At 38.0% G+C, this 72,089-nt stretch overlaps 3 protein-coding genes across 4 annotated transcripts; 1 reads left to right on the forward strand and 2 right to left on the reverse strand.

The window, feature by feature from the left end:
* Positions 1 to 6,509: 6,509 nt before the first annotated feature.
* aldh8a1 (aldehyde dehydrogenase 8 family, member A1) lies at positions 6,510 to 10,849 on the reverse strand. Its single transcript, XM_055020150.1, has 7 exons — positions 10,611 to 10,849; positions 9,602 to 9,749; positions 8,441 to 8,596; positions 8,205 to 8,354; positions 7,868 to 8,124; positions 7,312 to 7,473; positions 6,510 to 7,234 (listed from the first exon to the last, which is right to left on the reverse strand). The coding sequence occupies exons 1-7, from the start codon at positions 10,755 to 10,757 to the stop codon at positions 6,782 to 6,784; spliced, it is 1,473 nt and encodes a 490-aa protein (XP_054876125.1). The 5' UTR covers positions 10,758 to 10,849; the 3' UTR covers positions 6,510 to 6,781.
* A 1,146-nt stretch (positions 10,850 to 11,995) lies between these two features.
* Positions 11,996 to 37,555, reverse strand: hbs1l (HBS1-like translational GTPase). Of its 2 annotated transcripts, XM_055020009.1 has the most exons (18): positions 37,424 to 37,555; positions 36,752 to 36,817; positions 35,400 to 35,531; positions 35,028 to 35,279; positions 23,022 to 23,130; positions 21,791 to 22,041; positions 21,036 to 21,201; positions 19,790 to 19,907; positions 17,249 to 17,395; positions 16,423 to 16,497; positions 16,184 to 16,301; positions 15,692 to 15,760; positions 15,492 to 15,596; positions 15,142 to 15,232; positions 14,869 to 14,977; positions 13,851 to 13,951; positions 13,093 to 13,237; positions 11,996 to 12,969 (listed from the first exon to the last, which is right to left on the reverse strand). In XM_055020009.1, exons 1-18 carry the CDS (start codon positions 37,464 to 37,466, stop codon positions 12,958 to 12,960), a joined length of 2,109 nt encoding a protein of 702 aa, XP_054875984.1. In that variant the 5' UTR covers positions 37,467 to 37,555; the 3' UTR covers positions 11,996 to 12,957. The 2 variants fall into 2 exon arrangements, with proteins under 2 accessions (XP_054875984.1, XP_054875985.1); XM_055020010.1 differs by lacking the exons at positions 11,996 to 12,969; positions 13,093 to 13,237; positions 13,851 to 13,951; ... (9 more) ...; positions 21,791 to 22,041; positions 23,022 to 23,130 and adding an exon at positions 30,995 to 33,329.
* A 5,431-nt stretch (positions 37,556 to 42,986) lies between these two features.
* On the forward strand, positions 42,987 to 52,489 carry myb (v-myb avian myeloblastosis viral oncogene homolog). The gene is made up of 15 exons (XM_055019964.1): positions 42,987 to 43,097; positions 44,916 to 45,033; positions 45,121 to 45,192; positions 45,634 to 45,726; positions 46,308 to 46,528; positions 46,968 to 47,187; positions 47,270 to 47,338; positions 48,234 to 48,338; positions 48,693 to 48,929; positions 49,412 to 49,527; positions 49,611 to 49,713; positions 49,821 to 49,916; positions 50,195 to 50,293; positions 50,408 to 50,491; positions 51,202 to 52,489. The coding sequence occupies exons 1-15, from the start codon at positions 43,075 to 43,077 to the stop codon at positions 51,319 to 51,321; spliced, it is 1,776 nt and encodes a 591-aa protein (XP_054875939.1). The 5' UTR covers positions 42,987 to 43,074; the 3' UTR covers positions 51,322 to 52,489.
* The last annotated feature ends 19,600 nt before the right edge of the window (positions 52,490 to 72,089 follow it).

A 72,089-nucleotide genomic window follows, 5' to 3' on the forward strand; every position in this document is an offset into this window, starting at 1 on the left:
GAAAGTATTCGTAACATTACGACCGGAAACTTTTTTCTATATGTTCTCTAAAGGCCTCAGAGGTTTGTTTGAGACCATTAGAACTATAAAGAACTAAAAGTCAGAGAGAAAGATGCATAGAAGTTTAACGAATGGTTTGCTTGTAAAGCAAGATTGCAAGCTTTTAATCCGTCATCCAAAAATGGAATGAGTGCTTCATAAAGCAAACCAAACAAAACATGATTATCTACCTAAACTGAGAAGGTGGGGAAGCCTAGTGTTAACGGACCCACTATTGGTCACACATCTGACTTTTGTGGAAGAGTGGCAAGCAGAAAGCTATTGGCCATTTACAGTTTATTGCAAGCTATGTAAGGAATACATCAAGCATAAAAAAGAGCTCTGGTAAAATGAGATCAAAATGTACATTTTGGGCAATGATGCAGCCACCTATATGCTGCAAAAAAAGCCACATTGTGCAGTTCCTTGAATATCCCAACCTCATTTTGAAAAAAATATGGGATATTGGGATATTATTTTTCTCTTAGAGCAGGGAAGTTGGTCAGACTTAACTAGAAAAAGGATTGATCCGATCACGAGATCCCCTTTACTTACTTAACAGAACCTTTTTATCTATCTGGATGGTCACAGAATTTTAGATAAACATTAACGAGCAAACCAGATGATTAAAACATTTATTAAATTATTGCTCTGAATTTTGCTCTAAAAAGCCAAAAACAGAAGAAAAAGCCTCTGTGGAAGGAGCCTTTCACATCCCCACATGAATACAGGTTGTTTACATTGACTACTGGACCAAATTTTCCTGTTTACCCACGGATATAAAGCGAAAAGATGCGCTATCGTTACTCTTCGTAGAGCGTGCTAATTAAGGGTACGTTTACACGCTTGGCTGGGCTGAAATCACGGCCTCTAAGTCACGTACAGCCGGGCAAGACCTCCTTCAACGAGGCTTTTCCGTCTCACTTAAAAGGTCTGCAAGAGGGGAGATGTGAGATAAAACCAGAAAAGTCACAGAAATGGAGGAAACCGAAATAATACCAAGGGAATGCGGCCCTGTTCTGTTAAGAAAGTGGGTCGGCACACAATAAAAAACATAGCTTAACAAAGCTTCTTGGATTGTATCGATTTTATAACATGCTGTGTTCTAAGAAGGCATATCACTGTGTGTGCGTGTGCAATCAAGCAGCGTGACACAGTACAATACCCATTCCCTAGCCAAAACACAGAGGGTGGGACGCACTCTGGCCTCTGTGGTGAACCTCGCATAGAGCTCACCAGTGGACGTGATTTTACACACCAGCTTATCAGAGAGGGCACTTCCCCTCGGGTGCCCTTTTTCCTGAAGCAGTCACGTCGGATCTAGTGAGACATAGTACAGCATGTCCCAGTCTGCTTGCAGAAGCAGTCACTGTCAGTCTCAGATGACATGACAGGATCAGATTTAAAAAGGACTTACACGATAAAATGACAGGTGCTACAAAAGGGAGTACTTATAAAAGATAATAATGCACAACAGTTCGTGCAGTTTCAGTGTCGTTACAATTTTCAATCTGTGCTTTTTATTAAAAACGGCTTCTTAAAAATGCAGTGGATTTCGGAGGCTTACACAGAATTACTGAGAAGTGCGTGTTTTATCGCATCAAATGCTGTTTTTGGTTAAAGTTTTAATCCTGAAAGTCTACTCTCACTCAATACTTTTTACATTTAATCTGGAATGTCTTGGAACATTAGTCAAACCCATTGAACTAATCCAACATGTTATCACATTACAATCACAAACTTCAATATTTGATCTTTTTTAAACCTTTAATTCATCAGGAAATCCCACTCAACCTCTTCTACAAGGGAAACCGGGTCAAGGAATTTACCAGGAAAATAAAAAGATATTTAAAAATCATGTTCATACCACTCAGTAAACAGCAAGGAAGAGTGACAACTGTTCAAACGCAGTCAAGTAAAATCAGGGACATTCCTTCTTCACTGCGTTTTATAATAATCTCGAAACATGAATCATTGTATATTTTTAATGCAGAAAGTATACCTGTGCCCGCAGGAACACTGTAAAACTTCTTTTTGCATTTTTTTTTCAGTTGGTAATGTTTAGCAGTGACGTATGTATTACAACATTTCCACGTAACGAAGCTTCCCGGAAATTCTGCGCTGCAAACAACCCAAATGCTAAAACACACGTGCCAATCCCAACAAGGCTGCTGTTTATGTTCATTAAATATTTGGAAGAAGGGCCCATGCAGACTCAACGACTTTGTTTACTTCCACCACTGCCACTGTTAAAAAATACCATTATAGATTCACTACAATTCTAAAACAATGTTCCAAAACTCACAACTTCTCCTTATATTCCCTGATTGGCCAGGTTAAAATTCAACCACAGAAATTTAGCCCAATGAAAGACATTCCAGATGTAGGACTTCAGGGAGATGAGAACGGTGTAGACAACGGCCAGGACAGTGACTCAAGAGTTGATTAAAAGCACACTCCACACTTTTCAGACTTTTTAAAACAAAGAAAAACATTTTCAAAACCACACATTATGCTGTTTTACATTTATTGTTCGATGTTTTGTTAGCCTGTCATTTAAAGTCCTACTAAAATATACTAAAGTTTACAGCTATAACAAAATGTGAATATGTTCAAGGCGTATGAATACTTCTATATTGTACTTTAGTTTAGCTTTGGGCACAACAATTCTAGTAAATTGCAACTGGCACAGGTTCAAAATTACCTGATATTATACATATAACTCAAGCACAAGATAATGCAACTTTAAAGCAACCTTTTATATACACTTACCCTGCAGAGTGAAAAATATAACTGTTCAAAGGTTAAGGGGGTAAGGTAGAGTCTGACACTAACCGGTCCTGACTGTTGTTTTTACACTGAAACTGAGGTCACGTCAGATGATATATTATCTCTACAAACAAGAAACTGCTGAGGAAAAGTAGGCAGGAGGGAAGATTGTATTACAAGAAGATTTACAGATTTCATTTACAGTCAGAGCAGCATGAACCGGTCATGTTTAATTGGACTTTTGGAGTTGATAAACATTGTAAAGGAACTAGTGGACCATATTTACAGCAGCTAACAGAAACTTTGAATGTCGTAATTTAGTTTATGTTCTCCTAACTCTTAAAGAATGAGCTGCACTTAGAACTAACAAATCTGAAACGTTGTTTTTTCTCCAAACAATGGCCTAAAACATCCCTTTTGTTAAATCTTGCATACTGTGCTGGATTTATTGACAACTTTAATGCAGACGGATATAAGACATGGAGTCCTCTTATCTATCACTGACCACCAATATTTAAATAATATATAATCAATAGTTTGTTAATTAAATATCTAACAAAACCATTGTTAAAGTAGCATTTCTGCAAGTTTTTCCAACCTGAATATTTTTTTTTTCTATATAATTTGAATTAGGAGCTACAAGAAGTTTGGGGAAAAAAAGCTATTCATGTCTTGGTTTTGGAGCTCTTAGCATCACCTTAGTTTACTTATGATTTGGTCTGGCTCTGCTAGCCAGACGTTTAGCATTTAAACCATGCAGAACATATAATTTAGTAGGAACCTTTCACCTCTCCACTTGACTCATCTGTATGACAAATGACGTAGTTTTTTGTTTGTTTGTTTTTTGCAAATGATAGGTTGTAAATTTCTAAAAGTCATTTATTAAGTTTATTTCTCATTAGCTGTTGTTCTACCCTTTGGTAAACCCTTCATGCGTCAGCATGTCTAACAAGAGGATAAGTCAGCGTGAAACTGTTACTTGTATGTACATACTATAAAGTTTGGATGACGCACAAAGCCAGGCAGACTTTGACTGTGCAGATCATCACCTTTGAGAGACGTCCAAGTGGCTGCAACTGTGTGAGTCTTGTTAATCTTTGACTCAAATTTGACCCAGAATCTTTGACCCAGATTAAAATGTAAAATCTCAGTTGGATTACATAGAAGCTTTACACATTCAGGATTGTATTTTGGACATATTCTCTTTGTTCATTATATATCCTTACTAAAGCTTTTGTTTGTTTCCATCGCACAGACTCAACCACTGGAGGCTATGGTTTAAAAACAAATCCTCTTCATTGGGCGCTTAGATTTAACTGCTATAACTTTACATATTTCTGTGCATCCACTTGAACGTTGCACAAACAAGCCCATCAGTGGGCTTCACACATTTTAATCTGGGATTTTGTTATTTTTATTGCTCCATAACAAAAACATTTTGAGATAATGAAATAAAACTGCAACAGAAGATCACCACTTTCTTTGCAGCAAACCTTTAAATGAGGTATAAATGAGGACACTGACACTTTGTAGCTCGTCGTGCTCTTCGGGGTTTTCGTTTTTGTTTTGTTTTTTTGCTTCCTGTAAAGTGAGCGTCAGTCTTTCCCGTCTTAGCGGCGCACAAATGTGTCCTGAAAGTCAGAATGTGAGAGTAAATTCAGTTTTTACCATTTCCATTCAGCTGGTACACCGGCAGATTTCTCCCTGTTGGAAGAAAGTAAACAAGGAAGTTGCGTCGAGCGAGAAAGTAGTTCCCAGCAACCAACAGAATAATCAACGTGAACTGTGATCGCCATCATGTGGGGAAAATGTGGAACTGCACCCTTTGTAACCAACGATGTCTGTAAATTTAATAGACAACTGGTTTCTTTTGTTGATCTCTGTCGAAAAATCAAGAATAATACGCCCATGGCAGACAGAAATACGTTTTTAGCAACGAAAGATTTCCACAGGACTACTGAAAGTTGTCTTGTTGTTCAGGTCTTTAATGAAATCTCTTTCCTTTTTCTTAAGACGTGAATGTCAAATACTGGTCCTGATGTTACTACATGGTTAACATTTCATTTTGCCTTTGTGTTTTCACTTTCTTCATGTTTTGGAGTGTTCATGGCACAATGCATCACGGTCAGTCAGGAGCAAAGACGCTTGAAAATTGTAACATATATGTCAAACCTGCACTAGATCATTCTACAATCAAGACTGATTGCTTCTATGATGGTAAATGTGATTTTTTTTGTTTGTTGAGATTCTATTTTTGACACTTAGTGAAATCTAATTCTAACTACCACGATATTTAAAGAACGATCTCAGACACTGCTTTCGTGCATCAGAATGTAACAAATAGCTAACAAATATGTCAAGTTGTATTTGTTTAATAGCCCATTGTGAAAGGCATACTATTGTGCAAGTGTGCGCAAGGCAACAGCGTGACTCAGTAGAATAAGCATTATCTAACCAAAACACAGAGGGTGGAACCACACCAGCCTTTATGGTCACCACCTCGTGTAATTTTACACATTATGGATGTACCATTCGCACACCCACGTGTGTGCCCTGTTTTTATTAATCTGGCACACTGGCCCAAGGAAGGTCCAGTACAGCATGTTCCAGTCTGTGAGCATAAAGCAGAGGCTGCCAGTCTCATATGACACAACAGGATCACATTTACCACCAGGCAGTACAATAACAAGGTTCAAGAGTTTAAACTTAGCTACAGAGGGCTGAATTATTTTTGGAGAATTAGGAAATCCATGCAACAGATTTTCCAGATGTATTCCATCTTTAAAAAACTAAAATAATACAGTATGTCATCAGACAAACTCAGCCATTTGAAAATTGCTGACCCAATTACAGTATATCTTTGCAAGACACAAACAAGACCAACTCAGTTTTATTTTTACTCTTTCCCAAAAGATCCTTGTGGCTCAAAACTTTGCTTTTATCAAACCAAAGCATTCTCCCACACAGCTTTCGGTAATTTAAGCCAGGGTCGAAGGGCTTTTGTTTGGGACTTGTTAGTCCAGAAAATGAGAAAAATTATTGTTGTCACATGTTGAACACAACCAGTAGTAAACTGAACATTCTGCAGCTATTTCAGTGCTGCTGCCTGCTTCTTGGCAGTGTCCATCCAGTGAATGCAATATCATAGTTTTCATAGTTTGTTGCAGTGAAGACATAAGAGAGGTGGTTGGTACACTTTGTGACATTTTTGACAGAAAAATGCTGTGCAAATATAATCAAATTCAGAATCAACTTTAGTTGCCAAATTTGTGTGTGCAAAAAAGTAACTGACTTAATTTAAACTATAAATGTACTTAAATATATCCATCCATCTGTCCATTCATTTTCTGTTCACCCTTGTCCGTAGCGGGGTTGGGAGTTTCTGGTGCCTATCTACCAGCTAGAGGCGGGGTACACCCTGGACAGGTCGCCAGTCTGTCGCAGTATATTTTTTTGTACTTATTTATACTTCTTGTACTTATAGTATTTCTAGAACTTGAAATACTTCTTAAATACCATTACCTATTTACATCATGTCATGTGGTTCTACGCATAACGTCATCATATTTAGCTTGTATTTATTTACACTCTGAGTATGGGTAGCTCTCCCACACTTTTGAAAACACCCAGGCCTAAATTTACTTAAAAAAAAAAACATGAAAGAAAATTAGTAAAATTAAATAAATAAAAAACTTCTACCCTTTAAAACAGAATTATTTATTTTCTTTTCATTAGGCATTAATAAGCATGTTACTGTGTACATTTCTGTAGTTTCAACATGGACTTTATAAGACTTCAATCTTCAACTGATTTGATTGGATTGAAGGTTGTTGAAATCCTTGAGGGTGGAAAAATACATGCATTGATCCAACTCTGCAAAGAAGCTCACAAAAGCTGATCTACACAAAGAAAAATAAAACTATTTCCCTGTTTGCATAAATCACATCTTATGCAAACATCCCACGCATTATACTTAGTGTTTGATAGTAATGCTTTTCACCTCCGTAAAGAAGTGATAGGAATCTTTGCCTCCCTCCCTGCCCACACCGGAGTGTTTCATTCCTCCAAACGGCAGATTCAGATCTCTCACCAACCAGCAGTTGGTCCACACTAGCCCAGCTTGAAGCTTCTGGGCCAAACGGTGAACTCTTCCCACATCCCTGGACCACACAGTGGCTGACAGGCCGTAGCGGACTCCGTTTCCCCTGGCAACAGCCTCATCCTCCGTGTCAAAGGGGGAAACACAAGTGACGGGGCCGAAGATCTCCTCCTGCATGACCCGGGAGCTGTCAGGGATGCCTGAGATGACCGTAGGAGGCATAAAGTAGCCAGACTTGTTGGCTTCAGGAAGGTTTAGCTGGTCAACTCCTTCACCACAGTGGATTATAGCTCCTTCTGATTTGGCAAGTGCCACAAAGCTGCGAACCTTGTGAGTAAAAAAAAAAAAAAAAGTTTCATAATAAAGCATGCAGAAAAAATACAGAAAAGAAATGAACAGCTCACTTTCTCTAGGTGCTCTTTGCTAATGAGAGCTCCGTTGTTGTTGCTTGGGTCAGATGGAGCGCCAGTCTTCCACTTCCGAGCTGCGGCTACAAATTTCTCCAGAAATTTGGAGTAAATGCTGCTCTCTACATAAATTCTACTAGTGCACAAGCAAATTTCTCCCTAGAATTAGAAAATGGAAAAGAAAGTGAGGAATTTCATTTTTAGAGACGTAGAGTTCCCATCAACCATCAATATTACTAAATGTGAGCTCTCAAATTTGGACACTCATACCACAGATTTCCAAAGTACATGAAAATAATTACAATCTGTCTTTGGTGTAAACTGCATTCAATATGTCACAGTAATGTTACTTTACTTTTGTTGTCCACTGGTTTATAATATCAAGTCATTTTCCCAAAACAAATTAATTACACTGTTTTGGAATGTATTCTGAATCTGAATTTTGGGCTTGTATAAATTCTCCATATAATTTTAGGCTAAAAGTATATGGAGAAAATTGTACAAACAAAAATATTTCAGCGTCTTAAGACCATCTTCATCATGATTCCCTCACCTGATTGGAAAAGCTGGAGCGAACGGTTGTCTCGATGCACTGCTCCAGGTCTGCATCGGCAAAAATAATGGCTGGGTTTTTCCCCCCCAACTCCAGGGAGAGCTTTTTACAGTACGGGGCGCTCCGCTCTGTGATGCGTTGAGCAGTTGCAGTGGAGCCAGTGAAGGAGATCAGCGGGACATCTGGGTGGCCAACTAGGGCGTCTCCTGCTCTCTGACCAGTGCCAAACACAACATTGACCACACCTGGAGGGACGCCTGCAGAACAGAAAGCAGAAATAATTAAAAAGAAGGTAATTGATATGAGAAAATCTTAAGTTTATGATATGTAGTCCTACCAGCTTCCTCCAATAGCTTGCACATCATCCACGCAGTCACAGAGGTCATCTCGCTCGGTTTGGCCACTACCGTGTTGCCCGTGGCGATTGCCGGTGCAATTTTCCACGTCAGGAGGTAAAGAGGGAGGTTCCAGGGACTGATCAAGCCAGCTAAGCACACGACAATTGCAATCTAATAACACCGTAAGGCAAGCAAAGGCTTTGCAAGTTTTGAGGGAAACAAGCCAAACTCTCACCAACTCCAACTGGGCAGCGTAAGGTGTAGTTCAGGCAGCCCATGTGGTCCATCTGGCTGCAGTCGGTGGTGTGGTGGAGCACAGACGATGCAAAGAAGCGAAAGTTGTACGCAGACCTGGGTATGTCCACAGTCCGAGCAAATGTCACAGTTTTACCTGCAGAGTTGAAGTAAAACTTGCCACCAGTACTGGCTTCCTTCGTGTAGAACACAAATCAAATCCTGATAACCCAAATTGTGCGAGAAGTATCACTATCAGTATATCTAAATAACTTAATATTGCATGCTCAATATTGTATGCTATAAAACAGCACTAGATGTTTTACATTCTATTTACATACGTCATTATTAGTGTAATAATGATCTATGTTATTCCTGGATCTGGCTCAAGACAAGTATTTTGTCTTTGCTTTAGTTATTAATTATATATTTTTAACTTTTGGCCATACTGTGATCATGTAGTAAGGAGGTGAATTACTATTTTGAAAACAGGGGCTAATATATGAAGTGAATTATATAAACCTCCTCCACCAGTTGCACAATAAAGACACCCCAAACAGTCTATTGTCGAACTTGTCATTACCATACCCTTAATTATGTAGTGCAATCTTAATACATCTGATCTTTAACATGGTGCTGGCTACAGCTACACCAGGGAGGATTGGGAATCTGTTCTTGGAAATATTTAATACATTTTCCTGGAGAGAATTTGTAAGGTCAGACACTGATATTGGATGAACCGACCTGAACAGATCTCTCCTCTCATCTCGAAGGTCTTCTGAACGTCTCATGAATCACATTATGGAGCCACTGACCCATTCTGTCACAGACAGTTGCAAGTGTCTGCATCTGCATGACTAGGCGGCTGGATGGATTTCTGAACCTTTTGGCTACGTCTTGTACTTACTAAGAACTTTCCAAGAAAACGATGAGTGGTCTGACTTATTTACACTGCAGCATATTTTATGTCCAAAAGTTTTTGACTTTGGACTGCAAGATTTGCATGAAAAATCTTTCCAAACATTGGCCAAATGATTTCAAGATCATTTTAGCTATATTCTGATACAGTAGAATATAATTACTTTTAAACATTTAACATGTAATGAAGGTTTTGAAATTGCATGTCTTGATCCATGTTGATGAAATGACAACTATAAGTCACCTTGGTCCTTTGACTCGGCTTGAATGAGATCCTCCATGTTATCTTCAATTAGATCAGCGAGCTTATTGAGGACTTCTCCTCGCTGCTGTGGACTACGAGCTGACCAATCAGGGAAGGCTTCTTTAGCCGCTGCCACTGCCGCATCTACCTGCAGCCAAAAGATGGGCAGATAAATGGTTAAAATTAACGGTTCCATTATCAGTTGCACATACAGTACAGCAGATTTTCTAGTCCTTGGTAAAATTAGAGTTTGTTGGGATTTTAACTCATCCTGCCTGACAAAACTAAAGTGAGTAAGTTAGGTTTAACGTTTTTTAAAGGTTCTGAAATCAGGGCTTTGCGTTCTTAAGCTTTTTATACTTAATTTTGGAGTCTGTTTAGTTCAGTTTATTGCTCATTAAACCTCTATGATTTCTAAACTTATCTACAAAGATTTGACTCAAAGATATTTTGGACATTGTTTTTAAAGTCTGAGTTGTGTGTTAAGAGGAGACCAAGCAAAACATCTCCCTGCTATTGAGAGAGTCCCATTGGATTTTACAGACACTGCAAAAGCAAATAAGGATATACCTCAGTTTAACATTTTCTTACACAAATATAAAAAAAAACTTTGTTTTTAAAACAGTCAACTAAGCAACAACGGATAGCACCCTTCAATATTCCCACCCAGGGCAGAAAAGTCAGCTTTTATTGACTTGGGTAATGATTACTGGTGTGTTAAGGCTGCAAAGAGCAAAGGTACATCTTGCTGAAATGTTTTACAGCAGATGTCTAAATTAATCTGCTTTTGTGGTCAAAAAGGTTCTGTTTAAAATGTTTCAGCTGTCTCATTGAATATCAATAGCAACATTTACGATTGTCAAATTTTTACAATTATAAATATAAACATGATTTTAAAAGAGGAATATTTTAGTTGTTCATACATGTGGAGAAAAAAGGTAGAATAATGCACCTGAAGAACAAAATGCATGTTAGAGACACTAAAATGCATCATGTGACACTTTCCTACCTCCTCTTTGCCGCTGTCTGGTACTTTGCAGTAGACCTCAGCAGTGGAAGGGTCATAGGAGTCGATATGATTTCCACAAGACACAAACTTTCCGCCAATATAGTTCTCCAGAACCAAATAAGAGCGCGGTTCTGAGCTTTTGGGCATGGTTGTCGTCAAAAGAAGGCTTCCTAAAGAAACTGCACAAATGACAACAGGCTGCAACAGACTGGAGCCTCAGAGGCAAACCTGAGCAGGGCATGTACTGACACTCCCACAGAGCAGCTTTCTCTCTCAACAGAGTAGAGTTCACCAGTATTAGTGACTAACAATTTTTCCAAGTTAAAACAATGAATCGCAATGAAGCTGCTAGCACAACATGTAAAAGTAGGAAAGTTAGTTTTTCAGAGAAGATGCATATGAATAAAGAGGCTACTGAGATTCAACCAAATTCAAATTAATGCATGGATAAATCAATAAGAAAAACAATTCTAAACAATTTGGGGTTTTGTTCCAGAAAAATGTTTAATCAGGAGGATTAAAATAAATAAACAAATAAAAGTCAACCTCAGTGATCTTTACTGGCATTTGACCTTGTGAAAACAGAGGAAGAAGGCCCCAAACTTTTAGATAATGTTTAGTGTCCAACTAGCAAAGCACACCATACATTAGCTGCAGCCCTTGGAGCTGCAGCTGAAAATATAGCAAAAAACCACTAAGAGAATTAAAAATACTGTTTTCTCCACCAAGCATTTAAAGAAACAAATGTGCTAGCAAATCATGTATATATATCATGTATATATTAGAGCATCAGTGGCACAGTTGGTAGCACTGTCGTCTTGCAGGTCCTGGGTTCAATTCCCAGCCCAGGGTGTTCCTGTATGGAGTTTGCACGTTCCTATTGCATGCGTAAGTACTCTGGCTTCCTCCCAGTCCAAAAGTAATGGCCATCAGGTTTATTGAACTCTATGAAGTCTATGTAGGTGTGCGTGTGCATAATTGTTTGTTCTGTCTCTCTGTTGCCCTGTGACAGACTGATCGCTCACTGCTTGACTGCTGGAGATATGCACCAGCACCCATTGCAACCCCACCAGGGATAAGCATGTTAGATAATGGATGGATGAAATTGCATCACAAGAAATGACACTAAGCACCAATTATTGAGTTTCTTTTTCCGAAAGCCTGGTTTTTCAATTCTTGCAGCTCAAATACTTTCTGGAAGAAACGTAGAAAAAGAAAAGAAGAAACAATCAAATGAATAAGTGCCTCTTTGAGTTTAAACAATGTGTAGACCCATTTTTTTATCATGAAAAAAGGTGCCATTTCTAACTCAAATCTTAGCTTTTTATATCTGCATCTGCAGACCAACAGTGGAAAAAAAACAAAAAACACGTAGACAGGAATCAAAAAATTAGACATGTTGAAATTTATTTACCCTGGAAATACATAGCCTGTTGAATTTTCTGGATGTTGTTAGTGGTAGCTTTGACATGTTTTTATGCTGGTTTCCAGTTCAGTGAAGGAAGGCAAGCAGTAAACCCAGCATATTTCCAAGTGCTGCACATATTTACCCAAATGAGTCTGAAACTGATTTTTATACCTTTTTGTTTGTGTCAGCAAACCTTTGATGCCATTATTCTGTTGCCATTTTATAGTAGATTCAGTCTTTAAATCAAAACATTATCCATAAGCAGCTGATGCAGAGCTCATTTCACATCGTTTTCAACTAAAATAATTTAACATCCAGATGAGGTAAAAAGTAAAACAAAAAGCCCTTTAGTTGATGCCTTACTGTTCATTTAAAGAAGCATTTGAATTATCTTGTGTCTTCGTCTTTTACATAACCCTTTTTTGTTTAAACTAAAAATCATTCAAATGCTGTTCACCACCCGCACCCTCCTGAGAAAACTTAATATGAAAACATATTTAAGCATAAGACACTGTTTTTTTTTCCATCGTTTCCAAGCTCATGTATTTTTGAACCTTGATATTAATTTTTGAATAGAAAAGCCTAAAAAAATAGGTGCTGTGAACTGAATTATATTCAAATACAGAGAGATACTTTTGGACTTGTTCAAGAAGTAGACCACATCAGCTGCAGCTCCTTTAGTGTGAATACCTCAAGTAGAATTGGTCTGATTACGTATTACTGTATTAACTTTATTAGAAAGATGCTTGCTGGGTGAACTTAGTATTGATCGTGATGGTCAGGTCAAGCAGCCGCCGCAGCGTCATGGGAGAACAGGATGGATAAAAACGGTACTCTAACTCAGTGAGTGGCATCTCTTGGAAGAACTGCTCAGAGTTTGTGGCTGCAGGAATGCTGCCAAGCACGATCTGAATGGCTCTTTGTTCGTGGAAATGACCTTCATTCTTTGATCTGTGGTGAAGAGAAAATCACAATGAAACAGATGAGACTTTGTCTCAATATGGGAATATCAGTATGCAATCTGAGGTGTACGAGATACAAATAGTTTACATCACCAAAACAGTTCCGTCTTACCTCTGTGACGACACCTGCAGCGATGGTGGAGCCAACGTATCTCAACATGAAGCGGCCCAGTTCTTTATAGTCCTTGTACAGCTCTAATGACACCGGCCTCTGGGTCTGAATCTCCACAACTGCATTCATACCCTTACTCAAACACCTGAGCAAGAAACATGAGCAGGAGATGTGGATATGTGGGTATTTAACATAAAGTTTGACAATATGGAAAAATAACCACAATAACTAAAATTGAAGCCTTTGGTGTATAAAAAGTAATAAAAACTAAGGATAAGCAAACATTTATTACGACTTAAAATGTCTAACGATCACAACAAATAGGGGCTGGAGTGTCAGATAGAATATACCTTTTTGATTCCATCTTTTGTTTAATTAATTAAACTAGATTACATCTAATAAAACAAAGGTATTTTCCAGAGACGTCTGAAAGAAACTATTCAACATCAATATGGCAATATTTGTTTAAAAGAACTGAACATTTGATAGATGTCATATTTTTCTGACTATATATGTAATTCAATGTTTTATGCAAATATCACATGTGAAAATACAGAATTGACATTATTTATGAACCAAAATAATATATACTCATAAATTTTATTAACCAATACAAATGAACCGTAACACACACACCAACACACACAGTTACGTTGTGGTTTTAAATGTACGAGAAGCGGCATCAAAGTAACTCAGCGACTGAAGTTTACATTAATAAATGTATAAGAAATGCAGCGACACTCTTCCCAGAAACTCACTTTGGCTTTTTCTTTAGGATTTCACCACTGCTCTTGTGCAGAACGCTGATCAGTTTCCTAATAGTGGCCGGCTCGCTGACTGTCTGGTAATGCAACAGTACCTGTGCAAAAAAATAAATAAATAAATTTTAATTTTTAAGGTGTTCACACAAATGGTTATCACTCTCTTCCAGAGAGTTTCAACACAATGGGGTCATGTGTTGCTTTACTTAAAAAAAGAAAAACAAAAAAGGAGTCCAGAAGATGAAATTTTGGACATCTAAGGCAGAAGAAAATAATTACAAAGTTAGAAACAAAATACCATACAATCAACAGACATATTTTTATGAGTGCCATCACCAAAATCACAAACATGAAAGATGTTGAGTCAATGTTTTATTTATTATCGTAGAAGGAATTTCTAAACAGGTGAGTTTTTAGTCTTGATTTAAAAGAACTCAATGTTTCGGCTGTTTTGCAGTTTTCTGAAAGCTTATTCCAGATTTGTGGTGCATAGAAGCTGAATGCTGCTTCTCTGTTATTCATAAATTTCAAAATTAACAGATAAATGCTTGAAATGCGTCACTTTTAAAAAATTCATTTACAGATATAAACTTTTCACACTGGGAGTTCACATTTTATTTGTTTTGTTAAATGCTCAAACAATTATTTTTTTCTCGATATCTGCAGCGCAAAAAAGAAGAAAAAATATATATATATATTTTTCTGACTATATATGACACGTGAAATGCAAATGATGAGCTAGCGTCTGTGGGGCCCAGCGCCCCTCAGTTTACGAGAAAAAAAACAAAATAAGAAGATTAAGATAAGCACCTAAATGTTGACTTTTGCTTAAGTTCATGTAGAAGATCAACTTGGAAAAACTTCTAAAAGAAACACTCTTGTTACATAATGTCATAGGAGAAACACATAATTTCTATGAAAAAAAAAAAAAAAACTAAACAAAACTAAACAAAAAGAAGAAAACTGCTTATTCTCAATTCACCAGATTGAGAATAAGCAGTTTTGGGACACTTACTGGAAAGCCTTGTGTGATGGGAACCTCGATATTGAAGAGCAGGATTCTGGCTCTGAATCGAGTACAGACTCGAATCGGCTCTTTGGGATCACAGAACACACAGCCGACACTGTAGGGAAGCAGAATAACAAGCAGGCAGAATGCTTTGAGCTAAGAAGACGCATAAGGCTCTGTAAGACACCAACCACACAGACCCAAAAAGTGACGCTCTGTAGGTAGTTTAATAATAAAAATGAAACAACTTTTGTTATTAAAAATATTCTGTAGTTTTACTTAATCTTGATGATGTCCATTCCAGTGACTGTGAGGCTGACGTGGTCTCCGGCTACAGCCCAGTCCAGCGCCTCGTCGTGAAGAGTGATTCCTGCAGCACAAAGACACAGAGTGCAAGTCAGTCAGTGGCCACAGGGTGGCATTGTTTATCATCAGAAACAAAACAGACAACTGAACAAAATTGAAGCTCAATAAGTCATGTGAAACTTATTGAATTTCCTGCTTCCAAAAATAAATGTACTTCTAACATACAAGAAATTTTAAAAAGCATCAACTGATACAGATTCTGAGGGAACACGTTTTTGTTAAATAAACGGAGTTCTAGAGGAAAAGTATGACAAAGTGCTTACCTTTAACTGTGCAGGTTTCATTGGGAGGCATTGCCAGCATTTTGTCTCCTGTCTGAATAAAACCAGCCTCAATCTTCCCTGTAACACAGAAGCCTGAGCCCTGATCTGCAAATAGATTCACATGTGTAAGGACGTGTATGTAAAAATATGAAAAGAAAGAGACGTCTGCAACATTTTTAACATGCAAAGGTGATTTTTACCTTTGAACACATCTGAGACGCACAGTCTGAAAGGTTTGTCTATTGACCGCTGAGGGGCTTTGAATGCATCTTGAGGGAAAAAAATAGCAGACAGAAAAGGAGGAAGTCAAAACCATCAGTAGTAGGAAGAAGACTGGTAAATATTATGAAAAGTCTGATAACATATGGCACTGAATCATTTTCTGTGGTACCAGACAAGATGGTCAGCACTTTGACAGACACGACTCAGTAAACAAGCATGCAAAACTAGACAAAAAAAAAAAACTTGATACATCACTGAATTTAGCAATGTGCTGGGACAAAACTTTTTACTCAGAAGAGTTAAAAAGAAACTATCCCATGTTTTCAGGAAAGGAAGGTGCAAACAACATGCAAAAAAAAAAATAAAAAATCTCAAATCGGTTTGCAAATTTGTAGTTTGCAATGTTATTTGTCAAAATAGAGATGCATTAAAGTGCCAAACTGCTTTAAAAGCCATTGAGTGTGGATTACCAATCTGCTCCAGCAGGCTGTGTCCGCTGTACCAAGATGTCAGCTCTGATACTGTGCTTCTGGCAGTGAGATTTTCTCCTGAGAGGCCACTGGTGGGGATGAAGAAAACATCGGACTCCTGGAGAAATAGACAAGTCCGGGATGAAACCAAACAAGGACAGAAAAATACTTTTTCCAGCCCAATGTTCATAGCAGCATTAGAGCAATAACACTGGCTGACAGGTTTGGTTCAAACCCACCTTGAATCCTGCCTGCTTTAGAAAATGGCCAAGTTTTGAGCTGATTTCTCTGAAACGCTCCTCTTGCCAGTTTACCTAAATAAGAGACACACACAAAGGAAAGAAAACAAAAAGAAAGTTTCCCCGTCAGCAAGGCGGCGAAATCAAAATTTGTCAGCAACATACCGGAGATTATAGGAAACAAAAAGACACAAATGCAGTTTCATAATGCTGCTTTTGCATTGAATAGAAACATGTCAGTATAAAACGGATTGTGCTGAAACTCAGAGTATATATTTGATCAACTGTAATTGTAACACAAATGCCAATTTGGATCTTTTGCTACCTTGTGTTTTCTTTCTTCAGAAATTAAAAATAGTAATATATAATAATTACTAGAAAGCCAATAAACCTAAGTGAAAAAAGTAATCACCTGGGATTATTTAAATAAATAATGAAAAACATGCCGTCCTATGAACTCAATCGAAATTTAACTTGAATCACTTTTCACATATATTATTTTAGCTTAAACAAATATTTGAATATTTATTAATAAAGCTTTAAAACTTATATTAAATATCAAACTAAAGACATTAAAAGACATACAAGTATAGTAGAACTGTGATGCACTGCAACAAGTATTTTTTTGAAAGGAAAAAAGCATTTTTTGTTTTGTATAGTTATTGAATTTTCAGCATCCCAAACATCCATCTGTAAATATAAATAAAGATTAACCTCACAAGAGCATACCTCTCACCAGTTTTCACAAACTATAACCGCATGAAAAAATATAGAAATATTCCGCGAACCCGTTCAGATATAGATGGATCAGAGAAGCAGATGTTACCTGGTCCATCTTGTTTACAGCTACAGCCAGCTGAGTGACACCCAGCGAACGCACCAGCAGGGCGTGCTCTCTGGTCTGACCCCCGGCTTCAAAGCCTGCCTCGAACTCTCCTCTGCTGGCGTCCACCACGAGCACCGCAACATCAGCCTGGAGGAAAAAACGACGAGGGCCATGAGAAACATAAGAGGCTACAAAATAACAGTGTTGTGTTTGACTTTAACTGCAAACACAACACTCGGGTTGTGTTTGCAGCAACAACAGTTGCCTTTACAGAACAGGTTAAATTACACACAGGTGGATTCTATACACTAATAATGTCACCTCTAATTGTTTGTAATTGATTTTATTAAGGGGTTCAGCCTGCTGAACATAAATGCAGGCTTTGATTTGTAAGAAATTTGGAAAGAAAAAACATGTCTCTTTTTCGCTCCACTTCATAACTGTGTGACACTGTAGTGGTATTTGATTTAAAAAATAATAATAATAATTAAATAATAAAATAAAATAAAAACTAAAAACATGCAAAACATGAGTTTATACTCCCGTTATAAAAAGACAGCACAGATGTGCAATATTAAGTTCAAACCTACAATAAATTCTAATATTTAAGGTAAAGGTAAGTACCACCAAACATGCAAGGCATCTGAGTAGCTTGAAGGCCGAGTTGTGTCACTCTTTCAGAAATGAACCCAGAAAGCTGTGTCAGACCCAGAGTTGTATTTTGCCTCGACTGTGCTGCTACACTTATCATTTAGAAACTGTATGTAGCTGCTACCAGGTGTCACTATGATAAAAGTGAATATATTACAGAGTGGCTGAATACCTTGTGTTGTTTTTTTTGTTTGTTTTTTTTTATAAAATATGGTGTCTGAAAAGTGTTACATGTTTTGCTCCTACATTTCATTCTTTGTGGATGAAGCTTTTACGCACTCATTTCTTGAGTCATGAGCTGCTGTGATGCATTGTGGGATATGCAGTGTGGTTGGTGTGACTGCAATCTAAACAACTGGTGGGCTCATTAAAAAAAAGACTTGAAATGTTCTAATGGGTCAGATCATCAGCAGCAGCAGCCTTATTTATAAATAGCTTTAATACCAGTCTGAGCTGAACAGAGTCAATATCATGAGAGATCAATATGAGACAAGAAAACATCAAATAAATGTAGAAGAATTAAAAACCTAACACAAACAGTCAAACAGATAAAATCTATACCAATAAAAGTTGAGTAAAATGAAGTTTCAGTGGGGTTGAAGGCCAATGAGTAATAATAAGATGTAGCATCAGCTTGACACGTCTTCCATAGAGCAATGTTTTGTAAAAACTAAACCATTAACTGGCACTGGCAAAAAAAAAAAAACTGTCAATTAATATAAAGCACAGTGAACCTGTTGCAGAATTTTGATATCCATGTATCAAAGTATTCTGGTGGTTAATGTTGAACAGCTAAAGTTTCCTTTAAAGTCATGAAGCAGGACGATGGTCCCAAACTTGTAAGCAAATCTAAACTGGAATGTCTGAAAAATAAATTAATAAGGGTGATTACTCACAGTCTGATTTGTGATGTCAAGCCAAATAAAATGCTGTGAACTGACCTCATGAAAACTGTGTTCAGACGAGTTCCAAAAAGCACTCAATGAATAAAGGCCAGACTGTAGAGAGCTAAAACCCCAGATAATGTTGTGAAACCCTGATAAGATCTTGCAGAAGTCATTCAGATGGTTTAATAAGTTGCTGAATCATGCGGTTGTGTTTTCCACACACTCTTTCTGCATGTAAACACATATCAGTTAAAATATATGTTTTCAACAAAGTAAATTCACCCTCTAATATTGGCTGCAAAAACTAAAATTTACCCAAGAATTTATAAACAAACATATATGATACAATAAATGTCTTTTCAGGCCCACATATCATGGATGTGATCATGACTAAGGAGTTTGTCTGAAACAGAAACCCCTTACTCACTACAGAAAGAGGCTAAACGTGAGGACAGTCATACAGAAAAAAGAGAAATTACACAAATTCTTCATGAAAAAAAGACAGGAGACAAGCACACCCATGCCTGCAAAGACATCTGGTGACACAGCAGCAAAAACCACAGAAGTGATGCTGACGGGTGTGGCAAGATGTTGGTGCCCAGAGCACAAGGGAGGGGCAGAAAAGATTTGAATCAAGAGGCTTGTTAAGATATGAGAGGAGTAGTCTCTTGTAAAATATATCCTAGGTTATTAAGCTAACAGTTAGTATCCTAAGTAACCCATAAACAACAAAACATTCTAGTAAGATGTTCATGTTAAAAATTGCACTAGAAGCAGATATTTATTGTAAAGACATGTACATTATAGTTGCTGATAATCCAAAATTCATTAAAAATGCTACTTGTAAAATTAAAATGAACAGAATCATCAAAAAGTCTAAACTGTATGTGCTATTCTTCAGAATGTCTGCCATCACTGTCCCAGTGTTCTCCAGTAACAGCAGTCAGTTAATGGCTTCACTTATATGTAGTGTGCAGGCTGCTTAGAGTTTGGCTGGGTGTACCTGTGCAGCGCCTGTGATCATGTTGGGAATGAAGTCTTTGTGTCCCGGAGCGTCCATTAGAGTCACCACCTTAGAGTTTGTCTCAAACTTCGTCATGCCCACATCCATTGTCACCCCTCTGGAGTAAAACGCAAAACAATTCAAGATATTTCAACCACCTGTTCTTATCAGATTAAAAATAACTAAACTTACATGCGTATCAAGTGTAAAAAGTGAATAAACAAGGAAATCCTGCTATCAGATTGCTGAGTCGTCTAAAAACGGTTTGATGCAGATTTAAAACTAGGTGTGGCTCTCCGATATCGTGTGTCTACTTCAGATGTTACTGATGAGTACGGATGTATTCCCACCCATGTCACTTTCTGTTTCTGAAAATATTTTGCTTCCGTTTTGCTCTCGTAATAAAAACAGCAACTCACTGAAGTATTCATACCCCTTGAACCTCTTCTCATTTTATTGTACTTCATTTGCATTTGGTACAATAAACCTGGTTTTTAACACTTTTAGAAAGAAAGAAAATTAAAAGTGTGACACGCAGTGACATTCACAGTACCCAGCAGCAGAGTCAAAACTTTTAAAAAACATATTTTTCAGCAGTTACTTCTGCAAGTCTCTTGGGGTGTACATCAATAGGCTACTTTTGACCATTTTTGCTTGGGCTAGAGGTTTATTTGCTGAATGGAGAGACAGAGCAATGTAATCATCAACTGTCAAGTCAGTCACAGGTTCTGAATTAGGGTTAGGTCTGTGGTATCTTTATGGTCACCTGGTCCCAAAGTCTTTTGCAATAACAAAATGGTTTTGTAACAATCAACATACTATTTAGCTCTTATTAAGATCTCTTGCAGTGTCACTCAATAATATTGAAATTATTTCTAGACAAAGAAAGCATTGCTTCAAAGATTTTACTAGTGTAACACACCAAATTTCAAGTTTATCCAATCAGTTTTGTGACCAACATGAGAAAATGCAAAAAGGTTCAGTGGATATGAATTATTTTTTAAGACATTGTATTTTTATATTTGAACTGCTATTACAACATTTCATTGTATTTATTGTTTTGTTGGGTCTTTTTGATGAACATGGTGATCCTTTGTGTGCTGTGGATCAAGGAGAAGTTAATAGTATGAATAGATGGCAATATTTTTTATAGCACTGAGTCATGTTGGGCCCTATTCACGATCATCAAAACCATTTGTGTGCATCTCAACTTTTTTTGCAGTTTTAACAATCAGACGATAGCTACCTGTCCCTCTCCTCGCCGGTTTCATCCAGAACCCAGGCGTAGGCAAAGGAGGCCTTTCCGGCCTTTTTCGACTCCTGTTCATACTTGTGCATGGTGCGCTTGTTGACGTTCCCCAGCAGATAAAGCAAGTGGCCCATTAGGGTGCTCTTACCTGCATCCACATGACCTGCAGAGAAGACAGATAACAAATGAGGCAAGGTAGTTTTGAAACAAAGCTGAGGATGCTGAGTGGATGTAGGGCGGTGAGGACAGATAAAGAAAGGAGGAAGAATGTTCTAATGATGATAAGCTAGGTAGCAGAGGGGAGAAGATAAAACATGGCAAAGAGAACCCACAGGCGAGAGAAGGAAACAGAAGAATTGTGCAAGTGGAGAGGCAGACAAGAAATGGGAACAAGGATGAAGGGTGACAGGGGGAGGGGGACCGTGGTAACACGAATGGTTTCATTCTCTATGGGAAACTAGAATCATCTGCACTTCTGAAACTACCAAGTCGCTTTTTCTGGTGTAACTGAGAATGAAAAGATGATTGAGCAACTGTGCTGGTCTGAAGTCAACACATTCAAGCATACCAAACATGGGCAAAACTAAAACAGCAACACTGATAATAAAGGTGCAACTAATCTTCCTTTATTTTATTGCTCAGCTTCTTGCACAAAAACAACTGTCTTAACTGAAGGACATTTTTTGTAACTCTTGTACATAAAGATATTTGCTCCAAATTACTTTCCCAAAAGAACTGTAATTTCATCCTACCTATAACTACTAAATTTAACAGAGGTTTGCCCCCTTGTCTCCTCTCCAGCTCTGCCTTGATGTTGATCGCCTGTCGCGTCTTTCCAGAGGAGCGTCCTGGTGTAGCAGCGGCGGAGACCTCGTCTCCATTGGATGCTTTGGATGGGGTCTCGGGTCGTTTGGGTGCAGGCTCAGCAACTGGAGTCGCCTTGGTGTTTTCAGGGCTGTCACCTCGCCGTGCTGGGCTGGCGACAACGCCGTTTTCCCCTGAGCTGAGGAGGGCATTTCATGTTTTGTCAGTGTAAAACAATGAATATTATGATCTGAGTCACAAATATGAAATCAAAGCATGTTAAAAAGAATCTTATTTAATAAGAATATTATTGAAAAGTTCATGTTTAGCAATTCATAAGGTGAGACTCCATATATTACATAAAAGGTTGCACAGGTGATTTCTGTTTATTTCACTTAAAGCTTAGTCACTAAAATAAAAAAATATCCTAAATCACATCTTTCATAATAATGTAAACTACAAAATATCACTACTAAAGAAGTTGTTTGTTCACAGAGCACTGCTCTGAAGTAAAATTGCCTTCGTAAAAATGAAATGCTGTACAAGTGGACGTACAAGTATCAGGGAAAACAGCAGTCTTGACAGTATTGCGAAGCAAAGCTCATTCAGGAGTTTGAAGGAGATTCACAAGGCAAGGACTGTTACTGATGTCAGTCCCCCACGAGCTGGATAGTTTTCATGTCCAAATATCCAGGACATGAAAAATTGGACATGAAAGCAAGAATCCAAGATGTGAGGTTCGTACTATGGTTTGCCAAAGACATTGATGATTTGGGGAGTGATGTCTTCAGCTGGTGTTGGCCTTCTGGTTTTTGTCAAGTCCAAAATCAGTTCAGCCATCTGCCATCTGGACATTTGTTTATAAAGATGCTGTTTCCTTTGCCAGCAGGCCTTGGTATCTGTTGAAGAAGACACTAGGCCTATCCATTTAGGAAAGATAAAGCCCAGCTATACCAAGCTGTGCTTTCATTACACCTTAAACAGAGCGACAGGGTGATCACCTCTTTCAGCGTTGCATTATTACAGGAACTCATGCAAAGGGAAGCCTAACCATGTACTATATGAATATAGCGAGCAATATGAGTTTTATATTTGGAATAGAAATATTGATCTTAACTTTTTGAGAGTAGTCTCCTTTACTAATTTTCCATATTTGAGAGGGAAAAGGGTTTAATATACCTGGGAACATCGAAGCCCATAGTCTGCTTCTTGCCAGAGACGGTCATCCTGGCCACTTTGGGAACCACTTCGGAGTCCAGTTTATCAGGAGCCGCATCTCTGCTTTTTGCTACGAGAGTAATGAGCAAACAAAAGCAACCATGATTTACCTGCAACAAGGCGTAAAACTGGGAGAAGACTGCAACTGAGAATGGGCTTCAGTGCATACCTCTCACTGTTCACTGTCAGTTGAAGTCAGTGAGGAAAACATTTGTATGGATTCAGAAAACTGCATACTACATGTCATACATAACCTAGATGATTTAAGTCAAACGTAAAACCCTGGGACTTTATAAAGCTGATAACTGTACCGGTCACAGTTGCACATAGGCGTGTATGGTAGATATTTGAGAGAAGTGAGAGTGCACGGTGGAACCTGCTGTGCTGTGAATCTCCCGTCTATCAGATCGGAAGCTCATATTGTGCAGCAAAGAGACTAGTTGAGGTCATTGCTTTGTCATCCCAGTCCCGAATGGCCACCGCTCCCACTCATATCGACAGGTTTCTGATTCATTCAGACTGGGTTGCACAGCCAAGCCTACTGCACAATGTGTTCATGTGTGTTACATCCTGGCTCAGAAAGGGTTAATTTCAGAAGTGGCCGTTGCCTCCCGACTCTACGTAAATAGATCAGCGTGATGCAGCATTTCACAGAATGAATCCTTTTGAAAAGGTGTCACCTCAGCAAGTGCAGAAACGGAGGTGAAAGCATTTTTTTTTTTACTTACTACTGATTAAAAGACAAATCTAGTCAGATAGTTTCTATTTCAAAAAGCAGCCAGAGAATATATTTCTTTTATATTTTTTCAGTAAAGCCATCAAAGGTAAAGAAGCAGCCTTTAGCTGCAATGTCTTATTTTATTCATACTGTAGATTTAATTAAACACATACATCAGTACTTAAAAAAATACCCTTAGGAAAAATAAGAGGAGTGATTCAACAGAATATTAATGGGCTTTCTCTAACCAAGTAGTCTCTGAATGACTTGTCCTGAATTTAAGAAAAAGTCCCTTTCTTTCTGAAAGATAGATATGCAACTCACTGCACTCTGATGAGGACGTTTTTCCCCCTACATAAAGAAGAAGCACATCTATGGTCACAAACTGAACCTTATCATTATGTAAAAAAAAATCATTATTCTGAGCACAAAAGACTTAAGAAATTATTTTAATTATTTTTAAATAACACTTTAGGATGATGTCTGTCACTACATCTCATGTATCATCTCCACTCAAATATGTAACATGACACAGAAAAGAGTTCACTGGGGAATTTCACTACTTCCTGCAGCTGGTTTTTTTTTTTCTTGTCCATACAAACTAAAACTTCAGATGTTTCAATAACCTTCAATAAAAAGAACAGTAGCAAATCCACACCTACAGTCCTGTGAAAAGTTTTTGTCAAATTTTAGCTCAAACTAATCAAGAGAACACAAAGCTTACTAAATACTGTAGCTGTATACGTAGAGTTTGTTCTGAGTTAATCTGGGGCCTTCTGCATGTGTCATCAATACTCTCTTGAGTAAATTTGGTAGACTGGCCACTCCTGGGAAGGTTCTCCACTTTTCCATGTTTTCTCCCTGTAGTTTGGTGGGGTCCCAAAGCCTCAAACATTGTTTTGTAACCCTGGTCAATAACTTTGACTCTCATACCTTATTGATTTTCTGTAGCTAAAACCACAATGTGCTGCCACATAGAATCTATTCGCCTTCTTCTTTTTGTCAGTCAGATTTTATTTAAGAGACTTCAAGTGGCTTTAACATTTGTTGGGATTTTCTGAAACATACATGCATGACAAAATCTATTATAAGGCAAATACATTTTTTACAGCAATGTATTTGAAAAATTTTGGAAATTATCTGAGGAACAAAGTAATATAAATTATCAGCTAAAAATCTCTTTTTGACAGACCTTAATTTAACATGCTTTCCGATCTGTCTGATGCTATCCTATCTTCACCATTATCTTAAGATATAAGAGACCTTCTCCACGACCAACAGTCAGTTTGATCTTTAAAATGTGATAATACTTAAGCAAATAATGGAGCACTAAGATGTTTGTTTTTTTTTTTTCCCTGGTTTATTTTTTCAGCAGCTTGCCTAAGGGTAATATTAACTGCTCGGTAGCTTAAAAAAATGCTTGTATACACATTCAACCTTTGACCCTTGAAGCAGGATCTCTTTTCACTGTTTGGATTGTAAAGTAGACATTTGGCATGCTCCCATCCAGGATTTCTTTAGAAAAGGGGACCCTTGCAGTGAGTCATCTGCACACTTGGCCTGAGGGCCAAACTTTGAGCAGCATAAAAGGAGTCCGCCCAGGATATGCAAACACTGAGCATCCCTTCCCCCCTCAAATAAACACTAGAGTATAGATAAAAGTTACAAGACGCATTAGTGAAATGGTGAGAAAATGTGTAGACACATAGCTACAGGTGCAAAATATGGAACGAGGGAAAGACATAAAAACAAGAAATTAACATCCTACATTGTATGTTTATCTGCATGTAATCTTTGGAGTTGTTTGTGAAGTTCATCCCAATACTAAAATCAACTCAATGGTGTTCTTAAATTCAATATTTGAACATCTTAAATCTCTTAAGTTTACTTTCAACTGTATTTTTGTCTTAATAGAAAGATAGGAAAAAGGAGAATTCAAAAGATGGACTGAGCTTACCACTGGAGGCCGCTAAAGACTTTGTGAGACAGGAACTGGTAAAATGAGTCTTTTCAAAAGAGGGAAATGTGTGGGGACAGAAAGGGGGAAAACACCCAAATCAATACTTGTACTGAAAACTTGATGCTTGCGCCAACACAACATAAGTAAATTATTTGTTACAGATAACATAGTTGAAATACAATATTCACTACAAAAGAAAAGTTTATTTTCTTACTTTCTAACCTTTCAATCAAACTAAAACTTTATTGCTGTACAGCAGTTATGATTATCCACAATGTCTGTACTTTCGATCATTTTTATTTGCTTTTGTTCAAAGTCCGAAACACACTGAGATACGTATGTCTAGACACAGTTTGGAAAAGCCTAGATGATTACATCATAGTTTTATAAGCATTTAAAGAGATGTAGAATACAAGTATGGATATGTTTTCAGGCAACACCCCAAGAATACCAGATCCTGGTGTGACATTGTGAATAAATAAATAAATAAGTCATAAATGTAAACCTCAACAACCTCAATTCATATCTGATGCAATTCACCAGATACTTGAAGATCCCACATTGATCTGTTCAAACAATTATAAACAAGTATAAACACCACTGGAATGTCCAGGCAGTATGCAGATCAGAGAAACACTGGTTCCATTCCCCAGAGATGAATGTGTTTCAATGCAAAATGTGGGCATCCATTACAGAACAAAAGACCTTGTCAAGATACAGGCTGAACCTGGTAAAGGTCATTGTCCAGAGTAAAATGACCTTTATGGTCATGGGCTGAAAGGCAGCTCAGAGTTGATGAAGCCAGAACTCAAAAAGCAACATGAAAAGACAGATTAGTTTGTGGAAGGTGTCTGATAGGAACTAAGCTTTAAGAGTTTTACAATAATGATTTTTCCATTTGGCAGAGGAAAACTGACAACCATGAGAACACCAAAAACTAATGGACTCATAATGAAAGAACATCATTTTTGAAATAATGAAGCAACATCTAAACATACCAGTCAAGTAAGTTTGCATGGGTGAAAATGAGTCTTTCAAATGAACATTTAACACACCATCACATTGTAAATGAAATGGATTAAGGGCAACAAAGTCAATAATTGGGAGTGGCAAAGCCCTGATCTCAGTCCCTTATGTGGGCAGAGTTGAAAAGGCAAGTGCCAGCAAGGCAGTCTGCAAACCGGACTCAGTTGTGCAAGTTCTTTCTGGAGGAATGGGCAACAATTCCAGCAAGATGTGAGAAGCTTAAGATAGGACACTCAAAAACACTCGACCAAAGTCAGAGCATATTGAGGCAATCTTATCAAATCCTCAAAGAATGCATGTAAACTTAGGCACCTTAAGAAATGTATTAAACGTTCTAAAATATGTACTCAAATCATTTTAGCCATTTAGCAAAATTATATATTTTTGAGAATCTTGAAAGAGAGTTAAGGGAACAAAAATGGTTACATGGCTTTTTTATAAAGTTCATGTAAATATCTGGTTTCAGTTGTACAGTAATGAAATTTATCTAATTCCTTGCTTGTTTTGTTGACATTGATCTGCTTCTTGAAGCAAAGATATGAGAGAACCTGTGACATCACCTGGGAATTAAATTTCATTCATACTGAAATACCGAAGGCATGAATGAAAACGATTGCTAAGGAAATGAGATTGGTACCTGAGGAAAAGGCTTTGAAGGCCTATGTGACCCCTTTTCAAAATGAGTCACCCAGACATCACCATCTGTGAACCTGTCAGGACTTATCTAAACATCCCCTTCTCCCACCTACTCAGCACACACTCATCTTTGAGTCAGAATTTCTTTAAAACTCACACATACCGTTTTTAAATGTGTAAATAAAACTTAATGGAAAAAAAACAGCACTTACAATGTCCTCACCTCAACAGGTACAATGTCAAGGCAAAGTTTTATTTATGTTTACAAATAACACAAACTGCTTTGAACAAGATACTAATTAGCTTCTTTCTGCTACAACCTTAAAACTTTTAGGTTCCCACAAGTGGAGACCTATTTCTTTCTGAAGATTTGCAAAAGAGGACAATTTATTTTTTCCACCTTGGTAAACGTTTTAGCAACGTCATCCCAATACTCCTAACAGCATCAAAAAAAAAAGAAAAAAAACAACACAAGCATTTATTTTCTCCTGAGCTATTGAACCAACACTGACCAACAACTTTAAAACCAACACATTTAATCCTTCTTCCATAAAATCTGATTCACGGACAGTTTATTTACAGTTGACACTTTCCATATTTTCATGCTTCCAAACTCCTCTCCTAACATCTGCCTTACTCCTAAACTGAATTTAGAAGTTCAATTTTAAACAAGAAGAAGAACTGATGAACTCTCTTTACAATTGTATTCAGAATTTTTGGTATCGAGTCTGAGTTTATAAACAGCACTAAAGAGTTATCCACTGTGTTCCAAGCGTGATTTACAAAAACTAAATAACAATGTTAAAATACAGCACAGTTATACAGTAGTATGTGCAACCATTTTTTGTTATTGCATTGCTTACACAATATTTTATCCATAAAATGTTGGGTAAGCATTTTCGTCGTAAATTAAGCAACCAATAGGAGAAACTAGTGGCACATGATACTTGGAAATAACACCAGTTGAAGGTGGAATTTCACACTGGAAAGTCAGACGTTTCTAACTGAGTTCAACCCTTCTTATATCTGTTCCCACTTTTGTGTCAAAAAGGACACAACACGACTCCAGAGATTTAAACAACAAGCTAAAAATATTTTAACTGAGGAGAAAAGAAATCCCCTTTTAATGAGCCTTCGTAACTATTGCTTTGGCACCAAAGCTTAGGTTCAAGGCGAGCACTGACCCAGCATTGGCACCCTTCTTTCTAAGTTCTTTTCAGAAAACTCCTCAATAGGTAAAATACTTACTTGGAATGAGACTGTTGAAGTAATTTATCTTATGTACACTCTGCATGACAATGAGAAGTTTCAGAAAGTTTTTAGTGCCAAGCCTACGCTTGACATTACTGATTGTGTTAGTTAAATCCTCACAATATCTACTAGTTTAATTTGGCATTGTTGTAAGAAGTTAACCAAGTTAACTGTTACTGTTACTTTGTATTCAACATTTCACTTTAGGCATTCTTTGATGTTGTGTACATTATAACTTAAAATTCATTGCTTTATTTCTTACAAAAATGTAAGTCTAAAAGAGTAAACATGAAAGTGCTAATTAGTTGAAATGATGCAGTTACTGCTCATAACTGAAATGTTTCAATAGTACTAAGGAAAGCAAGACAAAATAAAACTGCCAAACAACAAGTAGTTTGGTCTTCATTTTGCACAACTGAGTTGGTTAAGCTAGATTAAAACAGTTGGGACAAATCTAACCACAATCTCATATTTTCCATATAGTTTGCATCGCCATGCTTATTTTCCACTAAACTGCTCCTTTCACAGTTCTCATATGCTAGCATTTCATTTGTGAGTTAGACAATGGCATAAATTATGAATTGAGCTGGAAAGCTAAATACCTCTGCACGTCTGTGAGATTTTTTTAAATCTAAAAACAGCAACACACAAAACATAAAAAGTTTCTTGCTAAAGCCTCAAACCTAGAACTACCAGCAGCATGAATTGAATAAAAAAAGACATCTAATATTTTGTCAAAAATGGCTGTGGAAGCTCCTACTGCACAAAATTATTCCTTACACATTAACCCTAGATTATTTTCTGACAATAAGTCAGATTTTTGAAGACTATTGGTATTCAAGCATCTCTTTTTCCATACAAGTCAAAGCCCATGTTTCCCTCTTAGTCAATTTGTTCTTTTGCATCATGCACCACAATAAAGTAGCAGCACTGCTGACATGTAAGCAAAAATGCACCTGCATTCCTTTGACCACTTGCTGAGAGTAAAAATGGTATTTTCCAGTGTTGGCACCACTTCACAAACAGCGTTTGTGCAACAGATACGCCTTGCAGAAATGCAGAGCCTGTAAAGACGCTAAATGATTTGATCTGTCATAGCCTTTGTCAAAGCTGTGAAAGTCGAGAGACATGATCAGATTTTCCTACGTAGGTGGTGTAAAAAAGACACGCACACACATAAAGCAGGCTGATCGGCTGCTGTGCAGAGCCGACGTGCACTTGGGCTGACATTTTCTCCAAGGCTGCAGCTTCCTGCTAAAACCCACACACTGACTTGCCTTCAGACGAAAGGACAGAGCTCTTGCTGGACACTCCCACTTATTAATGAGACACTTGCTCATTTCTCGATTTCCGACAATGAAAATGGTAAAACAGACCCATTATTAGTCACAAAACATTTTTTCTACCATCAAAATGACTTCTTTCCAAACCTTGACCCCTCTCCCATGGTTACACTGTTCAATGAAAAAATAAACCTGTTTGACAAGTCATTTTTGCCCCCATCTATATTTGAAAGTGTTTTTTTTCCCCCTTAGCCTCATTAGTCTCAATATGACACCCTGAGGGTTGATTACACTCAGATTACTTCTCACTCTAAAAAAAAAAAATACACACACTAAAGTACACCTGGTATCTTCTTTACACAAATACAGTTTTCTTGGTGCGAGAAATGTTTGACATTAACCTCCATCTTCATAGCAGACCAAAGAATAAGGGAGACAGGAATAAAGTGGACAAAGTTGCAACAGTGAAATAGAAAAAGTGTGGCACAACAGGAAACCTATGAAGTCATGGCTGTCCACCAAAAATGACCGGAAAGGCAAGGAATGTTTTTACTGGAGAAGAAGCTAAGAGGCTGATCACAACTACAAAGCAGCTTTGGAGAAATACTGCTTACGTTGGAGAATTTGTTGAAATCACAAAAGTTAGTCATGTTGTCCAGAAGCAGCATGTTTGTCACAACACTAGAATGTCGCCACCTTAATCTTGCCTACCCAGTGACAGTCTCCCAGTGATGGAAATGATTTCCTGGATACATTGACCCATAAACTAGCACACTAAGGTACACTGCTAAATGCAAACAATGTCCTTCGTGTTCAATGTCCTTTTTCAACAAAAATATAAACCCCAATACAAATTGTTTTTAGCGGTTTGCCTATTTAGGCCAGCAATTACTATTTCAATAACTTTTCACAGAAGACACAAATGTAGATTTTGATTCATAATAAGGAACAGCTTTTTTTGGTCATGTACATAAAGATATGTTTTGGCATACTCCAAACTGCAAATGCAGAAAGATGTGTGTTAAGGCATGAACAAAACAGCAAAACATGTCTAGGTAGATATGATTAGGATATGTACAATTCTTAATCTTTATTTCAAAATTGGCATAGTTAATCAAGTTGTAAATGAGAGAACACCCCATGCACATTGCAGTAATTGTCTTTAAAAGGATTCAGTTTTTCTTGAAAGTCTCTACATTCCAAATGAAATCCGTCTTTCAAACTGAACACTTAAAAGCATTCAATTGTCTGTTCCGATATCTGTATGCACGTGTGCTAGAGTGTCTGCGTTCTTGTTTGCTCATGGGAAAATCTCCAGGTGTCCCCTAAACCAAAAAGTCAACCTCATGATCTCGAACGCAGGCAGCAGTAAACCAGCACAATGGTTAACTGATCCATATTCCAATCGCTGCAGCACACCTGCAAACAAAGCCGGCCCCTTCTTTCCCCTTTTCAGTTTACACAGGCTAGAAAAAGGGTTTGTACCAGAAGAGAAGTGCTTTAGTTTTCACTTGCAAGGATCAAACTCTTTGCAGTCCTACAAAAATTAAAAAGCCATATGTCACCAAAAAGTACAAAAGGAAGACTCAGCTTTTAAAACACTGAACAACAAAGGCTGCCATAAGAAAGTATTGAAAAAACGACTAAAAGTCTTAAAAGATGTGGCTACACAAACTTCATGAACAAAAAAAGTCCCATCAAGCTGCCACCATTTTTAAATTTAGATAGTATTTCTGTTCTGTATGTTAATATACCAGAAAAAAAAAAAAAAAAACAATTACATAATACAATTGTAACAGTTTTTCCTGTTCAAATTATGTTTTTCATTCATTTGGTCCCATAGGTGAAACTAGCTGCTATGCTTATGCAACATTTTAAAAAAGTAAATTTTTTGACTATCTAAAAAGAACAACAAAAAAAGAGTAATATTTACCATTAAAAATTGGCTAATTTAGCATCAACTCAATGAGTCTACCGTGTGAAAGCTTTGCTTTGATTAGCTCGAACGATATCGTCAGGTGAAGGAGAATCAAAACGGAAAGGTACAATAGGAAAAAGTGGGGGGCAATGCTCTTTGGATTTGTTTTGTGGTTTGAGAAGGAAGGACTGACAAGAACTTTTTGTCTTCTGGCCTTGTCCTTTCAATAGCTTTCTCCTCCTCCTCTTTTGTCTGTGAGTCTGAAACGACAAAGCGATCGCAAATACTGAAGGTTTTGCAAAAACAGACAAATCTTGACCCAAGCCAAAAGTTGGAGTTGGAGACGATGGTGAGAAGAAGTCGCTGTCGAGGTGATGAGGGCTCATTCTGTTGGCCTGCTCCATGAGTCTGCTCAAATCGATAGCTTCACCTGGCTTAGATGGGCTGCAGACCTGCTGGGGTGATTTGTGGTCAGGCTTGCGCTCAGTTCCACCCTTTTTAGTACCTTGTGCCAACACATCAGCCCTCTCTGGTTTTGCTGGTGATAGAAGGGAGCTGAGGGTGTCTAGCGACCCATTTGAGGTGGTTGAGGTTTCGCCTTTATGTTCAGATACTAAATGTGACAAAGACAGCAGCTCCGAGAGGCCAGGTGCTTGTTTCAGTGCATTTGCTCGAGATTCAGTGCCGGCGGCCAGAAAAGCGGCAGAGGCACAGTTGGTTTCATGCTGTTGGGCTAGATCTGACAGTGTGACAGTACCACCCAGACAAAATGGGGAAGAGAGTGTGTTTAGTGATCTTTCAGTGCTTTGACATTCAGAGTGAATCCCTCTTTTTTGATGCTGAAAAGCTAGGTCAGACAACGAGGGTGCAGCATTCCCCTGGTTAGCAGGGGTCAGCAGTGAGCTTTGCAAAGATGGACTACGGTTCGAATGTTCTTGGATTAATTCGGCCAAAGATGGGCCTCCTTTAGGGTCGACAACTGAGAGCGGACTATATTTCCTGACAGAACTGAGGCTTCCGAACCCAGGAGGAGGAGCCAGACTGGAACTTGGTGTAGACATGTTTGGACTGTTGAGTGACAGATTACCAAGTGAGGCAGAAAGGATGGAGGGAGTCGATGTTTGTGGTGTTAAAGTCATTTGTAAAGATGCCAGCGTTCCAAGCGATAAACCACTCCTGTTAGGTGCAGTTGTTAGTTGGGAATTAGATGCTGATGTTAAAGTGCTCAAGGAGGAAACAGCCAACCCTCGCCCTGAATCACTTACTCCTGTGTTACTCTTCTGCTCATGCTCAGACATGAACTGAGCCAAACTGGTATCACAACTGATGCCTAAATGAGGGTGAATGTTTTTCTTGACAGAGTTGCTGTTCATCGGGTCAGGTTTATGTTGCACCAAGATGTTCTGCATATTGATTTCACTTGGTTGTGTCGTTTTATGTGCCTTGGGTGTGTTGTCTGTGTGAAACAAGCAGGCTCCTTACCTTACAAAAGCCAAGTTGAGAAAGGACAATGGGGACCACAACGCAGAAGGCATCAACAACGAGGAGGGAAACGAGAAGAAGGCAATTTGTTAATCAATTGCACGTTTTAAATGTATCATCACCTGAGTCTATGCTGATAAGTTTCTAAAAACACTAAACCAATGATTGTCCAAAATATTTTTCTATGCAACTGAAAAATCTTTAGCCTCTGAAATATCAAAACAAGAAACATATCAATTCACTGCCATCTATTAAATAATATAATTGATAAGAGAAACAGGAAAATACTTTAATTCCACATAAAAATCTTAACCTGCTGCAGCAATATATGAATTAGTAAAGATGTAAGAGATTGACTGGTGGCGAGAAACTGGCGATTTTCAGCTTTACTACAGCCATTCTAAAATCTGGTCTTCACTACAATATACTCATTTCAGAAAGTGAAACTCATATCTTACTCTGCACAAAGAGAATAATTTCATGTTTTCCTCTGCTGATAAGTTTTAAATAAATGCTGATTTAATTTGCCATCTGCCCAAACTGCCGCAAGTACCAAAAGGTCCTTCAATGACCAAAGTGTGACTGAGCTTAAGTGGCCAGTAAATCGCCCAGACTGGAACCAACTACTGAGTACAATCAAAAGGAAGATGAGAGACCAGACTCAATAATGTACATGACCTGAAGGCTGCCATCAAAGCAACCTGGGCTTCCTACACAGAACCACAGGTTGATTGCCTCTGTGCAGTAATTTATACAAAACGAGCCCCAACCAAGTGCTGAGTGCACAGAAATTAATATGATTTTAAAACATCCTTTTTTATTGATAAAAAAGGCTGTTTTTATGTTATATTTCTGACACACTGAATTTTGGGTTTTCATTTTGTATAATGAATATCACTTTCTGAAATTAGTTGAACTTTTTCACAATATTAAATTTTTGGAACTGAACGAAATTAACGCATTATAATTAATCGCTACCAGGTCACACTAAGCATTGTCCTTAGTCTGAAAAGGACTATGCTTTTCAGACTAGTCTGACTATGCTAGTGAGAATAGCATAGTCAGTGAATACACTTATATGCTATTTTCAGAAGACATGTGAAGACTGTGAATACACTTATACGCTATTTTCAGAAGACGTGAAGACAGATTAAACACAATAGCTGTAAGCAGCTTTTTTCTGAGAAAACTATTTTTCACTGTATTTTCTCAGGAGGTTATTCAGACTGCAAAAATCGACAGCCAACTTAGACAGGTGCTGATCACCTGTCTAATCTTTTAATATTTTTAACAACTATTGGGTATGATGAATATGCCAAGGGACATAAATTCATATCTGACCTGAGGGAAGTTTTGACAGATTAACAATGGGGTGACTTGGCCACCAAACAGGCCAATCAAGTTGCTCTGTTTTTATTCCTGTGAGCTCTCTAGAAGCTGTCATCCAGCAAGCACACTGGATTAGGAAGCATTGACAGCTTTCGAAAAATACTAGATTTATTGTGAGGATCTTCATTCCCTGTGGAACACTCACAGAAACTGATGTGACTGCAGTTTGTAATGTTAAGGAATGAGTACTAATCCCTAGCATAAAATGCTAATGACTTTAAAATATCAACTTCAAATACTTTTGTGTTTGTAACAGTCATATTTTGAACACAAAATTTCAGACTTTGATCCAGTACCGGCGTACCTTTCTCAGCAACGGCCTCCTGCTTGGTTCTCTGTGGAAGAGGCGTCTGCTCTTGTGCAACTCGGCCCACTGACGGCATGTCTTCTGCTGCACTTCTGGTAACTGGTGCTGTTTTACTGTCTTCAGACAGCACTGCATCCAGAGCCCTCTGTGGATCAAATCTGTGTTTCATTGCAGCCTGGGTCAGGACGGAGTCTGGCACTGTGTCTCCTAGTACTGCTCGCATGTGGTCCAGACAGGAGAACAGCTTTGCTAAGAAACAAGGGAGACAAGACAAATGTAACAGTAAAAAAATAACAGTGTAAAGATTATGACAATATAATTAACTTATGTCACCCAAAGTTGGCTGCAGTCTTTTTTTTTTATGAATACCTTGATTAAGAGGGTCAAGGTTGAAGTCAACACAAGGGGACATGGGAACATCCTTATCTTCATATTCTTCCTCCTCCAGAGGCTCCTCTTTGGGTGCGTGAAGCTCTCGGCGTGAATAGATGAACTGATTGGCTAAATAAACAAAAAATACCTTCACTTAACAGCTGATAACAAGCCTGTTGCATGGTACACAACAATCAATCATCAATGATTCAATGGAAATCTCTCTCCACTGTTGTCATAAATTGGGCATACTGTGAACTGGACTCGTTTTATAAAAAGCCTTCAGGTGACGTTTTTATACTGAATTGAATTTATATATTAGCAATTCTTCAAACACAGTCAAAAAATTAAAACAACTGTAAAATATGAAACAAACAATGCAAACAATGTCATTACTTTCTTTGCTTTATATTTGAAACATCAAAATAAGAAACCTGAAAGTACAACGCGCAAGTCAGAAAACAGTGAAACTTGGTAAAAGGTGGCAAAGAAAAAGTAGGATGATTGGAAAGTCCCTGCACTGAATCACAAACAGCTTAAATTCATCACTTTCATTAATGTAACTCTTTTGTTTTTTTCGGTAGTAGAGTTGGGAAGCTAAGTGTATTATCGCTGTAAACAGGCTGACTCCAAGACTTCTCCCCCAGGCACCTGGCTCAGCTTGTAGGTATTTAACTCCCAGAGCACAATGACAAAAAAATGAATATTCTGTGCCATATGTTTGCATAAAACTGTTAACAATTCAACTGAAGTGTGTTCTACATTTTTTATGTCTTCTACCACTGAACATTTGTTTCAAAACAATCACTTGCAATTAAAGTATGATTGACAATGAAGCAGAATTTAATTCGTGAAATTACAAAGTAACTTAAAATGAAATTCATTGGCAAATTAATATCATGAGTAGTTTAAACAGTGATTGTTAGCATACTCAGTTGTGTTCTCTCACTTGCTCAATATGCATAGATGTCAAAATCAAAACACCAGCACCATTATTTTTATTATTACTAGTGTTTTAGCAACTATAGTAGACAATGATTATCTGTTTAAAATGCAAATGAAATGATAATGTTTTTATGTTTAATTTTAAATCTTTGTGTACATATCATGGTCCTTTTCAAAGCATTTTTATACTCAAGTGTATCACACTAAGAGAATCCTACCAGTCTATAACAACTTTACAACTAGTAATCTTTAAAATATCTTATCAGAATATATTTCTGAAAGTCTTCCTGTCTTGAAATCAGCAAGTGTTTTTTTCTTGTTTTTTTTCTACATAGTTCTGTTAATAGATGGTGTGTCTAATACAAATATTGCTTATAAAATCCCCTTGATTATTTAAAACCGACCTGTTGCTGGTGAAATGCAGTAGTCATCCTCCACAGACTGTCCATACATGTCATCATCTTCAAAGTCTAGATATAAAACAAAAATACAGTTAAAAAAAGTTGTTTTTATTATAATTTTAATTTTGCTTCACAAAATACTTGTTTATCGACAAAAGCTGCTGTCTTTACTGACAGCTGTCACTGCTTTGTCAGCAGTTCTTAAAAATCCTCAACATGCTGTAGCCTAGGATTATGAGTGTTTACTTTTATCAACAATAATAGCCACATATTGGTTTCAGCCAATACAATCAGAAGATTTATAACCAAAAAGACGAATCTACACAACAATAAATAAGCGAATCCAGGTGTCTTTGACAAAACATTTAATAGTTAGCAGCTGCTAGCAGATTCTGCAGTGTTATCATTTGTTGAGTCCTCGTGATGGCAGATTATGATACAATGGTTTTAAACCAGCTTTATAATTTGGTGGAAAAGCATAATCTAAATGAGCTGCATTTCCCACTAGGTGACACGACAGCAACATTATTTTGCCAGCTGCATGAGCTAGTGTTAGCTGCTAGCAAAGCAATTGTCAACAACAGTGAAGTTTAGCTTAGCGGCTAGCATGTTTAGCATGACGAGGCCCGGCTTTTAACTTAAAATATGAACCATTTCTGTGTGAAATGACTCTACCTTCGTCGTAGTTGTAACCTCGAACATTTCTGTGGCGAGACATTTTGCCTGTGAGTCCCCCCTATGTGCCCCGGAGTGAAAGTTATTCAGCTCGAAGACATGTGCATCACCGCACCGACAGCCATTGGAGGTCGTTTCACTGCAGCAAAAATATATCGGTCTTAATTTGGCAACTTTAAAAATAAAGAAATACATTAAACTCGTATTTATTTTACACCACTAACACGTTTTAATTTTTCTTAGCAGATAAAATAGATTATTTTTATTTTTAAAAAGTAAAACTTTATTTTTATTCTTTTTTTATTATTATTATTACTGACGTAACTTCCTCTTACGTCGACGTGGCCTGGAATCAGTTATAGCTGAACAGTTATAGCCATAATCTCCACTGTTTATGCTGTTTTTCATACTGATTTCCAGGCAGATCAGTATGAAACACTGATCTGCAGAGTCTATGTTTCGCAGAGCGTAAATATAAACTAAAATAAATAAATAAACATCAAATATATAGGAGAGGGATGTAAAAATTCCAAAATTACTATGCAATATTCCTCATTCGTATGTGCAAGAAATAATATTCATTTAATTAAATAAATAATTTATTTAATTACATAAATAAATACTATTTTCATTTTTGAAAACGGTTTCAGCAATGCATTTTTATATATCTAAAGTATGGAGTATTATTATATAACCCAACATTTATTTGCCTTTCTCTGCAGCACTACTCTTGACTTATCTGGAGTTTTCTCCTTGGTCACTATGATAGTGACCAACAAACATCTGAGGCCCTCAAAAGGTCAGTGTCACAATATGCTCATTTGCTAATTAATGATTCTTGAAGACACTGGCTTACCTTTAAGGATAAGGAGGACTGTGTACATGCAAATCTAACACTTTTCAATTTTTTATTTATAAATTTTATTGAAATAAGCCTCTTTCATCCACTTCATGGTAATGCACTACTTTGTTCTAATCCCTGTAAAAATCCTTAAACAAATACATTGAATTGTATGGTTGTAATGTGAGAAAGCTCTATTTCTATGTATACTTTTGAAAGGTGTTGGAAACACTGCCAGTTCAAGAGGTCATGAGTGCTGAAACAAGTTGAGAAACACCACCTGCATGCAACAGTCTTATTAAGCCACTATGATTTGGGGGTGTGAATGTCTCAACCATTTTGTCAAAGGTTATGCCCTCTAGTTAGAGACCAGCCCATCTGAGCTCACTCTACACCTTGTACACAAACAACCCTGAGTGACATAATTTTTTTTGTTGAGCTATCTTTGCATTACAAGAAACATAAAGGCTGCTTACCACAAAAGGAAGAAAATGGGTTCATAATATGATATTTGCATGCACTTGTTTCACCACTGACCTGGCACTAGCATTTTACAGTCACAATTTATGGAAACAGAGATGGATGTGTAATTAGAGAAATTAAAATGTATTTATCTGCAGTAGTTTACATGTGGGGATAAATCAAGTAGAAAACGTCATAGAATAACATGATATGATCAGTGCTGCAGGTGAGATATGCCCCTGCACATCTGTGATATGGAATATGAAGCTTGGCGTGTCTCCCAAACTAAAAATAGAGCACAAAAAAAAAGAAGACAGGCTTTTAGTGAGATAATTGTGACTAACCTCACAATCTACAGCTTTTGTCTGAAAGGTTCAGATGGCAGCTTGACAAACGGCACATTTGACCGACTCAGTTCACCAGGAGGTAACTATTATAGGAGGATCATTCATATCAAGAGAGGCCGCTGGCTGAGGTGTTTACTATGTGTTGTACACAGTTCACCTTTGGTTAAGAGAGCATGTGCGCGTGCGTGATCACCCTCTGGGTGGGTGGAGGTTTCCCCTCTCAAAATTCCACTTCCTGCTCTTTTGAAGTTGCACATCTACATGTGAAAATAAACAACTGCTCTTGCACATATGGAGCACATGCATACAATTAAAACAGACACAAGTCTTGCTCACTTTAAGTTTACAGGGTCACACAGGTGACACGGGGAGAAGCCTTCCTTGTGCAAGTCTTCCTTGCCCCAGAAAGCAAAATGTTTCTGGGGCATTTCAAAACACGAACTGCATGAAAGAGAACTTCATAGGATATGGAACATTTTCTATATATAAAAAATGCAAACACTGAATTTATTGAGCTATTTGTAGCTTTAATCTGAAGTTGTGCTATAAAAATCATAATTGAGCAAACAAAATCCAACAAAAAGCATAAGGCAGGATGAAAGATATGTCCATTTTATTTGAATGTTTTTGGGATTATTTTGAAATCTCTTGAGACAATCAATGAAAACATGCAATGATTTTGTACGCCATGCGCTGCAACGAGGCAGAGGTGTGATTTTTCACACCTACATTCATCTGAACATTTGTTTCCCTTTGAACAGTTCTGAAACAGTATCTGGTCAAATCTGTGCTGCAGACGTGGCCACAGAGTTCAGGGAAAGCCGTATCAATGAATCAGTGGTAGGAGAAGAAGAGTTCCTGAAAAACAATAATGCAATGATGAACTGGATTAAACAGATGGAACAACAGATTGCTAGAAGAATGAGCGGATCAGTGGCATATTCCAGTGTATTGTTTAACTTGTAGAAATGTTTCTAAGCTGGTTGTTTATGTGGCACACCTACAATTTTACACCTATTTTTCAGGGGTACAATTATTATCAGCAGAATCAAGTGAAAGCAGAAGAAAATGCAAATCTGTCCACAACAGCATGTAAATTTGAACATGCATTAATCCTGTTGCACCAGCAGAAAACAAAGCATGCAGTGCATGCAGTGGGTGAGGGGTAAAGTCTGTCTAAAGAGCTGGCACTGGATATGAGATAATGTTTTACATAATTTGCTATAGGGGCAGCAGGTATTATGGGAAGTCTTTGACAGGAACTCACCCAAAGGAAAATGCAAAACTAGCTCTACTGGTAGTCAGGTTCTGACATCTATTCAATGAAGAAAAAAAAATGAGCCACTCAAGGTTGCAAGTAATAAAGTTAAATACATAATCATTCCTATGTACTTTGAAAAAAATACTCGTAAGCTTTAAACGTTTTCATGTTTTGTGAAGACTTCACCAAAACGGTGAGGAGCAAAATTGTGTAGAAGTTTAAAACGTTAGTTGTAAAACCATACAGCAAACTTTGAAAATTAAAAGGAGCTCTGGGTGTACAGCCATACACTGGATTGCTGGTCTGTCATCTAAAATCTTGACACAGTAAATGTACTGTGTCAAGATAACATGACAGAATGTTATCTTGACACAGTAATAACATGACAAAATGTGACAAAAATTAGAGGCTATAATCACTTTTGGAAGGCACTGTAAACAATTAAAGTTATGATATTTGTATGCATTATGTTTTTGCAAAAAGCTATTTGCCCTAAAAATAGTGGGGCAATGTAAACTGTTGAGAACTAATAAACATCTACTATATGATTATTCTATCATCAACAGTTATCAGACCAAAAGTTAATCATTTTTAACTTCACAATCACATCTACTAGCTGTTTGACTTGGAATCAGCCTTTTTTCAGTGCTCTATTTCACATACATATACAGGTAAGCAGACTCTATGGCATAAACACAACCAAAAATGAGTATATTTTGCTGTCCCAGCTCTGGATTTGAAAGCTAGATGGAATGATGTCTCCAGAGGCAAGGAACTGTCATTAAAATCATTCAAATGAGCCAACCTGTGCACACAAGGCTTTGCAAAGTGGTCAGCCATTATAATGCCTGCCATCAACCTGTCCAATCGCGCCCATGCAAATGTCCCAGGCTGAACCTTCAATAGGTCTGAGGACTTCCTGTTTGACCTACTATGGGCAATTTGCATAGCCTTCTCTTGTCTCAATTTGGTTTCAGATAACTATGTGCAGTTTGAAAATATTACCCTCGAGGGAAAAGTAGTATTATATGAAAATGCAAAATTTATAGAGATAGTCACGTGAGTCAATTAAAAACATGATTAAAAGTGAACAAAAGTGGGATTTAACAAATTTTCACCTTACATGCTCAACCACTTTATCAGACCCACTTTATTTTATACGTGGGGAATCTTGCATTGCCAACTTACATACCTGCTATTTAATAAGGAATTTGAATGGAATAGAAATACCACCTCCTCGAGGCACAGGTGGTAATGCAAGTGCACACAGGTGTGCATGGGAATTGAAGCCTAGAAGTGATTGCATCTAGGCAACAGCGATGCATTACATCAAGGATCGGTAATGATAATCATTGAAAATAAAAATCTGAGCCAAATCTTTCGAGAACAACTGCGGATTAGTAAGCACATTTTATGAATTTAATTTCTAAGTAATAACTTGGTGTAATAATTTTACTGAGTTTATTATAAGTACAGTGCTTGTTGCACGTAAAAGTGAGACTTTCTATCCATGGCAACATGTACAAGTGCATGTGTGTACCCCATTGTCAGCCCCCTATTATAATAGTTTATCCTGGGACAATAGGCTGTTCTGGGGTGATGGTAATTACAAGTGACCAGGACAATACGGTCGCGTATGGAGGAACTAATACAATGAGAAGACACATTTATACAAGTGAAGCATTAAGCCCCCTCCTTCTTGCAATGAATGCTCGAGCAAGGAAAATCCAAAAACAACACAAAAATAATCAGAAAAAAACGAGGCTTGATCTGGAAAAAAAAGAGGAAAAAAAAAATACAAGTTATGCAAGATCATTATTTTCTTACTCATCCACTTGAGAATAGCTGCAGAAAAACAGGCTGAACTTGCTCCGTATTGTTATATGGGTCATATGTAATATTTGAGAAAGAAGAACTCAACAAGAAAATGTAGGAATAGCTCAGCGAACATGAAAGCACCAGAGCTATGAATTACACGAGCAATAAATTTACACAAATAGCTTTAGTGCCACTGGATTCCTTTAACTTTGTTTGTGTAGGCGGGTTTTTGTCGCGGGATGATAAGACAAGGTTTTGTTGCGAGTTTTATCACAGGAAAACATCTGCAAGAACACCAGCGGGGGCACTCCGTTGAGCAGGTGGCTGAAGGCTGGAAGTACTCTCAACTTAATTTTCCTAGAGTGCAAACCTATTCTTGTTGGTCCAAAGACTTCCTTTTTCTCTCTTGTTTTTTTTCTTTTCTTTTTTTTTATGGGAAAAGAAAAAGCAAGTGAATTGACACAAAAAAGTTTAGCGCTGATGATAAGACAGAGAGCGCCTCAGACGAAGGCTGTTGCGTAGTGAGCACTTCAGTAACACTTTGTAAATGTAAAAATACCCACATTTCATGCATTTAAACTACAATTCAAACCACAAAATGTAACTATGAAGACATATATAGTTGTGATTTTAGCCAAATAAAACATTTTAAAACAATAAATTTAGATGTCTAATGTGTATTTAAAGTCAGCCGGAAAATAGTCTGACTGCAAGTGAAGTATACAGCGTTTGTGAACATGCGCAGTGGAGCGAAAGCGCCGAGGACCGCCAAATTGACCTGATGAGGGGAGGAGCCCCCCTGCGAGTCGCAGCAGTTTAAATTAATGTCAGCCTGCTTGATCGCAGTGAGAACAAACACGGCGTAGATAGCGAAAGTACACGCTAGGCGCAACCTGCTGCAAGCCCCTGGCTACACTTTACAATGACTCGGCGGCCGAAAAACAGGTAAAAAAGCAGATAAACTATTATAAACTCTCGTTTTTACGCGCAAGTTTCCTTGTTATATGAAAGTTGTTCTCCTCCATTTATTGCTGTTATTTCTGTGTGAAACCGGAGCATCTTTTCCACAGCGCTCACATGGCTTTTTTTAAAAAGCTAATTGTCTGCTTTTTGCGCGACTTGTGTGTGAAAGCCTCTGTGTTTTCTTGGCATTTGTTGATGGTGAGGTTGTCGCGCTCGCGCCAATGACAGGTGGTGGTCATCTGGCATGTGCGCTCCTCACTGCTGTCAGTGACACACACACACGCTCGCGACTTAACGCCACGCTGTGAGCGAGATGGTGCGTGGACACCGGTGGAGCTGCGCCGAATAATCGCCTAATACACTTAATTAAAACAGCCTGCTTGTCAATATGTCAATATTTAAACAGCAAAGCCCCTTTTGAATTAAAGAAAAAAAAGAAGTTTTGAAGCAGTCATTGTTAAGCGCCTCTCGGTCTGCTGACCATTGCCCGGCGGTTTTAAGAAGACATGTCACTTTCGTTTTTATGTTTTTCTCTCTGCAAATTGCGTCGGTATTTACATAAGATGGCATTTCTAAACCCGGCTTGATTCATTTAGCAAGTATTGTGGAGCATCTCTGAATGTGAGGAGCGCACTCTGCTATTTTGGAAACTGCGCTTTCGCAGCTTCCTCTGCAGCACCTGCGCTACGTTTTTTCACGTAGGCCTGTTATCCTATTCTAATTTCAGACAAACGATTCACCGTAAATTGAAATGAATAGCTGTATTGGGTTTTCCCACATATTTATGCTGATTAACGTATGTTACTCTTGCATATGGAGAGTTTTTGTTCTGTTTTACAAAGTTCTTAGGTTTAGAATATTAACGTGAAAGCTGCAGAGTTTAATTTAAACGGGATTGCAAAAATCTATATATATATATATATATATATATATATATATTTTTACACAAACTTTAGTCATCTTCTCTTATTCTATTGTGAAATGTGAACTAGCTGTATTATGCAATGCTGTTTAATGAAACAGAAGTTTGTATTTATTGCTTCAAACAAACAAAATCATAAACTGCAGTTAATCTTTAGGGTTAATTTGTGTACTTCTCAATAATGTTAATGCCGTTGATCATTCAGTCACACCTAATATACATTATGAAAAAAAGAAGTGGAATGAGGAAGATGGTGCGCAATAAATACCCCTCTTGCTCACAGACACACACATACACACACAGTGGGATGTCTGTTCACCTGTCGCTCTTTTCCAAGCACCCTACCTGACTTCCACGTTAACACTGTTCATCAATCTGGTTGGCTAACCAGTTCCTTTTGAGTGTGTGTGTGTGTGTGTGTGCATGCGTGCAAGACTGTGATGTACAATGCCACACAAGTCTGGACATGTTGGGGTCACAAAATGATGATCACACATGCCAATCCCAGTATCTGTGGAAACCAAAAACACTGGAACCTGTTCGTCCTTCTCTGTTTCTCATTCCCTCCCTTTCTCCCTCCCTCCCTCCCTTCAGCTAGCTGTTCTTCCCTTTTTCTTTTTTTTTCTTTCTTTGCTTGTGAGTGTCTTGGCTCAAAGCCTGCACCCAAACCTTCAAGAATGACTGGTTCTCTGTTTGTGACACCTGATGAATACAGACTGGGTTTTCCTTTTTCTTTTTATTAACTCTCCAACATGATGATTAGAGACAGGCATGTTCATTCTTCCAGTATTTGCCTAATCTAATTTCTTACACTAGTCCTTTTCACACTGCTTAAAATGGGTTAAAAAATATTTTTTTGTGTGTGTGTACATTCACAGTGTTTACAGTAGCGAGGAAGATGAGGAGGAGACAGATGTGTACGAACATGACTATGACGGGACTCTTGCCAAAGTAGGGAAACGCCACCTCGGAAAAACACGCTGGACTCGAGAAGAGGTATGCAAAAAAAGTTTAAAATTCCCATTTTTAGACAAACTAGTGTCTAGTTATTGCAGTGACAATCATATTTTGTCTTTTATTCAGGATGAGAAGCTGAAGAAACTGGTTGAACTTCACGGATCAGAAGATTGGAAACTAATTGCAAGTTTATTAGCTGTAAGTTATAATTTGGGATGTAGGGCGAAAAAAGGCATGCACAGGTAAAACATTTAAAGAAAAAACGTCTAATTAAGACGTCTTTTAAGCATAGATTGGTCATAACCTTTAGTAAAAATACTATTACAATTACTACAGTGATTTTCACCTAACTGGTTACCAGTTATCAGCAACAAGTGGGGGAGGGGCCATTACTATGTCTTCAATACATCTAAGGAAAATCCAGGCATCCCGAAGGTCTCCGATAGATCTAATTCAAGGGCTTTAATTAGATCAATTAAAGCTTTTATTGTAAAACGTCTGAATGATTTTTGACTGATTTTAGTTGAGTATTGGTAAAACAAATTTTTTCTTTAATACTTTGCTTGATTTGATTAACATGTGCAAGTTACCCTATTGCAACAGCAAACTGATGTTGGCGTTTTCTCTCCAAATTCCCAGAATCGTACAGATGTGCAGTGCCAACACCGATGGCAGAAGGTTCTCAACCCAGAACTGATTAAGGGGCCCTGGACCAAAGAAGAGGATCAGAGGGTAAGAAAACGCTACATTTTATGAGCTGTATTTAGCATTAAGGTCTCTTTGAAATGAACAGGAAATGCGGTGTAAGAATAAAAAACAATTACTTTATGTTCCTGAGTGACTATAGCAACAACTCTGAAGCAATTCAGCCATCTGCTGTTGCACATTTTAAAAGTGTTATTACACAACATATAACTTGGTTTGTCTTAATCAGTGGCACGAATGCATTGAGCTGATTCAAAGGAGTTATATTTCCACCCACATGCTGTCACAGTAATGATTAGCAGACAAGCTAAAGTTCCACTGGAAAATCCCTCACTGCTCTCCAGCAGGTGCTCCCATTCAGATCCACTGGTTAAATAGAGATCATGAATTATGTGCAACTTTCAAAGAGTTAAAAGTCATTTCTCTTTTTGTGTTTTCTCCCTCCCTCTGCCTATCATAACTTTACCTTTACTTCTCCCTCTGTTCCCTGCGGTTACTCCATCCTTCCCCTTCCCCCATGCCCATCCTCTACTATTGACTTCCTTTTCATGTTGTTCCTCCTCCTCTTGTTGGCTTTGCACTTTTTGTTTCTCCCTCAAACACCAAAGGTGATCGAGCTGGTCCAGAAGTACGGAGCCAAGCGCTGGTCGGTGATCGCCAAGCACCTGAAGGGACGCATCGGCAAGCAGTGCCGCGAGCGCTGGCACAACCACCTGAACCCAGAGGTCAAGAAGACCTCGTGGACCGAGGAGGAGGACAGAATCATCTACCAAGCCCATGAGAAACTGGGAAACCGCTGGGCAGAAATAGCCAAGCTGCTTCCTGGCAGGTGAGGCGGAGATCGAAGAAGGCTTTGGGGGAGTAGGAGGAAAAAGAGAAGCTCGATGAATCACGGAGCCCTCGCTGGTTAGCTGCGCAACACTGCGGTTAGAAGGCCGAAATAGGACACTTGAGAAGGCAAAGCAAAATGAGAAATAGGCATTGACTGTAGGGCAGGTTGACTTTTGTTGAAACAATGTGTAGAGAAGAATATCAACAGATAAAGAGATAGCTCTAAGATTGTTGTAATTGCTGTGTTCTGATAACTTTATCAACTACACGCATGGGCTTGTGTGTTTGACTGAGACTTTGTTTATCTGTGTCAGCCCGCATGTGTCTGTGTTGATAATATGTTTGGGGCACAACTTTCGGACACGGGTCTCAGTAAGACATGGGTGTGTTAAATAAAACATCTCTCATTTAATCCATGTTTTCCTTGCAACCCGCAGGACTGACAACGCCATAAAGAACCACTGGAACTCCACCATGAGGCGAAAGGTTGAACAAGAGGGCTACCTTCAGAACACATCGAAGAACAGCAACTCCTCACTGTCCATGAGCCACGGCTACATCAAGACCACCAATCACGTTATGAGCTTCCCCCACCACTCACCAAGCCACGCACAGCTGCCTCCTGTGACCTACAACTACATATCCGAAACACACAGAGTAAATAAACTTCAGATTTTGGAAATATAAAACAGCCCAAAAAATAATAATAATAACGTAACGTCTTTCCTTGATTCAATAGCTGCCGATCCCGATGGCTCTGCATTTAAACTTCCTGAACATTCCCCAGCATGGGACTGCTGCTATACAAGTAAGAACCTTGAACAACCTATGATAACAATTTTCATTAATATCTCTAAGCAATATGTCAGTCATATGGTGGTCATTTTCTCATGAAGTTGCCTGCACAAGATAAAAACTATGATTTTATATATAGATTAAAAACATATTTAATCTCTGAAATTGTTTTAAGCGTCTGATTAATCGAAATCTGTAAAAAGTTTGCCTTAATAGGCGTAAAGTGTAAGAGTCTTCTTTCAGCCAGTCATCTGGCAGTGCCCAGCAACACAGCTGTTCTAGTCTGTGGTCCATTAGGCCTGACAAAACACAAGTTGCTCCAGAACAAATGCAAGCATCTCGCTAGAAGTACGTTAAGGTGTAAAATTCAGCAGTTTTGAAACTTTAACTCCTTTAAACCAGCCCATGTTTATCTTCAAGTCCTCCTGCAGTTTACTTCAATTTGATTAAATTAATTTCATTTATAAAACCCCTATTTCATCAGAGGTCATCAACACTCCAAGATAAACTAGTACGCTGGAAAAGTTTCAAATAATATAGAACCCACGTGAATCCAAATTCACCAAATACTCACCTATATATTTTATGACGTGTAATCTAATTAAACGAAACAGTCATACTATTAAAATTAGGTCATCTTTTTCACATTAAAATAGTGCTATATCGTCTAACAGTATAAAAAACTGTTTTAATAGCATGCTTTTTGTTGTTCTTCTGATTAAAATGTGAAGAATATAATAATAAAAAACATCTGCAGCACTTCATCGGTGTGTGATGCATATTTGTCAAATTTTCACATTAGCAAAAGACCTAGGAATTTGTAACTTACACATGCCACCAGCGTGTTCACTTGCTATCACTGCAATCTCGAAAGCAAATATAGGAATGTTCAAATTTCTTCTTCCTAGAGACACTATGGTGACGAGGATCCTGAGAAAGAGCAGAGAGTAAAAGAGATCGAACGGCTGCTCATGGCGACAGAGAATGAGCTGAAAGTCCAGCCATCCCTATCAGTAAGTCAAGACTTCTGTCTGGGTGTGAAATGTGACAGCACGATTTATGCATGTGTATTTTTGACCCTGTCTTTGAGGACAGTGGTCGGACGTGTGTATTTGCGTGAATAAGGAGGAGGAAACATCTGGGGGGTCTGTTTCTGCAAAAGTGACGAAACAGGACCTTATCACCATTTCTCTACTATGTGTGTGACCCCTTGTGCAACTTTCTTCTGCTCTACACTTCTGTTGCTTTTTAATTTAAAGTTCCCTTTATTCTTCTCTTTTTTTCCCTTCTTTGTTCAGCACTTATTCACATTCGATTTCCATGCATTTTTATCCCTCAACATCACTTTGTATTTTGTTTTTCTCCAGATGAATTTGAGTTTTCCGTCTTGGGTCACCCAGAGCTCTGTGACTAGCAGTTCGGATGGTGCTGCCACATCTTTATCACACTTCCAGACCGCTGCCCCGGCACTGCCTCTGGACCAGAGCTGCCTACCTGAAGAAAGTGCCTCAGCAACACGGGCCAGCAGCACCGCCAGCAGCCATCACAGCAGCCCGACATTCACAAACACAATGCCCGACTTCATGGAATCCGTCATTGATTCTGTAAGTTTCTGCATCACAATTAAAGAAATATACAGTGCATGTTCCTGCATGGAACTGTTTCCATAGGAAAGGCAAGGCGTGACAATTTGCTGTGAAGATTGGGTCTTGACCCACATTTCACTGCCCTGTTTCCAGAGCCTCCCCTTAGAGGGCGAAAGCGCTACCAGTCACTTCTTGGATCTGAAAACAGGCAGGGTCATCTGCTCAACTCCAAAGTTCTTACCAGTCAGAAATCTCCCCTATTCTCCCTTGCAGGTAGTTAAAATAGTTGAAAGTGATCAGAATCAGTCTAATCACCAACCTGTCTTCCCACAGCAGCACAAATCATTTAGATCTAGTGTTTCTCACCTTGATCCGCCTCCAGTAGTGTCACTCTTTTTTTTTTTCTTTAGATGCCATTTTTAAATCCAAGTTCCTTCCATCTTCAAGGACAAACTGTTTTAAGACTTTAACTAACTTGTTTTCTCTTGCCTGTTCCACAGTTTCTCAGCCAATCTATGAGTCCAGAACACTCCGACGATAGTCTACGAATGAGCATGGATGTAGACACCAAACCTCTTATCAACCACTCTATCAGGCCACAGAAAGAGAATGAAATGTAAGTGCAGTTGAACTTTCATCATTTAATGTGCAGATTTGACCATGCGTCTCTTTTCAAGCACTGTTTGTCTTCTTTCTCAGATTCCGAACTACAAACATTCGTCGATCAATCCTGGAGTTGAACCCTCGTACACCCACTCTTTTCAGGTCAAATATGGGCCTTCATGGATCTCTCAAACTACAGGTGAGGGAAAATAAAACCGGTGTGTGGATTCTTGTCACTTTAAGTACTTTTGCACCAGATTATTTTGAACAAAAAGATTTATTGACATACTGATCTTTTCATTGTAGATTCCAACTTTGGAGCAACAAATGGTTGAGTCTATCAAACAAGAACCCATGGAGTGTGCCATTGACCAGCCTCCACTTAAGAAGATAAAACAAGAGGTACTTTCCACACATCCCATCCTGATAACATACATTCCTACACCTTCAAAAAAGAGATAAACTAAAGACAAATGTAGAAGATTGTGTTTGTTTTGAAAACTTGTTAAAAATGTTATGTTTTTTTTCCTGTTATCTTTAATGCAAATATATGTAAACAGTTTGCATGAAGTCTGTTTTCCTGCTTGCAAGCATGTGTGATCAGCACATACGTTGGTTGCATTGTTTTGTGGTTGTATGATCATGTGCGCTGTATGGCATGGATGTGTTTCGGTGCTAAGGTGGAGTCCCCATGCGAGAGGAGCCCCTGCATGCAGTGGGAGGGACAAGAACTCAACACACAGCTTTTCTCCCCCAGCGCCTCCGCACAGGAAGTACCTGTAAGTCCACATGTGAATTTATGACACTGAAACCTTGCAACTTTGATTACTCAAATGTTATCTGTAACCTCATAAGAATTTTCATGCTAATTTTGTTTCTTAACTTTTTGTCAGGATCTACTTACCAGCTCATTACTAAGTGAGGAAGGACACAAGCCCTACCATCTTCCTCACAGAGACATAAACAGCCCACTACAAGTATGTAAATTAAGCTAATCTAGTAAATAAATTACACTTTCTTAAGTAAAATAAAGAATTTATTATGCACAAAAACTGTTTCGTACAATCATAAAATAATAAAAATTAAGTTACTGGCTGCAGTCTGGAAAATTTGTTCTAACATTTTTCCTATTAAGTGGATGAAAACTTAGAACTCCTTAACTTTTAAGTTTAATAACGCATCAAGTAACATGTACTAAAGTGCTTTATTGAAAATTGGAAAGATGGGGATAATCCTTTGTATTTGAGTTTGATAACAGAACTGCTGTCAAAGCACCTGCAGCGTATTTCTTCTTTTATATGTTGAAGTGTTCAGAATAAAATTTAGAATCTATCGAGGCCGATGAGAAAAACGAACATTGGTACTGCTGAGAAAAGCCTGATCGGTGCATCTCTTAACATGTTGCCTACAAAGTTATCTTTTTTTTAAACCTCTGTCTATGTAATGATTTTGTAAATTTGATTATTTGTGACAAATAAGGGCCATATAGAATTTTATCAATCAGTCTCTTCTAAACATTTCACGGTTGAACCAGAACAGAACAATGTCTGAAAACTAAATTATTCTATTATAACTTCTGTATGCACACATTTAACTCATTCATAATAAATAATGTGAGCACAAAAGATATGAATATGATTTCATATAAAGATACTCATCGGTGCCATTTCTTTCTTTTCTTCCACAGCAGCAGCAGCTCAGTTCTTGGGAACCAGCAAACTGTGGGAAGACAGAGGAACACATTCTGGCCTCTGAGCAGAACCACAAGTACATCAACACTTACCCCACAAGGACACTGGTGATGTAGACAATGGAGAGAAGCACAACACAAACGGCGGGGAAAAGAACGCTGATCTGTAAACGTCAACACTCCCTGTGCTGGACTCAGCATCGCAGGTTTTTTTAAAATATTTGTTGTGGTACAACAGTTGGGAGAGACTTTTAAGCCATTTGTGTTTTTACACTCAAACTTGTTGGATTTCAACCAACCAAAGACTAAACACGTTTCCTTTGTTTTGTTTTTACCTTTTAAATAGAATTTGAGTTTAGTCATCCTTTTTGTCTGCTTTATGTTTTTATAACTGTTGTATTATAAATGGGAAAAGGTTTGCATTGGGCTGTATTATTGGTTACAAATTTTGATATTAATATAAAGAACAAGTTAATTTATTTGTTTGTTTGTTCCTGTTTGTGTTTTTTTTTTTGTTCCAGACATTGACTATGTAATTGTTTTACAATCCACCAATTGAGCAGTGTTGTAATTTTAAGTATTTAAGCCCTGTTAGCATTATCATATATCCCAAAGGCATAATAAGAATTTCCAAACTGACCTCTGAATTTTACTCTTAAAATTATTTAACTTTTTTTTAAGGTATGCTAAAAATTTCAAGTGTTTGGTCATATAAACCCTTAAGAACTGTTATGTCTGTTCTTATATGATGGTTCAAATTTGGCCAACTGTAGTAATGCCACATTGCAATCTTTATTTCACCAAGAAATATGTTTTCATTTCAAATCGCAATGCATTTCTGGCTTTTACATTGGGACAAATGTATGAACAAATGAATATGTTTATGGAAAGAGATAAAGAGAGACTACACTATGCATTTCAAAATCTGAAATGAGCTTCACCGAGTAAGAGTAAAAACCAAGCTGCTCTTGACTTTCTGTAAAACGAAAGAATTAAACACTGATGTTTTTATTTCCTACTACAAACAAAAGCCCTCTTGAAACTTTTGTATCAGTTAAAAAGAAAACAGATAGTTTTGTATTGTTTTTGTAAAGTGTACATCAGCATTTTGTTTTCATTCAGAGATTCAAGGTAGCCCTTGTCAAACACTTAACAGATGTTTTTTTTTATACTTATGCCTTTTTTGATACTAGCTTTGGACTTTTTTATGAAAGCATTTATAGATGCCAAGTTTCATGTTTTTATACTTTTGTATTCCGCCAAGCAAATAAAGTGTGCTGTTTTTATTAAATATTTGTGTTATTGGGGGTTATTTGTGTGGAGATTTGAAGTTATGCATACGTGCTTAAGATGAAACAAACAATTCAGAGATAAAAGTATTTCCATATGTTTAAGTTGAGAAATATTGTAAAAGTCTCATAATTATCTAAAGCCATTTCTCTGAAGTAAATGAATGATTCCTGATCTTGTTTCCAAAGTGCTACCTAATCTGTAGTATTCAAATTTCTGTCAGCTTTGTAGTATTCAAATACCTTGTCCACCTTTTCCCTCGTACGGTCTTGTCGATACAAAGGTTTGTTGTCATAAAACCATGTTGTGCATATCATAAAACTTTTCTTCCTTCTACTGTTCACTAAAAGGTTGGACCGTTTATCAAGCAAAAAATAGGCAAATATTCTCAACCGTTGCATTTTTTTTTTTTTGAAAGAAAAAAAAAATGAGGATAAGAGGACACTGCATGTGTGCAAAAGCAGATGTTTAGCATATTCTCATCTCCCTCACATAGAGGCCGCTAACACGTGTGGCCATGACCATAAGAAATATGAAAAAGTATAAAGCACACATGCTCAAACCTATGAGTTCCACATTCAGTCTCTTGAGGGGACTGTCCTTCCTGTGAGAGCTAGTAACTTAAGGGGCCCTGACTCAGTCCAGTAGCTATATTTACACCCCTCTCCCCTCGACGCTCCCTCCAGACATCTGCACACCCACCTCACCCTGATCCACCACGCTGCCCTCAAATATAGATTCCTATCTTGAGTAGAACTCTCAGAGGGACACATAAACAGAAATGACATTCATGAAGACGGACACTTGTGGCAGGAACTGCGATATTTAAGGCAGGCACCAGACGAAAGAGTTTTATCATGAGTGTAATAATCATTGTTGACATTTATCTGTCGATCAGAATTGAACTTACTGTAACAACAGCACAAACGGACAGCGACAAAAAAATACACTATCGTCCAAAAGTGTTATCGTTTGGCTCTTTCCAAATTTTGTAACATTACAACAAAACTTACAGTAATATTAAAAATACATGGTAAGAGCTCATTCATACCCTAAGAAGTGTGCTAAGATAATATACAAAATGTTCAAACTATGCATTTGCATATTTGTGCAAAGACAGATTATGTCCAAGAATATGTAAACCTGTGCAAATAACAGGAGGGTTGTAAACATTATCAGGTTATTCAGGAGCTGTGATGGTTATGCAGGCTTAGAAGTAGCAGCCAGCCACTAAAGATTTAACAAAAGATTTTCTCTTTTGTTAAACTTCTCTCTTCTCTCACAGCTTGCACTGAGTCGAAGAAAGATACAGAGCTGGCTTTCCCTGTGAAGTCATCTAACTGTTTACTTTGTTGATAGGCTTCTGCTCCAGCAGACCACACCATAGCAGACGACGGATTCTACCACAAAATCAGAAAAATATATCTTTAGGATATATTTTTTTGCACTCCATGAGACCTCAGACCTTGTTCACTTTTGCTAGTTTCTTCCAAGTCAATATGTTCAAGATCTTTTTACTGAAATTACAGCTGAAAAACTTTTGGAGCCAAAGCTTTTTCCAGCTTTGGTCATCTGTCTGAAGATTTTATTATTTTTTTATGTTGTTTTTCTCCAGAGGAGATCAATATTAATGAGATTGGTTAGAGATAATCTGCTACAGATTTAGATTTGTTTCTTAAGTAACACAGGGCCATTTAACTCTTGTACGTTTTTTGACCATTTCATTTCAGCTGTGGCTGTATGTCTATGGGCGTTGTCCTGCTGCAAATTGAACCTTTGCCCCAGTCCAATGCACTTTTTCCAAGACATTTTTATGCACTAGTTCTATCTTCACATCAGGTCTGACCAGCTTTCCTGTCTCTCGTGAAAATAAAAGCATGTCCAAACCACCATGTTTCAGTTTTAGTTTTTTGCCACACAACATTTTGTATGTGGGTAAAAAAACCCCTCAATTTAAACGTTATCTGACAAAACTAATTTCTTCTACAGGTTTGTGTGTTCTCATGACTTTATTTCAACACTTTATTCTCCTCTGCTGCTATTCTTTTTATTGATCTATCACAAAAAATCTGACTGAACCATATTAAAATTTGTGCTTCGTATGTGACAAAATGTGTAAAAGTTTCACAAGGTACTCTAGGGCACTGTAGGTTAAGTTGGATCAGTTTTGTCTCAATTTGATAGCTTTGAAATCTTCTGTCACTGAACGTGTGTGTGTATGTGTGTGTGTGTGGGTGTGTGTGCATGTGTGTGTGTGTTATAGTAAGAGGAAAAGAGCAAGAAGCAGACTTTCACATTGGGAATTTCACCATCTTCTGCTTCACCCCCCTCCCTCAAAAAAAGACCTCAAACCTCATGAGATTCATAAACACCTGCTTCCACTCTCTGAGCTGACAGCTGCCTCTGTGTGTGACAGTGTGTCGAGAAGGTGGTGGTGTATTGACAAAAACAATATCAAATTATATGTTTATAACAATCCACTGACAATATAGTGGATTGGGAAATGTTTTTCAAAGGTAACTTGTGGGAAAAAAGCTTAGACCTTGCAGATGATTGCTACATGTAATGCAGTAAAAGTGTCAGAAAATTCATGATTTTTGTTGAACAGCAACTTGTAACTGTCACTTTTCAGAAAGGTTCGAATGATGATGCAAAACATTGTGAACTTGGCCACAGGTCACCGATGTGGCAGAAAGCATTTCAGTTGTTCAGGTGTTTCTCAATTAAATGGACTCAAGTCAAAGCAGAAGTTTGCTTTCACTACTATTGCTTTTCATTCCATCCTCCTTTCCCTTTTCAAATCAAACATGTCTGTCGCAAGCAGATTGGCTCATAAATTCAGTTTGCGTGTCACAATAGATTTATAGTCGGATGTTGCAGAAATGGCGGGCTCCTGAGCACAAAAAAACAAAAAAAAACACTTGTACCATGTATTCGCAAGGTAGGGCCGTAGTGCCTCCGCCCCAGCAGAGTAGACTCTGGGCTGATTTCTTCATTCCCTGGCTGATGTTGTGGTCGCAGATATTCAGGCAAGGGCAGCCGCTCCCTGCTGGCAGCGGTCAGGTAGGAGGGCTGGGCGGGGGCTGGGCAAGCCTGATAACTATATGTGCTCTTCCACTTTACAGAGATGGGGATAAAAAACACAGAGGTCAAAGCACCAAAAAAAAAGACAGACGACAGGACCAAAACAAAAACAAGAAAACAACAAAATGGACGCTCAGTTGGTCTTTCTGTAATCTTATTCCTTGCAAATTTGTGTGAAAATGTTGCCCTCCATATAAGTGAAATCTTCCATAAAGATCAATTAGGTTTTTTGGATTCTTTGCATTGAAATACAGAAAACATCTGGACATCCAATTGTTGCACCTATTGAGTGTGAGACTTTTAAAAAAGTGCATAAAAGGTAATTCTCCATCAACATCTTAATTCTCAATCATAATCCATAACAAAAAAAAAGAAAAATAAAAAACAAAAAAACTAAAATAGGTTTATGACTCTATCGAATGAGACGTACTGTATATATCATTTTGGTAAATTTAAAATTGGCATCTGTTCATTTTTTACATAAATGTGCTTAATTATGGGAGAAACAAAGATCCAAAATGTTCACTTCTTAAAATTTTTTTTTAAAAATTATGAAGTTTTGTATGTAAGGATTATGATGTATGGCTCTCACTCTCCTTCTGTTCAGATGCTCAACATATGGTTTCAATACCTGTGATCATGTTAGTGTTGTTGAAATATGTATGAGATATTTGACATCTTTCATAAAAAAAATTTTAAGTAATACTTTTAAGTCCAAGAAATACAATGTCAATGTAACAGCTGCCATAGATAATTTTAAGCGCTGCAATATCTGAGCTGCTCAAGTTGAACCAAAGCCAATCATTTAATGAGGTATTGCGTAATATTAATATTTTTGCAACTTTCCAGAAAAAGTTGCAAATGCATTCTCATTTTTAGACAATGTCTAAAAATTAGAGATTTTTGGACATTGTTTTGACATTTGTGATGCAGGGTGTGTGAGGCATACATAGGAGAACAGAAATCTCAAGCAGTTAGTTTGCTTTCGTTAATTTTAAAATCCTGGAAACTTGACTTGTTTGTACTGTAAATTGCATTTGCAGCACAAATGCAATTTAGCAAGGGAACATTTGCAAAATATTGCCTTATATGATTCTAACTATATAAGGGCTGTATTTTTCACAGCACACATGTACTTTTCACAGAATGCATGAAACAATCTAATGCATTCTGTGAAAAGTGATCAGTTCTTTTTCAACAAATTAGCCGGTTCACCTGTTGTTTAGGCTGCGGTTGGTCTCAGGTAAAACTGCTAACAAAGAAGCCACCAGATTTTTGTTGTTTTTATATGTCCACTACCTTAAGAATTGGACACATTTTATATACTTATTAAGTATATGAAGTGTATATACTTAAATGAAAATCTAAATCATTAATTCATTTACTTTTTTAATACATATTGTACAAAGGAGAGTAAATTTTATTCCTTTCTCGACTGCCGGCAATTAAACAAGTACTAGCACACATGATTTTATGAGTTCATATAGAATGTAGCATCATAAAGCAATCTATGTATTTAAAAATAGCCTTTTTACAGTCTCTTGCTGTAAAAAAAGCAAGAAGCACAAATCTGTCTTTTAAAATTCCACAGACTTTGTGCCAGATTTAAAGAACCAGAAGTTTTGATTTGTTGGCTGTGGGGATGACGATCAGATTCGCTACATTTCAAATTCCATGAAAGTTATCCAAGAAAGTAAAACAAATGCACAGTAAATAAAGAGAAAACAAACATGAATAATGAAAGATTTTGTGAGCATGAACATATTTTACTTATATTTGAATTAGGACATGAGAAACTACGTTTGGGTAAATATAGTGTTTCAGTCAAGATGATGAAGTGTCCCTGTTTGGCTGCAACCATTACACACGGATAGTGGATGCTGTAATTTACTTCCAGTCATACAGTCCACATGCATGCATGTACTCTCACATACACAGAAGCTACTTGATTGCACAGATATTCACTGTAACGTGGGTTGAGAGTGACTAAGCGAGCATCGAGAAAGTAAACACACACACATACAGAAAGGAAGAAAAGGAGATACACACATGCACTCATGTAAACACATACACACAGTGAGATGGTGAGTGGTGCTGAGGAGATTAGACTGCCACATAACAGTTTGGTCCTCTCAGATTTGGCTGCCTTTCGTTTGGCCGTTTGTTTGTTGTTCTTCTTTCAGGAGCAAAAAATGGATAGATCAGTGTGCCTGCTGCAGATAACTCAAAACAACAACTGCAAACATTTCAGAAAGTGGGTCAGGGCCGTCCAAGTGGTGCCAACAGTGTCAAAGTGCAAAGAAAAGATGTTGGGATTGACTTAAATCGGTCAATAATAAAGTTGATGGACACTAATAGTAGGTTTGTTTACATTTACTTCTGTAAGATTAACAAAGTAACTGGAAGTGAATGGTACATATAAATCATATTTGGAAAACTAAAATGTGTGATAATCTTACAAACACAACAATAAAAAAAAAAAAAAAGACTTCCGGGGGTACGTCGGCTCAAAATTTCAACCAGAAATGATAAGAATGAACCTTGAAGATTTATTCTGTGTTTGTGGCCTTAGTTATTGCTTTACAAACTGCATTCCACAGATACACTTTAGTGCCAAAAGTATGTACTTGTATGCCTTCATATACACATTGGAATAGTTTTTATTTAACTCTACAGGACTGTACATATTGATTGCATCAACTGCAGACCTCAGAGAAAACAGGATGATCACCATCAGCTGACAGAGCATCTTGAATAACCACAGACTATGGAGACATCAGAATGGACTTCTACTAACTTTTCAGGAAATATTAGTGGGTAGAGCACTCTGCGAATAACAGATTCTTCACTAATCATCTTTTGTGTTTTATTGAGGGTTTCGTGACTGTCTTCTGGACTACTGTCTAGTCAGCAGACTTCTGCGTCATTGCACAACATACTGAGATTGTCTAAGGCTTAGAAAGTTTTGTGTTTATTGGCTAATTAGGATGTGACGTCACAAGTTTCTGATTTCTAACTTTTTCCACAATATTCCAGTTTTCTAAGACACTCGATTCTGGGTTTTCACCATGTACACGCCATAACTGTCAAAATTACAGAAAATACAGACTTGAAACATTTCACTGTATGTGCTATCAATTAATTACCAAAGCTCTGAGAGGAGACAAACACAAACTCCCACAGCAGGAGACTCCCAGGAACTCAGTCTCCTGCTGTCACATCACACAACTGCAACCTGTTGTGTTCAAAAGTGGAAGGTGTCCAGTGCTTTGAGACAGTCAGGTTAAAGGCAGGATAAAACCAAACAACCACCAAACAGGACACAGGACATAAACATCAAGACCAGGCCACAAAATACAAAAACTCAAGAAGGATTTTTTTGAAGTTGTAATAAGGGATAAGATGAGAAAGATTTCTGCTTAGCAATGTAGGACAAAGTTGTGGCACAACACAACCACTTTGACTCAAATGCCAGCAGGATAAAGATAAGACATTTAAATAATTAGATGAAGTTTTGACCCATGTGTTTACACTCGATTTTTATATAGGGATGTTAGAGTAGCAGGGAGTTGGACACAAATGCACAGCACACACTAAAAGTTTTTAAATAAAAAGGATTGACAGCCATACATCATTTTCCATCCACTTCTCTATAATGCATTACATGTTTAGATAGCACATAAAAACTACATGGCTTTAACATGACAAAGTATAAAAATGTATGATGTATATTTTCAGAGGCATGCTCATTTGTTTTAACACTTTCTGCATCCTGCATAGCATATACAGGATGCCATGTAGTTATTGTAATATAGAGCGTGATGTCTATGGTCTTGAATCCTACTGTGTCGTGAGCTGAAAAGAGTTCTGATGAAGAACCACAAAGAATTGAACACACATCCTCGTAGCACTCTGGTGTTGAATGTGCGGTTGAGTTTCTCGGCTAGGTTACTGTTTTTCCCACTACAGCCCTTAAAAAAAAAAAAAAAAAACATACGTGCACACTTGTGGCAGGCACTTCCCCTGAAACCTCATTCTGTCTGCTTTCGCACTGGCAAAGTTTTCATCATTTACACTCATAAAAAAAAAAAAAAAGAAGGAAAAAACAGAAATGTTTCTTTAAATTTTGGTCACTTCTCAGTAGAAAGCACCACAAACTTACAGAAATTTTCACAATCCAGTAGATGATACATGCTATAGGGTGTAAGTGTTTGGTCATATATACATGCGGTTGTGGATGTTGTAAATTTGTTTGGGTTTTGAATTGAGGGACAATCATGTGGTGACATTTTGGATCTTAAGGTTTTTTTTTTTTTTTTTTTTTGTTATTGTTGTTTAGACAGACTCACAAGTATGCACACATTTATTTTACACAAATTGCCATGTTTTCCCGCTTAGGCTTGGTCCAGCTTCCCCATTCACCTGGGTAAATAGAGCAGAAGGAAGAGCCTTTCAATGGAGCCCACCACACATAGACACACACGCGCACTCAGTCAAGCAAACCCCCACCCCTCTGACCACCACTTCCCACCTCTGCAGCAGGGCACCAATAGACACTTAAATTCCTCATCATTTTTACATCCAAACACACACATCTACTCTCCTTTCCTTTCTTCTGTCCACTTTATTGTTGCCTCTAAGCGATTCTGACATGTTAATTCACGGGGCACGATCATGCCTGATTGCCTCAATTTACAACACAGGAACCCCCATCCCTCAGTGAATCCGCTCTCCATCCCCCTCATCTGTAGCCCCTCCTGCCCTTGGTGGTAATGGAGTGAAAGTTGTGCATTTGACCATGTTAGTGGGCAGTAGTGGGCATAAATTGTGCCAATAAGATAACAATGGGCAGACCTCAGGTCTGTTTGTGGTCTGCGGTCCGTAGAGCAGCACTGGCTGGAAAAGCAGACCCACGCCTATGAGTAGGCCAGGAGGCACGCACGCTTTCCCTTTGTGTGCGAAGACACCTGTTACGAAACAAACGTGACAGAGGCATCGCTGCCACGTTCTGACATCATCCTCAGTTCAAACTTAGACAGCTGAAACAGGCAAATGTTCTGCTGTTGGGTCAAGTCCATGTTTGTGCGATACAACTGCCAGAGAAGACATATGGGCAGGAAGGAAAGCTCCCGATGGACAAAAACAAAACAACAACAAAAACAATTCAGCTGCTGATGGCAGGATGCAGCTTCAGCAACACAGTAATTGTGAAAAACAATCTGACAATTAATTATTTATAAATTGACTAGGTATTTGGCCAGTGAAATGTCAAAAGTTCATTACTGCAACTTCAGTGATCTTTACTTCTCTACCCTGTTCTGTTTTGGCCTATGGCTTTTTTCAGTCTGTCATCTTTGTTGCGTTTCACTATATATCAGGGAAGGGTGCTGAAGTCAAACAAAATTTAAATTGTCAGAACTTCCACAATTTAAGAATACTTTCTCTGTTTGTTAAAGCTGTCTCCACCTTTCCCAATGTCAACATCATGATGCCACTGGCAACTAAACAAGTGACTTATTGCTTGTAGAACTTTGTCCCTTAGTCCCTGGAAGTTTTAAAAAATTAATTTCTAAATAATCAAATTTTACCTACGTCACAAAAATTACAGAGACACCTCCGGCCTGTCAGAAATGACAAACAGCACATTTTGTCACATGGAAACCACAAATATCAATACATTTCGCTGGGATTTTATGTGATAGACCAACACATTAGTGCATAATTGTGAATTGGAGATATGAAGGTACACACAAGACAAGTACAAAGTTGTAGGTTACTCTAAACGAGGGTTTTATCATAAAGCAATATCCCAGATGTTTGTTCAGTCCATTATCTGCAAATGGACTGAACAGCTCTATGGTAAAGTTGCCAAGACCTGATTATCTAGATGAAATGAGAGGCCAGAGAAACTGAATCTTTGTCAGAAAATCTACAAAGATATGATGATGTAGTATGCATCATATAGTGAGAAGGCTGAAATTATGCACACTTATGAGGGGATGGTGATGGTAAAAAGCAGTAGGAATCTCAATTTTGTGTTGTTTTGCACAGATTTTTCTTCTGGGAAAGCATTGTTTACAACCTGGCTTCCACCTACTTCCTTATTATTTCAATTCTTCTGTCATCTTTCTTTTGACAGACACAACACCTGTTCACACAAGTACAAATATTTTTCTACCTCCACACGTACACAAGTGCCTCAAGCAAATTTCTTTTGGAATGTGACAGAGCTTGATTTGTGCATAAACTCTACTATTGCTTAGTAAAACCTTTTTGTTTTTCACAAGGCGAAACATTAAGGACAGTCTCTTATTTTCAACATTGGCATAAAAGTGTTAATGCACTTCAAGAGGGAGAGAGAGGAAGATAATAACTCCATTTACTAGCAAAACAATGACAAAAATCCTCAAAAAGATCCTTTTGTCTGTGCTTATAATAACAAAATAAAATAAAAATGATGTTTTGAAATGTAGTGATTTTGATAAATGTTCCAATAATTTTCTGGACCAAACCAGAAAGCAATAAGAATGGAAGAAGGCTCTGCTTTAGTGACTTTAAATTGGACAAGTTGGAAGGAAAGACTAATGTAGGGCTGTTGTAATAGAATATCTTAGTAATGGAGTACTCTATAGAGTATTTGACATTTAATTGAGGAATCAGCTCTTTCTTGTTTCTTGCCTTGAAACTATACACAATATTATTTATTATTAGCGAATCACCAAAATTGACCAAATTTGAATTAAGCAGGTGCTCCGAAGCCCTAGTTGTTGTTCTGGGTTTCTCTGTAACTTCTGGATGATGCACTTTTTCAGTAATGTTGGTTGGTGGCCACTGATGCCAAAGGTCACTTCTCTTCCACGTTCCTTCATTTGCGGACAATGTTTCTCGCTGTAGTTCCCTGCAATCTGAAACCTTAAAAATGCTTCTAACTTTAAATACTGATTGTTGATCGATGTCAAGGACTTAGCTTTCCATTTGTTCTTGGATTTCTTTAGATTGAAGCATGATGTTTTGTTTCTTGAGGTAGCTTACTATGTGGCAGTCAGGTTCTGAAGTTATTTCTTGATCCAAGGGTTGGCAGTGATTCAGTCATTGTGGTGAGTGAAATTAAACTCAGAACCCAGAAAAGGTCAATTACAGTCAATTAATGATTTTATAAGGAGTGTGGTTAAAACAATGCAAACATTGTTTTTGCATTAATAAATAAAATCATGATCTGAAAAAGTTTGATAAGTCTTTACGATTTTTGTTTGATTAACCTAAACAACAAAAAAAAGATTGCACTGAAATTCTTGTTACAAGTGAGCCAATGTGCAGCTGTCCCTTGATGTGCAGAGGTCAGAGTGTAAACTGAGTAAAACTCTTATGCAATATGTTCATCACTTGAATCATCTTGAATTTAGTTCGAACAGTAACATTTAGCAATTTCATGTGCTCTGCCAGGATGTGATCTAGATTTCTTTTAAAGTACTGCAGATTTTCATGTATCACGAGGCTCTGAATTAGGTAATAGTATACCAAACATGAATCCTCACAATGAATGCTGATGTAATTAATCTTCTTCCTCTCCTTTCTTCTGTGGAAGCTGACAGGAAGGCAAGAACATGCTGACAAAGTACATTCAAAGACCCAGGGTATGAGTGTGCACGGCTTGTGTGGAGGGTAGTAGTCGGTGAATGTGAGAGGACGTTCTGAGTGTGTACAAATGTGCTGATAGTGTTGCCTTTGCATCTCGAGGGTGTAAAGGTTGTAAAAGTCACTGTGACAGACAAGGTATATTTCCAAGCAGAGGACGAGGAAAACTGAGAGCTACCAGCAAAATGTGCCAGACTTCAGGGATAATTAAAGAGCTTAGATGTCAAAAACCCATCCGACAACCACTACTGGACACAAATGCAATTAAAAAGGGGGAAAAAAAAGTTTCCGATCAAAAAAAAATGCCATCTAGCAACAGATGGTTGTCAATATTACATATCAAGGATTACTTCCTGCGTGGCGTATCTATACGTCTCAAGTGGCAGTAATGGTTTTTTTTTTTTTTTTTATCTATGGCGGGAAGATGTAAGCAAATAGGTTTGCTATGTGCAATGCAAAATTAAGTCAGCAATGCAGCCAGTCGGTTTTGAAACACCTGTCACCTAAAGATAAGAGCAACAGACATCAGAGAGATGAAAAAGGTGTGATTCTGGGCCCTTATCTGTGATTACAGGTCTTAAACAAGGACCAACATTAGAGGTGGAAATCTTTTATCTCCCAGCACATTTTTCAGCATGAAGTAAAATCTATTTATCTATGGTTAATAGCCAAGAAGGTAAAGTATTTTTTAGTTTTATTTTTTTGCCAAGTAGATTTGCCATTTTATTACAAATGTAAAAAAGATCTTTTATTTTTCAACTTTATAAATGCACTCCACTGGCACATTAAGGTTGCTTAATGATGGAAAATAATGTCACTTTTACTTTGGTCAATATTAATATCATTATGTAATAAGATGTTTCACTGAGCTTTGAGGCACTGGATTTATTGCAGTTTTAAAAAACTTAAAAAAAGTAAGACACCAGTTATGGTTTCTTTTTATTGCATTGTTTACCAAATATTCAGATGCAAATTCATAGATTTCATTAGCTCCATGTACTATAATATTCTGTGGCATCAAAATTAAGTGAATATCTTACGTGCAACAGATGATTATATTGATGATCTCAATCTGGCAAATTTTAGAGTTCAAATTTTCAGTATGGCTCCCTTCTGGTGGATTGATTAGGTTGCCACTAAAATGGGTAAACCCCAAGCCCTTTTGTGAGAGAGACCCTGCTTCAACGCTCAGCACACAGCAGGACCTTTTACTGCACATGACTTTCCCTACTTCCTGTCCTTTTCGCTATCTAGTACAGTGCACCCTCATTCTAAGCATTCACCTTTCTAAGGGAAATAGATAATCAGCAACATCATTGAACAGACATCAAAGTTTCATCAAATGACTAAGTTAAACTCCAAATTGGAGCATAAACAATAATGTAGAGTGGTTAAACACAGCTTCAACTGTGCCTAAAGTTTGCCACATTTTATTTGTGTCATAGCAATGAATAAATAAGTTTGTGTGTGTGATGTGTTCAACTTAAGCCTAAATTGCCATTACCTTCTTTCATTCATGTTTTTCTTCTTTCCAGTCTTCTATGAAGTCAGACAGACTGAGCCAAGTTGTGAATCTCTGCTGCTCCCACAGAGTACCCATTTCCCCATTGGCTACTTCTCCAAAGCCTAGCATCACGATTTGCCAAAAAGGAAATTAATAAATACATTTCCAAGTTTTAACATTCCATGTTTGTGGAAACTGAAGAAAAGACAGCATATAGTTTGCAGCACATTGTACATGGTTATTTTTTTTTTTTTTTTGTGGGCTCTAGTGGCCCTTATTCGAAAGTAGGTTGACAGGAAAGAGGGCAAGGAGAAGGGGAAAGACATGCGGCAAATGTCGCCAGGTCCGGGAAACGGACCCGCGACGGCCGCGTCGAGAACTAAGGCATCCAAACGTGGGTTGTGTTAAACCCCTACGCCACCACAGTACGCCCCACGATTTGGTTATGTTGACACAAAAAGAAAATGTGACCCAAATCCAGTTGTTGTAGCCCACAAGTGACCCATATCAGACTTTTTCACAACATCTGAATGGCCAATTTAAAATCTTTTCACCCGGTAATAAAAGTAAATTAAAAAAAAAATTTAAAAAAATTATAATTAATCTGATTTGTGAAACTTCTTTTAAAAAACACCATCCCCCCCTACACTATTGCTCCATACAGAGGGTTTGGACTCTCAAACAATATATCAATTCCTTTCAAGGCGTGGCATATTAGCAAATTCTACACATTTGCTAATATTTCCCCATGTCATATGCAATGCGACACTTTGACGCTATGAAGCTTTACGGAAATTGCCTACGCTGTAAACAACCATCCTCTGCTGTTGGAGAGAAGTGCCAACCCAAACGATGTTGCTGTTAATTTTAATTCAATATTTGGAAGTGTAGCGAATGTAGGCTGAACAACTTTGTTCACGTCTTCTGCTCCCATTGCTAAAACCACACAGACAGTTGTAACATAGCACAGAAAAAACACCATTGTTCACAACTTCTTCTGTTCAGTGATTAGAAAATCTGAATGAATTAAAGGGAGTGAATTAAAGGAAAGTAGAAAAGCCCAGGCTGTGCCATGAGTGAGATTTTATTCAAGTGGAATTGCACAGGAAGGCAATGAATAGTTTTCAAAGTGTCTGCAGTTTGCACGGTCAAGTTGCATTTTTAACCAACTTCTATGTCATTTGCGAGACATTCATCACATTGCTGCACCAGGAGAAGCCAGACGCAGTGAATCCAGATGCAAGTGATTGCTGAAAATTGTAATTCTGGATTTATGAAAGAAAACTGTGACTGAAACACATCACCTCACCATCCCAACTCTCCTGGTTTTCACTACACACCCGATCTACCGTAAACAGTGTGTTGTGTGATGTCAACGCTCTTCTTTTGCGCATGTGGATTGCTTTGAGGTTGTAAACCATTGACAGAGAGGTCGGTTTGTGGTCACATTTAATTTGTTGTAAGAATGATTACAAAAAGAAAAAAAAATTAAGAAATTTCAGCAAAAGATTGGAACCAAACATTCAGACATGCTGTTAGAACGTAGCCAATTTGTTGTGTAAATTCTATGGTGATGCTGCACAGGCAAAAAATTGTCTTTTTGTCGCAATAAATCCAAATAATGAGGTATTGTGACAAAATGAAAAGAAAAATCTGAAAAGGTGATAGAAGGAAAAAGCGTGACAGAGTTTAAACATTTGTCCTTCAACCTGTCACACACACACACCTTTAAAATTTGGCTGACACTCACATGCACATCCATGTTAAAAGTCAAAACCACAGTGTAGCTATCTGGATGCTACACTGGGGCTGGGTGACCAAGCAGAGGCGCCTGAGCCCATCAGCAGTATGGTGGGGGAAGTGTGTCTTCTGGGAAGGGGGTGGGGAGGTTGAGGTGTGTGTGAGGATGCGTGTGTGTTTGTGTGTCTGATGGGGGGGCGGAGGGGGCAGGTCTCAGGGTGGTGGGAGCACAGGCGTGCAGCGAGAGATAAGAAGTTGTGGGATTTCTGAGTTGAGAAGTGGGTGGGGGGAAAGAAAAACCAGATGGATGTGTTGGCTTTGTTCAAATGTGTGAAAAAAATGAATCAGATACAAATAAAAATAAAGACAAACTTATTTTATTTTTTTAACACTGTGCAGGTAATGATCCATAAATTACCCAAACATTTCAATTTAACTGGGTTTCAAAAAAAAAATGTTTACAGTCAATATGACACTAAAAAAAGATTTGTTGTTGCATAAACAGCAGCAAAACTATGGAAGTTTCCAATATTTCTTTTTTATCTGCTGACACAGTTTTAAATGTTTAACTCATTTCCAGAATTTAACAAAGAAGTTGTGCCTTTCTAATGAGGGTTTCAAGCCTCTATTATTCAGCCGAGAGTAACATCTGCCATGTTCAGCCCTTATCCACACACCACACACCATCTGCTGGGTGCAGCTCTCTACCTTACTTTTATCAAGGAAGCCGTTAGCTGGGGATTCCCGATTCCTCTCAGAGTCTTATTCCTACTACTTAGGAATAATTAATCCGGTAAAATGAAGGAAAAAGAAAAAGCTCAGAGGTGAAAGGCCAGATATGGATGATCCTCAAGAGAGTCTTATGTGGACGGAACAGAATCTAGAGAAGTTCCGTAAGATGTTATCCAAATACGCAGCAGGTATTCTTGTCCGGGCAGCGCATGCGTCTTCTGTTCCTACAAAGAAGTGGACGCACACATTAGAAGGGGACACCAAGTTCCTGCATGCGCACTTTCACACAAGCAAAAAGGCAGATGAGACCGACGCTTGCCTTCCATCTAGGGTGATGCAATAAAACTAAGAAGGTGAGAAACAGCCTTGCAACAACAACAACAAAAAAACCTCACAGCGCTTACCAAGCTTCATGCCCGGTTTCTCTGAGCGGACACTCACACCAAACACGCCCGAAGCACAGCTCTCGACTGAGGTAAGCACATTTTCCTGGTGTTGCTGGAAACAGCTATCCTCACTTTCACATACGTCAATGATACCTATGTTTTTCCTGTCTTCACTAATCCTAAATTGACTTTGAGGTACGACAGACGTACACGGTCGCCTGCAGTGGACATCACAGCGGCGATGACTGAATGCAAGAGGAAAAGAGAAGCGTAGGTTATGCAAAAACCATAACGTGACACAGTCATCTCGTCACTACATAGATGAATACAAAATGACTTATAAAATAAAAATCCATGGGACCCTGCGATTTCTCATATCTGCGAGTGGAACTGAGCACCCAAAAGATGTGATGTTTGAAGAACAGCAACAAAAAAATGTCTCCTCACATATTCCTGCGGCTGTAGGTATACTTTTCACCCAAAAGTGACAGTACATTCGATTAAAATTGCATTCTGAGAATTTGCCCACATCAAATGCATACGCTAAATGTATTAGACACACACACACACCCTGACAAAAACAAAGGGTCCTGTGGGAGGAAGTGTGCATGAGGGAAAGTACCTTGTAAAAGACAACAACAACAGCAGAAGTGCAGGGAGTGACAGCTGTGCACTGAGACTGATATGAGGGATCACCTATGTACAACAACAAATCTACGGCTGCACAGCAAGACTGCCTCGACTCTTTGCGAAGCGTATCTGATGATGCTCTGTCATTAAGATGGTGTCCAAAATCTATTGCTAAAATGCAGCTTCTAATTTAAAAGAAAAAAGCCCATTGAAATCTATAATGACATCATGAGTGACTGCTGTCCTGTAGAAGTTTCTTATGGTGTTTTGACTGAGTAAAAATCTTACAGTTTCACAGCATTGATGGTCAAATTAATGACTTATTTTAACAGAAAATTATTAAGTGTCAGCATAATTCTTGTTTGTTGTTACAAGAACTTCAGGAAAGGTTTTGCAACCCCTGAAAAATTCAGTTGTAGATTTCACTCAATCTTGCAGCTTTTTACTTTTCAACAGTAACTGGAAACTTGCCGGCGGATATTAGCCGGCCAGGCTATCTGCAGCTCGTCAGTCTGGAGTTAGATGCTCAACAGACATGTTGTTCATAGCTTATAAACTGAAATTTTAGGACCGGTCAACTTTAAAATGTAAAAAAGTGATGGGTGCTCTTAGTTACAACACCACCATGACTGTCTGTATTTTAGAAGCAGACATTTTTCAGTAAAATTTGCTCGTCTCGGACAAAGGAAGATCTACACACAGGCTGAGTAAGAAGTATCCCAAGATAAGAAATGGCTGCAGCTTCAAGGTCTATACGCAACTGCAGCTCCAAAGTCTAACAAGTTCCTTTTCTCAGGGATGTGAATACTAAATCTATTAAAACTACAAATGTAAGAATGATAACAAAACATAATTAATTTAACAACAAATCTTTTAATTTCACATAAAAGAGAATAAAATGGGGGGAAGGACTACTGGGAATTTTACTTATTGTTTTAGCTAAAAATAAACCTGAAAAAAAGAAATAGAGATGTTTTTATTATTATTATTATTATTATTTGTTATTTATGAGCAGAGCAGCACAACTTGCAGGGGATTAAAAGGTTTTGATGTAAAGTTCTGTTCAATTGGGTTTTCTATTGCTGCAGTAAAGACCTTCTTCCTATTTTAAAGGGCTGATGTTATTTATTAATCTAGCACGTAGTACAATTTTATTGTGCAATTAAGCAACTGTATTAACTTCAGTTGTTTAGAAAATTATGCATATATAAAAAATAACTTCACAAAAATGTGATTTTGTATCATGACAATTGCTGTGATGCCTTGAAATTGGCCTCTGTCTCTTTAAGAACCTCCTACTCTCCTTTAATCATGTCATCACAGCAATGCTTCTCCATGCCGTCCATTGCTATTTCCAATTGACCACTGAGCCTCGGGCCCCAAAACTGGCATTGCTCTGAGTCCGCCGTTACATAATCGAGCTACCAGAATAATTAGTGGGAAACTTTACCGAATACTTTTGCTGTTATAGTGGGAATCCCATGCTTGTTTTCTGGTTGCACAAATAGTTTCTGACGTTTTTTTTTCTTCTTCTTCTTTTTGGTCATACATGTAAATGAACACAGGGGCACACTCTGTGTTAGATTCCCTCTCACGCACTCATGTACGCAACCAGGAGTACACCTGTGTGCAGGTGAAGCACTTCAACAAGCAGTTCGGCATTTATTAATCCAATCCAGTGTATTGTCGCAATAAAAAACCAAAAAAAACAAGCCCTGTTGCTTGTAAGATTAGTGTGATGCATTGGTATTCCACCAACTTTGTCTTAAGTGTCATTATCTGGCACGTTGGCCAGATAAGTTGTAAAGTGCAGGTGCACAGCCCTGTGGACAGATAATTGGTGGGCGAGGAGTTTTTCATATGCAAACACATACACGCTCACACACACTTGTACAGGTGCGTCCAGGTTGATAACCCGGTGTCATGCAATGTCACACAATGCTTCACACCTGCAAAATAAAAAGATAACCAGATCCAACATGCAATTACAAAAACTCTCTCTGAAAGGTTTTGCATGCTGGAGACCAACATAACCCAGACCCGTAAAAAGGATAAACGACAAAACTGAAAACAGTCAAAAAACTATTTAACACCTAGAAGAAGTGGTTCAAACATGCTGTAAATATGCAGTTCAGTGGTGGATATGCAAATTGTTAGATTTACAAAGAGCTGACAGGTCTGGTATGGTCACCAGAGGGCATGAGTTGAGAAGCTTTCAATGACCAGTCAAATCAGTGAGTGAAGGTATAATCAGATTAAGAGGATTCTTCCTAGATGCATTGGACTACACCCTCAGCACTCGATAGAGTTTGACAGGAGTCATTTTGTGGGTTTGAAAGATATCTGGTAGTTGTGTCAAAATGCCCCGCATCTTGACACAACTAGGAAAAACAGAAGTCACTGTGACCAGATGTTGGAAACAATGGGAAACTACACTACACTGTTTTCTGAACCCAAGATATATTCTACATGTTAGACACATCACAAAATAGTTTAAACAGACTATAACCATTCTTAAATTTTACATTTAATTATCTCAGTTTTAGGCTTTGAAACATGTTAAAATGTATATATAGAACTGAAGAAATAAGTTCCTTTTGATTGGTATTCTCATATGGTATAGAAATTGGGCCTAACACCAAACTAAAACCATTACCACATGCCTGTCAAGACTAGTGAGACAGCTAAAATGAAGGGAGGCCCTGCCAGTCTTGCCAACTCGGATCCATGTAGTTTATTGCAGGCAATTACAAATCAGCTGCGGAAAGGCAAATGAAGTTTCACATCAGGCCTTGTGCTCTTTCAGAGCATGCTGCTGGGATTGTGGCCCCAAAGGGGTCTGGCTTAAAACAAAAAATCCTAGCATTTGTTAGAGCAATGTTCATACTCTTCATACACTATCACCTCTCAAATAAATTATGTGATTAAAAACATTATAACAGTTGTTTCTTTTTCAGATTCTAAGATCATGCAGTGCTTCTGCTCTATAAGCGCCAGCAGATTTATTCTGCTGCTGCCGTCGCCTTTCATAACATATCACCACATCAGGCTTGTTCCACAATTCTCCTTTATTCTTTCACTTGATATCTTGCTAGCATGTTAGAACTGCAAAACAAAAAGGCTGTATGCAAAGATGGTATTTATCTTTATGACAGATTAAATTGTCAGAATAGTGTGGATGTTTAATACCTTTTAAAAAAACTTATTTCATTAGGTTTTAAGCTGTTTTTGACATATTCCATGTCAGGCAGGTAGTACATTGTAGGACGTCGCTTTTTTGCGAAGTCTTTCCGAAGTACCAACAACTGTGTTAGAGTTTTTAATTTTTCTATTGCTGGTCCAACCTTTCTGATCTCAACCATTTAGTTTTGAGTTCACCTTTTTTTTCTTGAACAAAGCAGAATGAGATAAAATATACAAACTATACACACCGTTGATCTGTAACTATGAGTGTTTATGACATCACTTTTCTCTTGTTTGTTTCTTTGTGGGTTTTTGTCCACCGTTAGATGAAGTTAATTATGCTTGGGAAGATCATGTTCTTAATCAAACAAATGACAAACAATAAAGCACAGTTAGTGTAAGCAAAGCATGAATAACTACGCCTCAGGGCTGAATGCCCTCTTTGAGGGGGGCAAAAAAACAAGCTGTTCCTGAATCAGCCAGGGCCAGGCGTTGTCTGGGAGGCTGCGGTAAGGCCATGGGGAGGATTGCAAAACAGGAAACACAGGGCCTTGATAGCTCTTACAAAGATACAAGGGCACAAGCAAATGGTGTGTGGGGCATTCAGAGATGGGTTAGACTGAAAAAGAGTGAGTGAAGGTGTCGCAGCAACAGGGCCCCATCTGATGCTTTCCACTACTCACTTCACGATGTATGCGTGT

The sequence above is a fragment of the Poeciliopsis prolifica genome, unplaced genomic scaffold (genome assembly GCF_027474105.1).
Source record: "Poeciliopsis prolifica strain line A6 unplaced genomic scaffold, Auburn_PproV2 SCAFFOLD065, whole genome shotgun sequence".
Classification (NCBI taxonomy): Eukaryota; Metazoa; Chordata; class Actinopteri; order Cyprinodontiformes; family Poeciliidae; genus Poeciliopsis; species Poeciliopsis prolifica.

Excerpts from the sequence above, each read along its gene's own strand:
- aldh8a1 (XM_055020150.1), bottom strand. The coding sequence starts at position 10,757 with ATGCCCAAAAGCTCAGAACCGCGCTCTTATTTGGTTCTGGAGAACTAT. Across the intron at positions 8,597-9,601 it reads AGCCGAGTCAAAGGACCAAG|GTAAAACTGTGACATTTGCT; the intron begins GTGACTTATAGT and ends TCAACTCTGCAG. Across the intron at positions 8,125-8,204 it reads CAAGCTATTGGAGGAAGCTG|GCGTCCCTCCAGGTGTGGTC; the intron begins GTAGGACTACAT and ends TCTGTTCTGCAG.
- hbs1l (XM_055020009.1), bottom strand. The coding sequence starts at position 37,466 with ATGTCTCGCCACAGAAATGTTCGAGGTTACAACTACGACGAAG. Across the intron at positions 36,818-37,423 it reads AGGTTACAACTACGACGAAG|ACTTTGAAGATGATGACATG; the intron begins GTAGAGTCATTT and ends TTTTATATCTAG. Across the intron at positions 16,302-16,422 it reads TAAAGCAGGCAGGATTCAAG|GAGTCCGATGTTTTCTTCAT; the intron begins GTGGGTTTGAAC and ends CTATTTCTCCAG.
- myb (XM_055019964.1), top strand. The coding sequence starts at position 43,075 with ATGACTCGGCGGCCGAAAAACAG. Across the intron at positions 45,193-45,633 it reads TAATTGCAAGTTTATTAGCT|AATCGTACAGATGTGCAGTG; the intron begins GTAAGTTATAAT and ends CCAAATTCCCAG. Across the intron at positions 45,727-46,307 it reads CCAAAGAAGAGGATCAGAGG|GTGATCGAGCTGGTCCAGAA; the intron begins GTAAGAAAACGC and ends CAAACACCAAAG.